The 72,089-nt window shown below is 39.3% G+C and overlaps 4 protein-coding genes and 2 long non-coding RNA genes across 8 annotated transcripts; 3 read left to right on the top strand and 3 right to left on the bottom strand.

The window, feature by feature from the left end:
- Window positions 1–6,652: 6,652 nt before the first annotated feature.
- LOC147518996 (uncharacterized) lies at window positions 6,653–7,478 on the bottom strand. The gene is made up of 3 exons (XR_015214173.1): window positions 7,017–7,478; window positions 6,839–6,926; window positions 6,653–6,734 (listed from the first exon to the last, which is right to left on the bottom strand). It is a non-coding gene; the product is annotated as an uncharacterized LOC147518996 (long non-coding RNA).
- A 14,443-nt stretch (window positions 7,479–21,921) lies between these two features.
- Window positions 21,922–23,638, top strand: LOC147518995 (7-deoxyloganetin glucosyltransferase-like). Its single transcript, XM_086590668.1, has 2 exons — window positions 21,922–22,533; window positions 22,636–23,638. The coding sequence occupies exons 1-2, from the start codon at window positions 22,020–22,022 to the stop codon at window positions 23,568–23,570; spliced, it is 1,449 nt and encodes a 482-aa protein (XP_086446794.1). The 5' UTR covers window positions 21,922–22,019; the 3' UTR covers window positions 23,571–23,638.
- Window positions 23,639–25,484: 1,846 nt separating this feature from the next.
- Window positions 25,485–34,141, bottom strand: LOC147518994 (uncharacterized). The gene is made up of 2 exons (XR_015214172.1): window positions 34,024–34,141; window positions 25,485–25,918 (listed from the first exon to the last, which is right to left on the bottom strand). It is a non-coding gene; the product is annotated as an uncharacterized LOC147518994 (long non-coding RNA).
- A 7,939-nt stretch (window positions 34,142–42,080) lies between these two features.
- On the top strand, window positions 42,081–44,123 carry LOC147518993 (uncharacterized). Of its 2 annotated transcripts, none has more exons than XR_015211944.1 (5): window positions 42,081–42,331; window positions 42,430–42,629; window positions 42,709–43,175; window positions 43,353–43,456; window positions 43,636–44,123. XR_015211944.1 is itself a non-coding variant. In XM_086590666.1 (5 exons), the coding sequence occupies exons 1-4, from the start codon at window positions 42,181–42,183 to the stop codon at window positions 43,390–43,392; spliced, it is 858 nt and encodes a 285-aa protein (XP_086446792.1). In that variant the 5' UTR covers window positions 42,085–42,180; the 3' UTR covers window positions 43,393–43,424; window positions 43,636–44,123. The 2 variants fall into 2 exon arrangements, 1 of the variants encoding a protein (XP_086446792.1); XM_086590666.1 differs by having other exon boundaries at window positions 42,085–42,331; window positions 43,353–43,424.
- Window positions 44,124–44,585: 462 nt separating this feature from the next.
- Window positions 44,586–47,302, top strand: LOC147518992 (major pollen allergen Ole e 10-like). 2 transcript variants are annotated; one of them, XR_015211945.1, is made up of 5 exons: window positions 44,586–45,101; window positions 45,275–45,613; window positions 45,687–45,805; window positions 46,080–46,110; window positions 47,004–47,104. XR_015211945.1 is itself a non-coding variant. In XM_086590667.1 (4 exons), exons 1-4 carry the CDS (start codon window positions 45,026–45,028, stop codon window positions 47,095–47,097), a joined length of 540 nt encoding a protein of 179 aa, XP_086446793.1. In that variant the 5' UTR covers window positions 44,586–45,025; the 3' UTR covers window positions 47,098–47,302. The 2 variants fall into 2 exon arrangements, 1 of the variants encoding a protein (XP_086446793.1); XM_086590667.1 differs by lacking the exon at window positions 45,687–45,805 and having other exon boundaries at window positions 47,004–47,302.
- A 313-nt stretch (window positions 47,303–47,615) lies between these two features.
- Window positions 47,616–53,184, bottom strand: LOC147518991 (chlorophyll a-b binding protein of LHCII type 1-like). The gene is made up of 2 exons (XM_086594049.1): window positions 52,902–53,184; window positions 47,616–48,016 (listed from the first exon to the last, which is right to left on the bottom strand). The coding sequence occupies exons 1-2, from the start codon at window positions 53,167–53,169 to the stop codon at window positions 47,616–47,618; spliced, it is 669 nt and encodes a 222-aa protein (XP_086450175.1). The 5' UTR covers window positions 53,170–53,184.
- Between the last annotated feature and the right edge of the window lie 18,905 nt (window positions 53,185–72,089).

The raw sequence follows: 72,089 nt of genomic DNA, 5'->3' as shown, positions 1-72,089 counted from the left end.
AACTATTAATTGAAGCGAATTCAACTTACCTTTCGCGGAACTGGCTGAAATTCAACTCAATTTCGGCCGCACACTTGGTTTTATAGTTTCTAAGGATTGGGTGTTCTAATTCTTGGTTTGAATCGATTGGAGTGGAACTAACCCAACCGCCCAGCGATTTGGTTTCCCGGTATGCTTTCGAATTCGGAGATTTGAATTCTCTCACCGGTTTAGTGTTTCTAGGTTGTAGGGTGAAGAATTGAGGGTTGGGTCGATGGGAATTGAGAGAATTTAGGTTTCTCTCTCCTAGGGTTTGAGTAGTAACGAATTGGGAAAGAAGAGAATGGGTTTCGCGATTTCGGTTTTGTTTTCGCAATTTCTATTTTTTCTATTTGGGCCGCGATATATTTAGGCCCAAGCCCAATATATTCTAATTAGACTTAACGTCCTACTTAGACTCCTAACCACTAACGAATTTGACGTCGCGTCGTAATTATTTTTCCGGCTCATCCCGCTAAATTTAATCTTCTATATTCTATCTCACCGCATACTATAATGATGACCTAATCATGCGTATAAGCTGTTAACTCGTGCCAGCTTCGCACGCAGACAAGCCGCTAACCGACATTTTTGCCAAATTTTCGCCTATAGTCGCTTACCTAACGTGACTTATGAGTCGGAGTTAAATTTCATCCAGTTACGTACGTTTGAAAAATAAACCCGACGACCAATTTACATAACGACCCTAGAGTTGATATGAAATTTACACAAATATCCTTAATAATAATTCAGGACTTTACATCCTACCCTCTTTAAAAGAAAATTTCATCCTCGAAATTAAATCATACCTTAGTTCTCGAACAATTCTGGATATTGTTGCCTCATATCGGCTTCTTTCTCCCATGTTGCTTCCTCCACGTTGTGATTTCTCCATAAGACCTTTACCAATGGAATGACCTTGGACCTCAATCTCTTCTCTCTCGCATCTAGGATCTGAACTGGCCCTTCCGGATAGGTAATGTCTTCTTCCAACTCCAACGATTCCAAATCGACAACATGTAGTGGATCCGGCTCATACTTGCGTAGCATCGAGATATGGAACACGTTATGGACACGTGATAACCTTTCCGGTAACTCCGGCCTATAGGCCAACTCCGAGATCTTCTGAATAATCGGAAAAGGTCCCACATATCTCGGTGCAAGTTTCCCTTTCATCCGAACCTCTGAATGCCCTTCTTCGAGATACTTTCAGAAATACTACATGCGCCTTCATAAAATTCAAAGGGTCTCGTCTTTATCGCATAGCTTTTCTAACGACTTTGGGCTGTGAGCAACCGATTCAGTATCACTCTAATCTTTCGGTGGTGTCACTAACCATCTCTGGCCCCAACATAATACTATCTCCGGTTTCATCCAACAAGAGAGGTGTTCTGCAAGGTCTGCCATACAACGCTTCAAACGGAGCCATACTAATACTAGATTGGTAACTGTTATTGTAGGCAAACTCAGCCCTAGTCTTGGAATAAATCAAGATGTCATCTATGAATACGATAACAAATTGATCTAAGTATTTCCACATCACTCGGTGCATGAGATCCATAAATGCAGCCGGTGCATTGGTCAATCCAAATGGTAACACCAAAAACTCAAAATGCCCTAGCCGTGTTCGGAAAGCTGTCTTCTGTATATCTTCTTCTCGAATTCTCATCTGATGGTAGCCTGTTCTGAGATCTATCTTCGAGAAATACTTGGCACCCCTTAACTGATCGAACAGGTCATTAATCCTAGGCAACGGATATTTGTTCTTGATAGTCACATTATTCAGATAGATAATCCACACATAGCGAAATGACCCATCCTTCTTCTTCACAAATAACACTTTGGTGCTCCCCAAGGTGACCGGCTTTCCCTTATAAACCCCAATCTTTTCAATTCATCTAATTGGGACTTGAGTTCTCTCATTTTCGAGGAGCCATTCGATAAGGAATCATCGAAATAGGCGACGTTTCGGCATTAGATCTATTACAAAATCTATCTCACGCTGTGGAGGCAATCCCGCAATGCATCGGGAACACTGCCGCCAAAACTCACTAACTTACAGGGAACAAGCTCGAAGATTCGAACTTCGCCCTTGGAGACTAAGACCAGCTAACAATCCATTATCTATCATACTTGAAGTCGGACTTGGCCTTCACCACTCGAGATACCGTATTTTCTATCCCCTCAAACACAACCTCAGCTGTCCGGTACTCTAAAGCGTCCTTTGTTTTGGCAAAACAATCTACATGGGCATGATACTTCCCTAACAAATCCATCCCTACGATGATATCGAAATCTTTTAGGTCCATCACCGTTAGATCGACTATCATCTCCCTATCGCCTATCTTTATCACACAATGGTGACAAACTTCAAAGAACATAGTTTTCTTTCCTAAAGAAGTAGATAGAATAAGCTTCCTCCCGGTATTAACTACATCCAACCCCAGAATTTCCACCATAGTTTTAGAAATGAAGGAGTGAGTAGCACCCGTATCAAACAAGACATGCACCTTATGAGTAAACAAACATATCATACCTTCCACCACTTGATCGGTAGCACTGATATCTGCCCCCATAGCATTATATACCGTGGCTTCCTCTTGGACTAATGCAGGATCCACAACTTCTTCCTTTGGCACTAGATAATACACCTTGGCCTGTGGTCTCTGTTCCACCCCTGAAGTGGACTTGGGACAAAAAACCGCTTGATATGCCCGACTTCACCACAACTATAGCAAACCACACTCTCTCCCCGACCGTGTACTCTGGTGGTATTACAGATTGCAATCTAGCTCTCGACCACGAGGCCTCAAATTCTGACCGGGTGTTCAGTGCGAGAAGGGGAGAGGTACCCTCGATGGCCTCTGTGATCCACTCATCGGTCTCGCATGGTGGTAGACTCTCGTGCTGGCCTAACCACATTCAAACCCCGGTAATGCGCTGGTGCCCTCCACTGTGGTTTTCTTGAATGACTGGTCTATACATCCATTGCGACCACGAACCACTACCTTGGTAAAACCGCCTCTTTCCAGTATCCCGCTACCCCGAGATGCCGATATCTTACCTTTCCAACCTCTTTGCGTTTGTAGCAATAAGCCCGATCATCCACTCTTTCAATACCTTGAGCCGCTTCTCCACGGCCTCAAAGATAAGAATCGATCGAAGGACCGACATCTTGTTTCTGCATATATACGGTTTCAGCCCGTCAATGAATTTCCTAGCCTTAGCTTTTTCTGTGGAAATCAACTCCTTCCCGTATCGTGAAAGAACAGTGAATTTCTCTTCATACTGCCCCACTGTCATGTTTCCTTGTTCTAACTTGAGGAATTCCATTCGCTTCTTATCTCTCGCCGCCTCTGTAACATACCTCAAAAGGAAGAGTTCCTCAAACTTAGCCCAACTCATAGGAAACGTCTCCACGTCCTTAACACTGATCCACCAGTGTTTGGCTTCACCTCTAAGCATGAAGGCAGCCAAAGTAACCCATTCCGCATCAGTACACATCATGGAGTCCAGCATACTAGACATGTCTAACAACCAGTCTTCAGCTACTTTAACCTCAGAAGACCCCACAAATTTAGGTGGACGTAACCTGATGAAATTTGCAAGCAGAAAACCTGATTGACTTTGCACTGGTGGCCTGAACTCCTCAACTCTCACTGTGGTTGGGGATGCTACCTCTGGTATTACACCAGGTGGAATAACAGTAGATGTCAGAAGAGGTTGGGGCTCGTTCCGACTAGCCCTCAAACTTTCGATCTCAGCTCCCATCTCATTTTGTGCTTGAGCCATTTGATTCATCATAAAGAGGAGCCTATCCATTCGGTCCTCCCGACCACGATCCGTAGCATCGTCACCACTAGTACTTTCTGGATCCATGGTGACTATTCTGCACATACACAAAGAGCCAACTCAGTGTATGATACATTAGAGAGAGAGTTCTCAAAATTATCCAAGAAGCGTAAGCCGCGCCCTATGGAACTCACATGCACAGAATGAGCGCGAGTAGAATTTCGGGGAGATGAGGCGGTCGCTCGAGGTAAAGGCTTAGCGCGGCAGCAGTCGCCCTACACCTCGAAATGAAAATTCACTCCGACCTAATGGTGTCCGATTCGTCAAATTTTCCGAGACGTGTCCACGCTCTCCGCTGTGACAAGACAACTACTCGTGCGACGTCTCGACATTGCTAAGCTAGTATTAACGCGTAACGTACTAACTAGGGGTAGTGTATCTAGGGTTTATCGGGTTCAATTGAAACTTTCAAAGCGCTGCGTCGCGACGAAGTCCCCATTACACTCTCGGGACGGATCTAATAGTGGACGCTCTGATACCACGTTCTGTCACGCCCCGAGACCCAACACACATCCCGAGGACGTGGAATGAATCTCGAGGTCGACACCATCCCGATTCTACCGAAATTTCGGCAGAGTTTCCTTTGTTTAATCGACCTTCGTAAACCCTAAAACCTGTCATAACCTGGAAATCTTAACTACAAACTTCCAACAACCATATATATACAACCCAACCTTCTAAACAACATTATATACATCCACCCACTGTTTAAGTGTAACTGCTACTCGAATACATCAAATAAATACATCAAAAGGAGCAGAGCTCTATAAATATACAACCAAAAGAAAAGAGCTATGCTCATTATATACAGCAAAAGAATAACCTAGCTTATCTCTATACAGCCCAAAATATAAACTTGACTCTGTCTCTCGTCAAGCAGAAGGGAATCCTCCCAAATCCCCATAACCCTCATCGCTAGGGTTAGGAAAAGCCTCCTCCGCAACTGACTCATCTGAAATGTTAAGTAGGATGAGCAACAACGATGCCCAGTAGAAACACTCATAACCAATAAATAGTCTACTTATAGAAAATATTTAAAACATGCAGGGTTTCTATAATAGTATTCAAATATTGTGACTATGTATATATACATCACTAACTAGCAGAAATTATCTCGACATGCTTCATTGATATACAAAATAGAGTTTTCACAATCATCATACAACTATTGTGGCCGCTGCATCCTATTAGAATGGTGAGGGTACGACTGGTACTCAGCCCCAGTCACAGGCAATCTCGGTTCAGTACTTTCCAGTGTGAACCATGCATCGTTGTTTTCCTGATTTTACCCGGGAGGAAATGCCGTTGTTGTGTCCGTACACACAAAATCCCCAAAGCTTTTAGGGCTTAGGTGGGCCATGTGACCACGACCCCCATACGAGCTGTCACCTAACTTACGGTGGTCAACCGTTCGACGACTGCAGACTGCTCAGGATCCTGACACACATCCAGGAGTGGACTAAACTCTCACTCCTCGCGTCTAAACCTCATCGAGGTAGCATGTAACCCCACACAAGCTAATCACCATACAGCGTGACACGTACAAGCATGGTTATCTAGAAAAGTAGAAAAGGAATTCCCGGACTACATCCAGTGATGCATCCCTTTAAAGGTGGCCCACCACCTCGAAGGTGTACACCACGTTGGAATCTAGAAATTAACCGCCGTCTCGGAATTTCGACAACAGTTCCTTCTTTATAGGAATTCACAATTCCTTTTCTAAATCCTCTCGTGATAAGCATAATAATATCTATATATATACTCGTATTACCGATTGTTTTCAAATACTCTATTTACATATTTAGTTTTTCTTTTAAAACTATTGGTTCTTTATGTGTGAGTTCTTGGATTTCCCACCATTGAGTAAAAACAACCTATGACTCCCAAACGGGCCAGTCATAGTAAATAACAACCGATGATTCCCAAATGGCGAATCATCGTAAATAACCACGAAACTCTATCCCGGGGACAATCCAGAACCTCACACATATTTACAAACAACCCGGGTAATCCTCACCCCTATACAAAATCCATCTCTCTATCTCCTTACTGAGACAAGAGACGCGAACCCTTCCCAAAACCAGTTTTTCTCTTTTAACCAAGAAACCAAATCTCTTCTACCCCGATTTTACCAAAAAAACTCATTTCACACGAAAGCTATCTATATATACAGTTTATATCGAGGAAATACAGTGCAAAACATGAATATCATATATACATGCATGGTTGATACGCAACTATCTATTTCCTATTTAAACAATTCAAATCATGCATGAAAATAAGCAGACCAAATATTGGTATGTAGGTTCCTATCTTAGCAAGCTCCGTTCTCCTCAATCCCACTTAACCGAATCAAGCTCGCTTAACGAATCAACTTCGAATTCACTCATATAACAACATATACATATCGTCGGTTGTTAGAATTGATCGAACAACGAGAAATCATTATCTAAGCGTAGTAGAAGAAATTTCGGCGTTAAGAATTGGGTTTGGATAATTTTTCATCTAACTATCGTTATCAGAGCTCTGAGGCCATTTTCGCATCATTACTCTAACGGTCTCTACGGCTATTTCGGCCATTGCAGGCCCTCATATCGACGCCAATCCTATCACATCCCAATTCCAAGTCCAAATTTCAATTACAACCCATTCTACACCTCTCAATTAACATTAATTCTATTAATAAAATCGGTGGGTGTTCCTTATCCCTCGATCATTACTCAATCAACTCTTATACAGTTATAAATCGACATAAATTCCTTGAAATTGTAATGAATAACCAAATTCTTACCAAGTCAGCAATAAAATCGTTCCTAGCTCGCTGCTCCACCAAAATCGCAGCTCTCCTTCTCCAAACCGAGCTACTACCGAAGTATACAACCACCCCATTCAAATATCTTTCATCCAATACCACTAATTAACTCGAAATCGAGTTTACACTATCGATTTGTAGGCGAAATTCACTAACCTTTCGCGAAAACCCGACGCACTCCAAGAATTTTCGGCTCCACCACTGTTTCCCTCCACTTTAGCTCCTCCAAACCGCCACTGCCGACCTTCAACACCCCCAATACAATCAGTTACAGCATCACACCCTCCAGAAATCGAATTGAAGTTAACTATTAATTGAAACGAATTCAACTTACCTTTCGCGGAACTACGCTGAAATTCAACTCAATTTTCGAAGCTGCACACTTGGTTTTATAGTTTCTAAGGATTGGGTGTTCTAATTCTTGGTTTGAATCGATTGGAGAGGAACTAACCCAACTACCGCCGCGATTTGGCTTCGGTATGCTCGAATTCCCGGGAGATTTCGAATTCTCTCACTTCAGTTTAGTGTTTCTAGGTTGTAGGGTGAAGAATTGAGGGTTGGGTCGATGGGAATTGAGAGAATTTAGGTTTCTCTCTCCTAGGGTTTGAGTAGTAACGAATTGGGGAAGAAGAGAATGGGTTTCGCGATTTCGATTTTGTTTTCGTGATTTCTGTTTTTTCTATTTGGGCCGCGATATATTTAGGCCCAAGCCCAATATATTCTAATTAGACTTAACGTCCCACTTAGACTCCTAACCACTAACGAATTTGACGTCGCGTCGTAATTATTTTTCCGGCTCATCCCACTAAATTTAATCTTCTATATTCTATCTCACCGCATACTATAATGATGACCCAATCATGCGTGTAAGCTGTTAACTCGTGCCAGCTTCGCACGCAGACAAGCCGCTAACCGACATTTTTGCCAAAATTTCGCCTATAGTCGCTTACCTAACGTGACTTATGAGTCGGAGTTAAGTTTCATCCAGTTACGTACGTTTGAAAAATAAACCCGACGACCAATTTACATAACGACCCTAGAGTTGATATAAAATTTACACAAATACCCTTAATAATAATTCAAGACTTTACAATATTTTAGGGGAATGGCGTTTTTCTTCTGTGAATGATGCCACTTGCAGCGTCTTCCTTGCTTTAGCCACGGGACGTATGTGTCATGACCTTCCCCGAACCTTGATGTCTAGTTTAGCACGAGCCCATAGCATGAGGCATAAGTACCTTCTTATGCCTGTTATGATTTCCCGTATTATGCTATGTTTCTTTTCTGTTTTTTGTACACGTTTCACGGATTGGATTACGGTCGACACTGTACGACCCACCAATAGTATTATTCGATCCTTCCATGCAATGACTTGGCAACGGTGGAGGATTGATAAAACAAGATTTACACACACGTTTATTGTTTTTCAGTTACTTATTTTCTTAAGTCCGAAGTCCAAATTCCAACGTTCGTATAGTCGTACGTTTTAGTCAAGTTACCTTACTCACGTGGGTTTGGTAGGATAGGTCGAGTAAGGGATCGTCCAAACCTTAGGGCTCGGATAGGTTCACAACTGGAATTACAACTTTTAGTGAGTAGGATTTTTAGGTTTCTTTTTAGTTGGTTTTAATTAAATTAACGGTAATGTAAATTACTACGGCGATTAAATGTAGGTAAACAAAATTAGAGAAACAGGGAGAGAGTTAATCATGCTCATGCAAGAATCATTTTTTCAACAATTTTTATTACCAAATCACTACATCTCTAGTTCGTCTCGTTTCGGAGACGACGTCGAGTATTGATCCCTAGTGCATGCCCACATCTCTAGGTCGCATTTCACTAGCATAAGGAGTTTCAATAATACCTTATCTCTGGTATATTATTTCAGCTCCTGGCTCGATTTCACATCATTTGGGCCGAATTGGAGAGTCAGTTCGACACCGAGAAAGTCGCGCGGCGAGACATTTTGGCTAGCGATCAGTCCGAGCATCGGCGATCCAACTTTGTACGGTCTCGATCATTTTGGGACCGGATGTTAATTCTATGCCTAATTCCTAAGTAGTGATTCTAGAATATTAACGAGTCAATCCGATTTTCACACGAAAAGATAACCCTCCCGAGGGGGATTAGCTCATCATCATAGAAGGAATAATAAAACTTCTTTGTATACATTAAGTAAATAAATGGGGACGAAATTAAACTAGAAAAGAAATGATGTTATTAAGGGTAAAATAACTTATTATTTAAAATTTCTTTGAAATGGAAATGGCGGAATGTAAGTACTGAAGAAGAAAAAAAACTAAGCGTAGCTAAAGCATTAATATGCTGAAGACCTTATAATGAAGGTGACCCCTTCATATATATAGGCTGATACAAGAGTGACCCGTGAATATTTAAGGTTTTGTTTTTATGCTAATTGAATGGTTCGAAACAAAACTTTGTTTTCAACTGTTTTAATTTTTTGTCCTTTTGCTAAATTAAGGTTTTGTTTTTAGCTTATGTCAATTCAAACCACCTGGTTTGAATTGGTACGTGTCTTCTCTCTTGCCAGGTGGTATCAAATTGAAACCATCCTTTGCCACCTGCCTATGCTGACTCATCATGCCTTCTGGGCCCGCATAGTGTGTCCAGTGGCGGTGCCGATTTTGGCATTTTTACGACTTTTTGTCCTTGCGCAGAGTTCGTCGCCCGGGTTGCTATGGCAGCTTCACTAGCCAACGTCGACACCTAGATTTATCCGATTTGAGCTTCGGAAGTTTCCTGCTTCTTTGTATGTGGGCCCATTCTGCACTGGTTTTGTTCTTTTGGAAACTTCGGCTCTAGTCAGGCTTTGTTGGGCTTCACGGGGATTGAGTGGGAATTCCAAATATTCCGTATTCCTGTACTTGGCAGCTTCACTAGCCAACGTCGACATCTAGATTTATCCGATTTGAGCTTCGGAAGTTTGCTGCTTCTTTATATGTGGACCCGCTCTGCACTTGTTTTGTTCTTTTGGAAACTTCGGCTCTAGTCAGGCTTTGTTGGTCTTCACGGGAGTTGAGTGGGAAACTCCAAATATTTCTCGTATTCCTGTACTTCGATGCATGTTTTATCACTATATTCATTTTAATTGCGGAAACTTGCAAAAGTACGAAAATATAATTATTACATGATTATTAAACACATAATCGACCAAAATGCTATGTCTCTCGGGGTTTAATATTACAGTTTTGGGTGCTTATCAAGGATACAACCTTATCAGGTTGCACCCTACACCCCGTCAAACCAAGTGGCTCTTAATAGGTTAGCAATAATAGATGATAAATGGCGGGAAGCCTGGCAAATTATCATGGCATGGCAGGACGCAAAGGAACCTCACTTCTTTATGGAGGAAGATAATGAGTAATGCGGGAGATAAGGTAAGTTTTCATTCTAGTAAGTGTCTGCTTATGTCCCAAGCAATTTCATTCTTGTTAACCCCATAATGGGTAGAACTCGTATAGAGTTGCGTCAGTTTTTATTTCCTATATTAGTACGTTCTAACTTTGTTTTGCAGATGTTCCTGAATTTCACACGTTTCAATGGTATTTTTCCTACTCTCTTTATTTACAATGCCTTGAGGACAAAGCATGCTTCTTGTTTAGGGGGGGGCATAGAAACACGTGTAATTAAGGCATCTGTTAGGATATAGATATGTATAATATGCATTTGTTTTCTAGTTAAAATTTCAAAATTTCAAAAATATAAATAAATAAGTTATGTTATACACTTAGGAATAGTGGTATTGTTTTCTTTCTCTATACTCTTAACAATCTAGAAGTCTCACGTAGCTTTTGCATTAGAATAATTGTTAGAAACTTAGGTTAATATGTAGGTAATAATCTTTGCATCTATCTATAAATATATTACATGAGTATCTATGATTGTTAGCGATTAAGTTTTCGAAATCTAGGCTAGAGTACTTATTCTACAAATCCTGTGAGAATATAGCCTAAAAGCCTTATATGAGCGAAACATTTGAGAAATGACACAAGGGAGAAGTAAAATCCGGATAGAGAAATCACACGTCCACTTGCTTGATCACTATGCCATATCCTGCGAGAATTTAGGGCCTCTTTGGATCGATATTTTTAAATTCAAACCTATGAATTATTTTCCGCTATTAAGCCCCTCGAGCCTTTCTTTAGCCTTCCATAAACCACAAATCCTTTACCTGTTACAAAACAAAACAAAAAAAAAAAAAAAAAAAAAAAAAAAATCAACCTACCCAATTTAGATAAGTCCGAGAATATAATGAGGAAGAAAGAAGAAAAGAAAAACTTGTGTACACAAAAGTTAGTTAATTTCTTTAGAAAATAAAGAAAAGAAGTTTCCATCCAAGAAAAGAAAAAAAAATAGAAATAAATAAAAACTCCAAAAAATAGAATAAAAGGGAGTCAAAAGCCAAAGAAAGAAAAAAAAAAAATATGGCTAAGGATGGAAACAAAGTATAGAAGCAAAAAGAAAATAACAAGGTTTTCTCTAAGTTACATAATATGAAAACTCTATTATCTCTCGACTTTGTCTTTTTGAATATCCATTTCCTTCCTTCTTAAACCATCTCCTAATCCCCGAACACCTAATAAAGACCTCTAGCTCAATTAGGAATAGGTTAGTGTGATAGTAAGTGGCAGATGTGTTTGATTGACTCGGCTTCCTTGTTGTCATTGAGATTGTAAGGTAAAGTGTGCCCATTGCACTTAATGGAGTAAATGAACTTGAGTGGAAAAATTAGAGTGTTGTATCTTGACTATTATTGTGAGAACCTACTTAAGGACGCTTATTCGAAGTTTTAAACTAACCCGCTAGACATTTCATAGTATTACTCATTGTATATATGTTTATTGTAGATGATTGATTATTATGCATATATTAGCTTAGGTTTAGACTTGATTACTCTATATGCATTGCTAGTGAGAGGTATAGTTAATTTAGAGCATGAATAAGGAAACAATAGTTTTATTTCTTAGTCGTTGTAGTATAGATGAAGTTTGTGAGTACCTTCACTAGAAAAACTCTCACGAGGCTATAACTTCGTCCACTAGGGAATTCCTAGTGGTTTAAGGCCTTGTTTCATATGGTCAATGCAATCGCGACTCAAATAAACGAGAGTAGTTAGAACTCCATTTTGGTCACTTATTCTAATTTCTCATCTTTGCTTGAGGACAAGCAAAATGCTGTTTGGGGTGGTTTGATAAGAGCCCAAAACTGTAGTTTTAACCCAGAATGCAGACATACTTTTAGACCAATTATGTGAGTAATAATTAAGAGTTAACACCGACACGTGTTTTATGCGATTCAGGTTTCAAAGTCCATTATGTGTAGAAATGTGCCACTTTAGCGAGATAAAGGAGCAAAGGTCGGTTACTAAGGAGTTCCGTGATTAAAGGCCAAGATTCAAGAAGACAAAGCCTTTCTAAAGCCCGGTCAAATGCTGAAAAGTCGGGGCGTAAACATCACACAAAGTCGTGAACTTCCGAAGGCCATATCTTTAGACTCGGACTCTGAATGGGGCCTACCTTATGTCAAAACGACCGCTCGGAAAGAGATTTCCAATGGTCTAAGCCTGTGATCCAATCAGAGGAGAAAAATGGACGAAAAGTCTGTTGAAGCCAACCAACAACTGAATAGGCCTTTTGATTTGAAAGAATTGGTTTTGGGCCCGATTCTCCGCCCAAAACATGGCTCCAAGCCCATGCAAGATTTTGGATCTGAAAGTATAAAAACAAAAGCTTAGCTCTTTGTTAATGATAGATTTTTTAGTAGAGAATAGTAGATTTTTAGGTTAGAAAATAAAGGAGCTTAGAATAGAAAGTAGCCATTAGAATAGCTTCTAGATCTAGATTTAATTGTTTTAATTAAGTTTAATTTCAATACAACTCTTGTTTTAGATTAAATTCTTAGAATCATTGTTCTTAATTAGTTTGATAAATAAAATAGCTAGTTTGTCAATTTCGATTCTTGCCATTTACATTTGTGTTAGATCTGATTTCATTTATTACTTGTTATTCAATTCTTAGTTATTAATTAGATTTTAATTATTGTTTAATTTATATTAGTAAATTTCAATTCTTTATATTATGTTTAGTTTTAATTTAATCGGAAATGATTGCATAATGATTCTCGGCTAAACCTCCATTAGAGGGGGTTGAGAAGCCTTGATGAAAGCTTGATTCCGATTATCGTAGAGTCGTCGTAACTTCCCTTCCACTCTAGAAACGATTAGTTCACCATGAGAATGGGTTTGATCGTTCACATGCTAGTTATGAATTGGTAGGAATGCCATGTGTAATTAGGGATTAGGAAGAACCAATTGTTCTGCGAAGCAATTCAATTCGGATTACGGCGATTCGTCGTTAATAGGATTAAGTCGAGTTAAGGTGGAATCAATCCCCCTCTAACTCCTTATCATCGAATCAACGTAGCATTCCCATAGTTGTCTGATAGTCGACTAGTGCATCTTGTGGGTAGTTGCATTGTAGTCTAGTTACCACTTCGTAAATCTCTCATTAGACCTTAAGTAGAGTAATTAGACTAGAAAACACAGCATGCAGAAGGACTAGGAGTGGAACGAATCATCTACTCCACTATATCTCATAGGATTGAGAGTAGAAATATTTGATAAAACTAGGCATCATAAGATAGTTTTAGTTTACTTACGTTTTGAGATTTATCGTTCATTTCGTAGGTAGACTAACCATTTTATGTTTTATCAAATATCATATGCAGGTTCGGATTACCGCGTACTTCGAAAGGTGACCCCAGCCACCAAGGAGGAGACAGATGGAAAGTTGGGTCCCAACTGGGAGGAACGGTATACCGTGGTAGAGGCTGGAACTTCCGGGACCTACTGGTTGCAGAAGCCCCTAGAAGAGAACATCAAGCGACCATGGAACATCAAGATGTTGAAGAAGTTCCATGAGTGACTTTGTATATAGTTTTTCAATTAAAAGAAAGTTTAATTGCTTCATGAGATGTGACCATCAAGCTTTGTAGTGATATTTTGAGCCAGTTGATATGTCAATGAAAAAATAGCAAACTTCCTCCATCTGATATGTGTTTATACGTTTGTATTTGGATTAGGCCAACGATAGTGGACGACGAGGTCCGAATTCAACTTGGGGGCAAATTGAGCTGCCCCCAACATCTCCATGGCAGCGGGGGGATGAGCCCTTCGCAGATGATAAGGTCTGAATTCAACTTGGGGGCAAACAGAGCTGCCCCCAACATCTCCATGGCAGCGGGGGGATGAGCCCTTCGCGGACAATGAGGTCCGAAGTCAACTTTGGGGCAAACTGACCTGCCCCCAACATCTCCATGGCAGCGGGGGGGATGAGCCCTCACGGACGATGAGGTCCAAATTCAACTTGGGGGCAAACTGAGCTGCCCCCAACATCTTTATGGCAACGGGGGGGATGAGCCCTTTGCAAACGATGAGGTCCGATTTCAACTTGGGGGCAAACTGAGCTGCACCCAAAATCTTCATGGCAACGGGGGAGATGAGCCCTGCGCGGACAATGAGGTCTGAATTCAATTTGGAGGCAAACTGAGCTGCCCCCAACATCTCTATGGAAGTGGGGGGGATGAGCCCTTCACGGACAATGAGGTCTGAATTCAACTTGTTGGCAAACTGAGCTGCCCCCAACATCTCCATGGCAGCGGGGGGGATGAGCCCTTTGTGGACGATGAGGTCCGAATTTAACTTGGGGGCAAACTGAGCTGCCCCCAATATCTCTATGGTAGCAGGGGGATGAGCCCTCCACGGACGATGAGTTCCGAATTCGACTGAGGGGCAAACTGAGTTGCCCCCAACCTCTCCATGGCAGCGGGGGAGCTGAGCCCTTCGCAGACGATGAAGCCCAAGGTCAATGTTGGGGCAAATTGAGATGCCCCCAAGCAGCTTTCCAGCTGTTAAGGACACTCTATGGTGAGACGAATTTGTAGTATAGGCAAGTACATGCATGGATGGTATGATGAATTTGTGAGATTTAAATAAGTTGCAATGCAATACGCAAAGTGGTATATAGCTTATGAAGCATATCCAGAACGATGGGTTGATAGGAAATAAATTTAAGCACAACCTGCTAGGATTACACAGAAATCCAAGCCCTTAAGTTATAGCAAAAAACATAAGACTGTGTAACATAACAGGGTGACTGACAAAACAACCCTCGAACAAGCTTCACTTTGGATTGTCAGATGCGTCCCCTTGTTGTTGACCCTTGTCCGCCACCTCAGTGGTTTCATTGTCGTCAATAGGGGAGGTTGCCACGCTGGGCTGAGGAGTGGCTTCCGTTTCAGGCACTTGGGAGGGGGTTGTGGAGTCGGGAAGGACGGACACTGGAGGCTGAGCGGGGAGGAGACGTCCGGCTGCAATAAGGGCTTCCAGTTGTTGCTTCAATTCCCTGGCTATTTTTTTGGAGGCCAAGGTCTTGTAGTGTTCAGCAGCATCCTTCAACGACTGGTCCAGGGCAGCCTTAGCAGTGACCTTATCTGCCTCCCTCTGACTCTCCATCTTGGAAGTGACTCCAGCCACATAATCCTTATGAGCTTGTTCAGTGCACTATAAATCCTTGTGATATTGAAGTGTCGCGACGCGGGCGTCATCTCGTTCTTTTTCCAGCTGTGTATATTTCGCCTTCCACCCCTCTGGACCATGGATCTTGTTCTTGGCAGACTCCAGCGTGTCCAGCGTTTTAGTAAAACCATGGATGACATAGCCGATGTCAAGGCTCAGCTGCAGGTGGGTACAAAGTCAGAGAAAGCTAATATCAAGAAAGGAAAAAGAGGGAGAGGGGAAGGATGTACTCTCTCCCGGCCTGTGTAGATTGCAGCCCGGTGAGAGGCGAAGGAGCCAGAATCTCCGTAGGCCTAATCCCTAGGAAGATGGGAGCTAAAGAATAGTGACGCGGTCATAGTTGGATTATCCAGAGCGGAGTCGCGGGTGGTGACGTCCCTATCCCTAGCTTTGAACTGCGGATGCTAGACTTCTACCGGCCCAGTAGGTATAGGACCAACGGGGACTGACTCTTTCCCAGGGCAGTGGGGTGGAGCCACAGGCCACGGTGAAGTCGGTCGAGATGTAGTGGCTGGGGTGGTGGAGGCGGTGACCTTGGCCTTTTTAGCAGGAGGACCCTTGGCCGCAACGTCAGTGGGCTCATCACCATCAGAGTCGCTATCCCAAAGCTTAAGCTTGGTAATGTCTATTTCAGCAGAAGTGGCTGCAGGGTTGGCAAAGTCGTCTTCCTAATCGACGATGGAAGAATACGACCTTGGGATAGGATCGGGGGTGGTCGAAGAAGTGCCGGTGGGGGACTTGCAAGTCGTGGTGGCGGCAGCCCTCCGGGCAAGCACTTGGAAATGAGATATCTTAGTGGTAAACCCAAATGACCGATGAATTGGGCATTTCGCTTTTCGGCCTTTGGGGGGAGATGGTTTGGGTTTCCTTTCTTTGGGCGGCGGCAGCAGTTATAGAGGGTCGTGATACTTGCCGATGTCTTTGAGTGAGGGGTCTAGGAGGAGAGGACTACCTTGTCATCATCAATGCTGAGAATGTCTCACTGACTGCTCCCTAGGTCGCGGAGCCGGTTGAAGATCTCGGAAGAAACACCGACGTATATTCTGGACTGCGAATCTGGAACCCAACCTGAAACACAGAATAGTCGATATGTTAATGCAGGGATCCTCAAAGAGGCAAACAGAGCAACTAGCCACACTCACCGCTTTCAAGAAAATGGAAGTGCCTCAAGGATACTTCAGGGGGGTAGGTCCGCGGAAAGGAAGTTCCCCGACACATATAGTGGATAGTGGTGTCATACTTTATCAAAGGTAGTGACGCGGAGAACGAAGGACTTCTTCTATGGACGCACACAGAAGGACTGATATCCTATGCTCCCAAGTTTGGTGCTTTTCTTTATGAAGTAGTGGGCAGTAATGTCATATAGGCAAATCCACAGAGTATTTGTTTTGTTGTAATAGTTAGCGGCATACATGATTCGCCATAAGTTACCAATGCCTTGACATGGAGGGATGTTGAAGTGGTTGCAAACCTCAACATCTAATAATGACAGGGGGAAGAGTAGTCCAGCAGCTATTTGCCCCACGGTGGCTACTAAAAACCTTGGTCGCGGTGGGACTAGGTGAGGAAAGTGAGTGACGCCAGGCACATGTTATAAGATTACATCCCTGGGAATACCGTATGCAGCTTAGACCGCAGCTAGGTTAGGTCTGCGGTGGTAAGACGGCGGAGGTGGAAGCACGAGTGGTCTCTCCGATATGGAGGGGGCAGCGGATGGATGGGATGGTTTAGGCATAGGGGAATCCGATCGGTCAGTGGATGGGACAGTAGATCTGGATTTGGTGGACGAGCCGGAAGATCTGGGGGGCGAGGATGCAGATCTAGCGGATCTGGTAGCGGACGAGCTACCCGAATCAGGATCAAACATAGACATGGTAGGAACAAGAATATGGAGGAAAAGTGGAACTAACTAAGCGGAAGGCACCCAAAACAGAAGAAGATGAACGAAACAGTAAAGAAAAAGAAAAACAAGCGTGATTGACAAAGATTCACTTTAAATGTAAGGAAAGGGAAAATAACGAACCTGGATGATATCAAGCAAATGACAAGAGTGATGCAACTGGTGGGCGAGAGCAAGGTGCGTGAGGAGTTTCACCAGAGGGAAAGAGAAAGAGTTAGACTTGCAAAGGGTGAAAAGGGAGGAAGGAAATGAGTGTGAATAAAGAGGCAGAGTTTTGGAATGTGGAAGATGAAGGAGTGCGTGAGAAGTCTTTTGGGCGGTATATGATGAGACAATGGAAAAGATGGAAAAGGAGAACACATTGACAGGGAGAGGGACCATCCAAAAAGGGGAACGTGTCTGTGCAAAAATTGAAGAGGCAAGGGCGGTTACACATGTGTCGAGAGGCACGTGCTCAAGGACACGTGTTCATGGACTCAGAGTCCAAGGCAGGAGCGTGACCATGGATGTCAGAGGAAATAATGATTTGGGGATGAATAAAGGACCCCAGACGGGACAACTCTTCGAATAGCCAGCTGGTGAGTCTCAGCCTGCGAACCCATAGAGATCCGAGGGCCGAGAGGGGGCATTTATATAAGCCTATTTTATAACCAATGAGGTGGCATGTCCTCAGGCCCGAGGTAGAATAAAGAGATGGGAACGCGAAACACCGAAGCAAGTCCGCAAAACCCTAGAAGGATGTGGGCCGCATAAGGGCAGGTGACCCAAGGGGTGTCAGGGTCAAACCGAAGGCAAGATAAGGAATAAGGAACAGGAGGTACAGGAGCAAGGTCGTGGAACCCTAAAGGGATAGGTGTGGGGAATTGACCGTAGGATGGAGGGAAGATCAATGGATGGAAGGAGGGGGAGGAGGAGATAAAAAGGAACAGTGGAAAGAAAGGAGGAAAGGAAAAAGGAAGGAGGGAGACTAGAAAAAAAAAAGAGACTAAGGAGACGAGAGAGACTAGGGAGGATATGGTGTTAGGTATATTTGTGGTTAACACAATCATCCTCTATGAGTATGTGAAGCTCTCTACTTAGAGGATGATCATGATACACATAACTAGTACAATTAGATATGTTTAAACCTGCTAGCAAGTCAGCCAGTTTGTTGCACTTTCTGTATAAATGAGAAAAAGAACAAAAAACAAAAGTGGTAGCCAGATCTTGGATATGAGTAACAATGTCCAGGCAGTACCAAGAAATATCAACTACTCTCTTAATGATTTGAGTCGCCCATAGAGAGTCTGATTCGACTTCAACTTCATGAAACCCTAAGGCACCACATCTGATCATACCTATTTCGATAGCCTTGAGTTCTTGAAAAATCACCGATTGCATCACCCCAAATCCTGAGAATGTAAAGAGGAATTTATTTGTTGTTAAGATGCGCTTGGTGTTTAAGGGGTGTTTCGGAAGGATTAGAAAATAATTTAGACATTAATCAAAGTGTACATATATTTTTGGTGTAACGTGACATTTTTGAAATGCTATAAAGTTGTTGTGCAATATTTTATGGAGTAATTTTGACATTCTCTTGTACATTGGAATTTGTGTTAAATGATACAATTTGTTATACGATACTTTCTTACCACTTATGTTATTTTTGAGAATGATGTAACTATATGATATGATATGATATGATATGATATGTGACGTAGTATTATTTGGTAAGTTACGCATTCATTAAATGCACCATTTTTTAGAAATAATTAAGGACATAAGTAAATGTTCAATTGTTATATTTGTGATGCTACTAATAGATATTTAATAGATATTGTAACATTTATGGAGATTTGTGATATTTCGAAAGGAATTGTGGTTTAGTGCAATAATTTTAATTGGCACGCGAAAGAATAAAAATGGTTATGAGACATATATGCATAGTATTCAAATAAATTACATAATGAAAATCTTAGTTCCTAACCATCACAACTCATTTGATTATATAATGTTGATTAACCCTTGTGAATGGTATGTGATTTTGTTTTAAGGGAACTTGTAGCCCTTGTAGCCGAATAATGGTTTTGTTTATCTCGTCGCCTATTCAGTATGAGACACGTGATATTTTATGCCTAAAAGAGACTTACTCACATAATTTTGGCTTCTATGTGGGGGTTACCTTGTATACGATATCCCGTTTGGGGTAACTATGCCAGAGTGGTTCCAATATATGAGGGAGGCATGCAGATGGTGCATGTTTGGTTCAATAGAGGGGAACGATTGTGGTTGATGGTAAACTAGATAAAACATAGAGTAGACATGATTCTAGGAACACTTGAATAACTATAACTAATGATATATCTAGGTGTACGTTAAACGAGGATAATTGATTATTTGTCTTTGTGAAATTTGTCGTGGAGATTGTTCTCTTTAGTTTGCTAAAGTGGTTTATTATGTATCTGATTATACTTGGTTTTATTATAGTTTATTTTTACTCACCATTGTTTTGCAGAAGAGTGAGTTGCATTAATTTTTATGCAGAAAATGACCTACTATGTGATACTCGGCAGGTTGATTGTTGCATGTGGTTTGACATTAGCATTTCATTTAAAAATATGTTTGTTTTCCCTTAAGGTGTAATAGATTTTCAGTTGAAGCAAAGATGTTTATTTTTGTTGTAATTGGAATTGAGGAGTTGTTTAATCTTATTTGTAAAATTTTAAAATGAAGAGTTTGGTTTCATGTAGAAATATTATTGGTAAAAAAAAATATTTTGAATAATTAAAGGAAGATGGGTTTTTAGAAGTTGAGTGTTTGAGCCGGGAACAAATATTATTTTCCAATTTTGTCGAAATTTGGATGTGACAAACATGTTGATTGAGTTTCAAAAAAATAAAATAAAAATCATAACAGTGTTTTGAAATGTCACATATGCCTCAACTATCTCATAGAATGTGTAAATAGAAGTTGCAAACTCTGAAGTTATTTTCTGGTTAGAAGTAACGTTTCTTTTGCAATAGTCATAAATTTGTTGAAACTAAATTGAGTATAATCATCTTTAACCCTATAGTGGCATTATACATGAAGCTACCCTATTAAGTTGTTCTTAACATAGTACAAAATATCAAGATATGGCATAATATTGATTCATAATTTACGGATATGTATCGTGGATATATCCCTCTCTTTGGGGATATTTGACATTGTTTCATATGCAAATATCGTAGATATATCTAAAATATCGATAAATATCGTAGATATTTTTTGATATATCATGATATGTAATTTATATTTATTTGAAATATAATGATAAATATTAGATAAAATTGTTATCTATACAAAATATCGCCAAATATTCTCAAGTATTGCAATGTATTCTAAAATATCAAAAAAATCATAAATATCATTGAAATATCATCGATATTCGTAGTTGTATATATCTCTAAGCATATTGCGATATTTATATATTCTTTACTAAAATCTCGATATTTATAGCGATATATTGCGATATTTTGTACTATGGTTCTGAACACCATATATAAGTTTTGCCATTAGGGCAGGGAATCAGGTCGGGTTTGACCGAATTCGACCCGATCCGAACTCGAATAGTTTGGGTTCGGGTCGATTTTTATATCCATTTACTTATTCGGGTCGGGTTCGGGTCTGTCGGTTCGGATTCAGATATATTTTTTGGGTATTTTTTTTAATTTTTAGTGTTATCCGATCGGGTTAGTCGGGTTCGGGCTTGGTTCAGATATTAAATTTCGGATATAATCGGGTTCAGATTCGGGTTCGGATATTTTGAAACTATTCGGATTCGGATTCGGATATAGCCATATCCGATCCGACCCAATCCCCTATTTGCCATAGTAATTACTTAGCCGTTAATTTTATGGTGAAAACAAAATTGAGATTTGGTGCGGCATATGGAAACTTAAGCATATCAATGCTGTGGTGAGGTCGCATTTGGCAAGTCTTGAATTTGGTAAGACAGCCTTTAATTATACATGTCTCTAGCAACTTGCAATTCGCATTTAAGACTTAAAGTTTTTTTTCTGCACCACATATAGGTCGACATATCAATTTCGAAGAATTTGTCTCCATAATTTTTTTTATATAATCAACGTGCGGCAAGAAAATCAGCACGGCAATACCTAGTATTATAATATATGGTGTATGTAAAGTATGTTTTGGACCATAGTACAAAATATCAAGATATGGTAAAATATCAATCTCTGATTTATGGATATGTATCGTTGATATATTCTCCTCTTGGAGATATTTGACATTGTTTCACATGCAAATATCATGAATATATCTAAAATATCAACAAATATCATAGATATTGTGGATATTTCTTGATATATCATGATATATAATTTATATTTATTTAAAATATAATGATAAATATTAAATAAAATTGTTAACTATACAAAATATCGCAAAATATCTCCAAATATCCCCATATATCATATATATCGTAAATATCATTGAAATATCATCGATATTCACAGTTGAATATATCCTAAAACATATCGTGATATTTATGTATCCTTTTCTGATATATAGATATATATCAAAATATATCGGAATATATCGGGATATTTTGTACTATGCTCTGTACTATGAAAAATTAGGATATTATTTGAGTTTTATGTAATTCTCTATATATTACCCTACAAATACCCTACAACGGCTACAAGGGTCTAATTGTTTGGAACTTGGAATCAATAAAATTCATCATATTCTCATTTAAGTGTAGAGGATGGAATGGAATCAATAAAATTCATCATATTCTCATTTAAGTGTAGAGGATAGAAAGAGCTCCTCTGACACCTCCCTCTGCACTAAGAAGGGAAATGATGTCTTCTTTAGCAGCTACGAAGCCTCATGCGGTTTGCATACCAATACCATTCCAAGGTCATATTATTGCCATGCTTAAATTTGCAAAACTTCTACACTGCAAAGGCTTTCACATCACCTTTGTAAACACGGAATACAACCATCAAAGGATATTGAAATCTAGAGGACCTGATTCACTCAAAGGCTTGCCAGACTTCCAATTCGAAACCATCCCAGATGGTCTAGCTGTATCTGATATCAATGTCGGTAAAGACATATTAGCCCTTCGCGTCTCCACGACGAAGAACTTTCTAGGCCCATTTCTCAACCTCATTGCCAAGCTTAACAAAGCATCAGCAGATATCCCTCCAGTTACATGCATCATATCCGATATATTCATGAGCTTCCCACTGGAAGCAGCTAAAGAACATGGTATCCCAAGTGTTCTGTTATGCCCAGTGAGTGCTTGTGTTTTGATGATTTATCTTCATTGTCAACACCTAGCTGAAAAAGGACTTGTCCCCGTAAAAGGTATATATATCAAAACCTTGGTTAATTTTTTCGTTTTTGTCTAGTATTATTTGAACTCAAAGCGAATCTTTACTGATATTTCCTTTTTCCTGGACTTGATAGATAAGAGTGATTTAACAGATGGGTATCTCAACAAGCCTATCGACTCGATCCCTGGTGTAAGGGATATCCGACTAAAAGATCTTCCGAGCTCCTTTTGGGATGATGATCAAACCCTGCACAATTATATCGATGAACAAGTGCAAAGCGCCTCTAAGGCTTCCGCAATCATTTTCAACACATTTGATGCCTTAGAGAACAGTGTTTTAGAAGCAATGAGATGTCTACTACCTCCTATTTATACAATGGGCCCTCTTCCGTTGCTTCTTGAGCAACTTCCACAGAACACCCAATTGAGATCGGTGGGATCCAATCTGTGGAAAGAAAATGAAGATTGCATTCCATGGCTTAATACTCAAGAACTGAACTCTGTTGTTTATGTTAATTTTGGTAGTACCACGGTTATGACTTCGCAACAACTCAATGAATTTGCTTGGGGACTAGCTAATAGCAAACACCCTTTCTTGTGGGTCATTAGACCTGATCTTGTCATCGGCGAAGCAGCAATTTTGCCACCACAGTTTACGGAGGAGACTGCAGAGAGGGGTTTGATATCAGGTTGGTGTCCGCAAGAACAAGTCCTCGTGCACTCTTCCATTGGCGGGTTCTTAACGCATAGTGGCTGGAATTCGACTATGGATGCAATATGTGGTAGTGTTCCAGTTCTTAGTTGGCCTTTCTTTGGTGATCAACAAACAAACAGCAGGAATGCTTGTGTTAATTTTGGTATTGGTATGGAGATAGATTATAATGTTAAAAGGGATGATGTCGAGGGACTTGTGAGAGAGTTGATGGAAGGTGAAAAGGGTAAGGGAATGAAGAAACAAGCTATGGTGTGGAAGAAGAGTGCTGAAGATTCAGCAAAACCTGGTGGATCTTCTTATGTGAATTTGGATAAAATTATCAAGGAAGTTCTAACCCGTACGCAACTAGAATAAACTACTATTCTTATTGTATACGTACTAGTTTGGTTTGAATAAATTTCAATCTTGAATTCTTGGTACAACGGTACTTATGTTTACTTAAACTCAAATCTTGGTTCCTTATTAGAGCATCTTTTAGATCATCTTTAACGGTGAGACCTGAAAACCAGCTGCATTGGATAAACTGCCCCAAAAACCCACACTGTTGTCAGAACACCACGCAACATATGCCCAAAGTACAAAACATAATGGTTTTAAAAAAATAATAATTAAATTAAATTAAAAAATAAAAAATAAAAAACATTGCCACATAGCCGATATGGCTATTACTCTTTTGTTCACTAGTCATGTCCTTTAACTCATGGGGTTGATGCAGTTTCTGCTGCAGTTTATCTCATCAGCCAACTCCCGTCTCCTATTGTTCAGTGGTCATTACCTCATTCCCGTCTCTATGGGAAGTCCCCATCCTACTCTAAGTTACGTATTTTTGGTTGTGCACGTTATCAATATTTAGAAGCTTATATGACTAACAAACTTTTGCCAATAACTACTTAGTGTGTCTTTTTAGGTTACATCATCCAACATAAGGGGTACAAGTGCTTTGACCGCTCTACAGACAGATGATCAGCTTCCAAATGTGCGTTTTATTATCCGTATATTACTGCATTACAGTCTCTCTTACGCTTAATAAAAAGACAATTCATAGTTTTTACTACCTTTTTAGGTTAAGGAGTATTGTAGACCGCTTATCATAAAAATTGTGTCTTAACACCAAAAAGAACCTTAATCACGTTTATTATAAAGACCAGTAACTGCTATGAAAAAGTACTGAAAAAATCAAAGTCAACGGTCAAAGTCCTCAAATCAGAAGACCAAAGATGGAGACCTTTATTTCAAATTATGAAGACTTCTCCCTAAATCTACCTTGGTCAAGAAGGTACCAAAAAATGAACGGGGTGAGGTGTCTAGTTTGTAATGGAGGAGGGCAAATCTGTAATTAGTAAAAGTAGGGGTATATAAACAAAAAGCAAGGGAGAGATAACTCATCCATTGTCTTAGGATCCAAACCATTTAGTTTATTTATTTTCTTGTCTTGTTTTTCAATTCATGTTTTTAATATTTTGTTGTTTTAATTTATTTCAATCAACTTGTTATTTCTTTTTCTCTATTTCAATCAAACTTGTTATTTGTTCTTTGTTTTCATCTTCAATCTCCATTTGCCACTAGTAAATTTGTTATGTGACAATTGCAAATAATTTGTGGCAAATTTAAATTTGTCACTGTTTGATGATACCATGGTAAATATTATTTGCCCTGATTTGCAAACTATTTGCTGCTGTTTGATTGTCCAAATTTGCCGCGGCAAATATTTCATTTATTTTTTTTATTTTTTGTGTTTTTAAAATATTTAAGATTTGAAAAATTATAGCCACTCTCCTTACTTCACCAAATTCAAATCTCATGTGTTGTAAATGAGTTGAACTTTCAAACTGAGGATGCTATGGTTACAAGGATACAAGGATGCGGAAGAAGTTTTCCTCTTCGAGAAATTATTAATTGAGAGTCTAGTAGTACTCTTCATTTTTGCTGCTGTTTGGTATATAGGGAGGGTGTGTATTGCTGCTTTAGTTTGTATCGTTGTATTCTATTGTAAGGTGAAATTCCATCACCAATATATCTGCTGTAACTTGTTTCTTGTAATTTCTTCCTTATTTTGCTTATCAAAAAAACCAGTTCTTCAAGAATGATCATGCGCTTCGACGTCAATCTAAATATGAAATTGTGTATCACTCTCAGTTCTTATATTCTGTGTGCAGATGTGAGTCCAAGAGGCAAGCTACTAGCACTCTCTCTGTAGACTGTCTATAAATTAGGAGAGTTTTAGTTAATACATAAAGTCCTGATTTCCTTACACAGACAGAAAAAGAAGACACAGAAAACGGACAAATCAATATTATAAAGAGACTCCCATACTATATTCTTAAATTGCTCAACAACTTGCCGTGGACCTTTATACAAGGTTAATATTTTGTATGTGCCATCTGTGACCGCAGAGTCCCTCTGAGGGCACAAAGCTTCAAGTTGGGCCGCTACCATACCAAACAATAACTATCCACTGTCATCTACTGATTTAGTCATGTAATTAGACGGGAGACACTACGGTGAGTGTCTGCAAAGTTTCGGATTATACGCTTTAATATTCTTCCCCCTTTGCCTTGCATATGTCCATTGTGATCCCTAACTCCATCGCGGCTCTTGCTGTCTAGGTAATCAGTGGCAGCACTGGCAAGGGTTTTCATCCACATTGGAACCAAAGTATCAGCTTCCCCCTGCTTTAAGTATTCAGCCGGCAAAGCCTACACCTGAAAATAAGAAATGTAGCCAACCATAATTACAACTAGTATGATTCTAACCACCACTTTTCAAAAACTCCATTGTATGGGATGATTTACCACTCCACTGCTTGATATATAATATAAAATGTGAGTGGTAGTTGTGTAGTGTCCTGCGCGCAGATGGTTGTGTTGGGAACCCTAACTCAGCCAGTGCGACACGCACCATGACCACTAGGTCTATGCATGCAAACCGTGTTCTATAGGTATATATTTATTTTAGTAGTTTCCTTATTATTAGATTCCTAATATAATAGGATTCCTTATTTAGCATATCTCAACCATTATATAAGGTTGCTTTAGGTTGTAATACAGAGGATAATAAATAATATCTCTTTTAAAACCTCAAGGTTTGGTAGTTAGATCTTCTAATCAAAAGATCAAAGGTGGTGGATCGACCAATCAAGCGATCAATTGTTCTATATAGGATCTAGATCCTATCATCTGGTATCAGAGCAAGGTTCGATTTTTTTTCGGGTTTCATCATCATGACAGTGAAAGAACTTCGAAGAAGAACTTCGGCCGCCATAACACCACTCTCATAAAATCATACCACTGCTATTGACAACAACACCACCACGCTCACCAACCACACCACCCTCCTCAACGACCTAACCACCAACATGCAGCGCCTCTTAGCAAAGTTAGATGACCCCAACGAGAACTCCTTCAACCCAAATCCATCTAACACTAATCCCCAATTCAGCAAAACAGCACCAACAACCCATCATCCAAGGTCGGCCGTTACGCCTTGATTTTCCCCGATTTGAGGGAGAAGGCCCAGAGAGTTGGCTATTCCAGGCGGAGCAATTCTTCACTTTATACCCTATTTCTGAGGAGCAGAAAGTGATAATGGCGTCTATCCATCTTAAGGGAGACGCAATAGCATGGTATCGGTGGCTAAATCAGTCCCTCGGCGAACTTACTTGGAGACAGTTTTTTCGTCTCGTGTAAAAAGATTTGGCTCCGGGGAAGCATATTGATCCCATCAGCTCTTTGTCCAAACTAACTCAGCTCACAGAAGGTACCGTTCGCGAATATATTACCAGTTTTGAGACTCTCATAAACCTTGTACCTGGTATTCAAGATCAACATCAGGTTAGCCTTTTTGTGTCCGGGTTAAAAGCTGAGATTCAAGCTGGAGTTCGTATTCACAATCCTTTAAGCCTTAGTCATGGTATTGACCTTGCACTCAAACACGAGGATGCAATCAAAACCACAAACACATCATTATCTCACAGCACCAACAGACCTCCTAACCGTCTGTACCATCGACCCCCTATTCCACAGCCATCCACTAAACCTAATGCCACTACAAGTTCACTTCCTACAGGGGTTAAAAGACTCTCTTGGGCAGAACAACAAGAAAGGCGTGCTAAAGGCCTCTGTTTTAACTGTGACGAAATATACAAGCCGGGTCACATCTGTCAAAAGCCTCAACTCTTACTTATGGACGCGTGCATACCAGTCTATGATGAAGAATATCATGATGCAACCACAAACGAGCCACAAGATGATGGAGCAGTAGAAATCTCACTATATGCTCTCACAGGCACCATGAGCTCAACTACGATGCGTGCTATAGTTTACTGCAAAAGTAAGCCCTTATCAGTCCTTATGGACTCAGGGTCTACCCACAATTTCATACACCCAAGCGTAGTTCGCAGCTGCGGACTTTCTATCACACAAAACGCAGGCGTTCTTTGTAATGATTGCTAATGGAGGATTTTTACAATGCCATGGCTCGTGTTTGAACGTCACGCTCAACCTTCAAGGTTACATATTCACTACAAATTTATGTGTTTTAGACATTAAAGGATGTGACGTTGTATTGGGCACACAATGGTTATGCTCACTAGGTCGAATCACTTGGGACTTCAAACAACTCGTTATGCAGTTTACCAGCAAGGACCAGTTCTACACAGTTATTGGGACGGGATCTCCAATAGCCCATTTGATCGATGGCCCAAATATGCGCAAGGCTTTACAACAGGAACAACATGGATTTCTACTATCACTACATACAGCTGAGTCGAAGCACACAGAGGTGACATTACCACATTCAGAAAACGAGGCTATCAGGGCAGTTTTATTATGTTTTCAAGATATATTTGGTATTCCTCCAGCACTGCCACCTTCACGTTCACACGACCATAGAATTCCATTGATAGATAATTCCAATCCTGTTAGTGTTAGACCTTATAGATATCCACATTTTCAAAAGACAGAAATCGAGAAGATAGTGCAAGAACTGAGAGATACAGGATTCATTCACCCAAGCGTTAGCCCGTTTTCATCTCCAGTGTTATTAGTTAAGAAGAAAGATGGATCTTGGAGACTTTGTGTTGATTACCGAGCTTTAAACAACATAACCATTAAAGATAAATTTCCTATTCCTATCGTGGATGAACTGTTAGATGAGCTCAACGGTGCAACAATATTCTCCAAATTAGATCTTCGGGCTGGATATCACCTAATAAGGGTCCATGAGGGAGATATACATAAGACAGCCTTTTCGTACACACGATGGACACTATGAATTCCTTGTGATGCCCTTCGGACTTTCAAATGCACCATCGACCTTCCAAAGCTTAATGAACGAGTTGTTTCGACCTTATTTACGGAAGTTTGTTCTGGTCTTTTTCGATGATATATTGGTCTACAGCAAATCTCTTGAGACTCACTTGCAGCACCTCACTGCAGTCATGGAAATTCTACGAAAACATCGTTGTTTGTCAAGGCTTCTAAATGCTCGTTTGCTCAAACCTCAATTTAATTACCTAGGACATATCATTGGGGCCTTAGGTGTATCGAGTTGACAATGACAAAAATCAATTTGCTGGACAAACCGGCCAAGACCTACATCTCCCAAAGGATTACGGGATTTCTTGGCTTGACAGGTTATTATAGGAAATTTGTTAAAGATTATGGAAAAATAAGCGCACCGTTAACACAATTACTCAAGAAAGACTCGTACAAGTGGACGGTTGAAGCTACAGAAGCGTTCAACAATCTCAAAGTCGCAATGACCACAACACCAGTCTTAGCACTCCCTGATTTCTCACTCGAATTCTCTATTGAATGTGATGCTTGTGGCTCTGGCTTAGGCGCAGTCCTTATGCAACAAGGACGACCCTTAGCATATTTTAGTAAAGCTCTGGCAGGGAAAAATCTTACTCTACCTATCTATGATAAAGAGATGATGGCAGTAATCGCTTCAGTCCACAAGTGGAGACCTTACTTACTTGGCAGACATTTCAAAGTTTTCACAGATCATCGTACCTTAAAATATTTTCAAGAGCAGCGGCTTTCTACATTAGAGCAGCAAAAATGGGTTTCAAAGTTACTTGGCTACGATTACAAAATCTGCTATCGTGCAGGCAACCTCAATAAAGCAGCTGATCCTCTCTCAAGACTCTCTCTCGAAAATACTCTATTTGCGTTATCTACTCCAAACTTTGAAGGCATTGCTGACATCAGTGAAGAATGCACCAACGATCCAGCAATGAAAAAAATCATTACAGCTATCCAAGCCAACTCCTCAGCACGTAAGTTTTTTACGTTTGATCAAAGCATCTTGCGTTATAAAGGACGCATAGTGGTTGCCCCTACTTCTGCATGGTGCGACAACATTCTCTTTGAGTTTCATGCTACCCCAGCAGCGGGACACTCAGGATTTTACGTGCCTTACAAACGACTGCAAACATGTTTCTACTGGCAAGGAATGAAAGCGGCAGTGAAGAATTTTGTAGCACAATGTGTGACATGTCAAAAGAATAAAGCTGAAGCAATCTCTCCTCCTGGCACCCTCAACCCATTACCTATTCCTGATGACGTTTGGCTCGATATATCCATGGATTTTATTGAAGGCCTTCCACGGTCCCTCAACAAAAGCAGTTATTCTTGTGGTAGTAGACGGATTTCGGTAAATATCGCATTTCAAAGCCCTAGCACATCCTTACACCGCAAGCTCTATTGCTAATGTTTTCATCCGAGACATAGTTAAACCGCGACGGGCCACCTCGCTCAATAGTCGATTGATAGAGATCCGATTTTCATCAAGACCTTCGGGAAGCTTTTTCTGTTCACAAGGAACACAACCGTGTCGCAGTTCGCCTATCACCCTCAATCGGATGGACAAACCGGAAGCCACAAATCGCACATTAGAATGTTATTTGAGATGCTTTGCGGTGAACGCCCAAGCACTTGGGTGACTTACCTTCCTTGGGCGAATGGTGGTATAATACCACGTATCACTCAGCAATTAAAATGACTCCATTTGAAGCAGTCTACAGTCGTGTACCACCCTCCATTTTAGCCCATTTACCAGGCTCAACAGCAGTTCATGCAGTCGATATTACTTTAAGAGACAGAGACCGCACACTTCAACTACTCAAGTCCAACATGGCTGAAGCTCAAAACAGAATGAAGATTTATACAGATGCTAAAAGAACAGAAAGGGAGTTTGCAGTGAATGATTGGGTATATTTACGCCTCCAGCCATATCGACAAAGCACCGCAGCAATGCAATCATATTCAAAACTTTCTCCAAAGTTCTATGGGCCATTTCCAATAGTAAGCAGAATTGGTACAGTTGCCTACAAATTGGATCTACCTACTACATGCAAAATACACCCCGTGTTCCATGTTTCGGCATTAAAGCAATCATTGGGAGCAAGAACAATTGTTTCTACAGAGTTACCAGTACATGCAGATGAAATTAGCTGGGTACCAATGGCAGTATTGGACTCAAGATACCAAGGCTCCGAGTTACAGTGGTTAATTCAGTGGGATAGTTTTTCAATTGAAGAAGCTACTTGGGAAGATGCTGCTACTATTCAGAACCGTTATCCATCGTTTAAGGCTTGCGGACAAGCCTCTTCTCAAGGGCGAGGGGATGTTGGGAACCCTAACTCAGCCAGTGCGACACGCACCATGACCACTAGGTCTATGCATGCAAACCGTGTTCAATAGGCATATATTTATTTTAGTAGTTTCCTTATTATTAGATTCCTAATATAATAGGATTCCTTATTTAGCATATCTCAACCATTATATAAGGTTGCTTTAGGTTGTAATACAGGGGATAATAAATAATATCTCTTTTAAAACCTCAAGGTTTGGTAGTTAGATCTTCTAATCAAAAGATCAAAGGTGGTGGATCGACCAATCAAGCGATCAATTGTTCTATATAGGATCTAGATCCTATCAGGTTGCTTCCACTAAATAAAGACAAGGGCTACAAATGTTTTGTTGGTCAACAAACAATATTATTCAAATTCGAGGCAGCGTTACAAAGCTTGCAATCTGCACAACAAGATTCGACCCAAGATTCCGATCTGCGAAGATATGGTAGGGTTTAATAAGGCCAACTCGTAGCGTGTAGTAAGTGCAGGTGGAGTGAAGCACGGTCGGGAGAGTAGATATTTAGATTCTTTATGTCTATTCCTTAAGGAAATTAAGGTATCTAAGCATCTAACGACAGTAACATCTTTAAGGAAATTAAGATTTTGATACCCTGTAGACCATCAAGAAGAGTCCTCCAGTCGTCTCTAAATTTCTTACAGTTCTAGGTCAAAATTCCGCAAGACTACTTGCTACAGATATATTCATGGTCTATGGATTTCTAGAAAATCTCACCTTTAATTAAAGATTACAAAAGAGTTTATAACTATTTAGTGCCACGAACTTTTTTTTTTTTTTTTTCTAAATGGTATCCGAACTTTGAAACTCACCTATTCGTACTACGAATTTTCAATTTGTTTCAATTTAGTACATCAGTTAATTTTCCGTCTAATTCCGTCCAATTTCACTAACGTCATTAGTACTATTCACGGTTAGCACTATTCACACAGCACTATTCACGTGAACAATATTTTCACCATTCATGTGAAAATATTGAACAGTGTTTTTTCAAAAAATTCAAATTTTTAAAAAAACCAAAAACACTATTCATGTGAACAGTGTTTTTCAAAAAATTCAAATTCTGAAAAAAAATACTATTCACGTGGATAGTGATTTTTTTTTTCAATCTTAAAACTTAAAAATAAATTAATTTTTAAGATTGATTAAAGATTTTTTTTTAAAAACACTGTTCACGTTTCACTATTCACTATTCACGTGAATAGTGATTTTTTAAAAAAAAATAATCCAATCTTAAAAATTAACCTTAATTTTTAAGTTTTGTTAAAGATTTTTTTTTTAAATCACTATTCACAACACTATTCACGTGAAGTGTGTGTGTATGTTTTTCTTTTAATCAATCTTAAAAATTAATTTATTTTTAAGTTTGATTAAAATCACTATTCACGTGAATAGTGATTTAAAAAAAACTTTAACCAATCTTAAAAATAATTTTTAAGTTTTAAGATTGGAAAAAAAAAAAAAATCACTATTCACGTGAATAGTGATAAACACGGTTCATGTGAATAGTGTTTTTTTTAAATTTGAATTTTGAAAAAAATACTGTTCACATGAATAGTGAAAACGTGAATAGTGTTAACTGTGAATGGTACTAACGCCGTTAGTAAAATTAGACGGAAAATTAACTGATGTACTAAATTGAAACAAATTGAAAATTTGTGGTACGAATAGGCGAGTTTCAAAGTTCGGATACCATTTAGAAAAAAAAGTGAAACTTCCGTGGTACTAAATGGTTATAATTTCATTACAAAAAGAAAGGTGTCCTAGTGCAGAGCTCTAATATACAGGGAATGTGTCAAATTTTTCTTTATATGTCGAAATAGTAATTTGTAGTTACTATAAAGTACTAGCTAATCTGCATGTCCTATGGCCAAGCTTACTATTATCCATTGTTTTTAAGAATTTTTTTTTTTTCATCCCATGCGTACATTTGAAATAATGAAATAATGGGTAGCTTTGTTTTTTGTTTTAACATATCCATATCCAATAACTAATACATATCATGATCCATTAACTAATCCATATCCATATCTATTAACTAATATATATCCATATCCAATAACTAATACATATCAATTAACTAATCCATTGTTTTTTAAAATTTGTTTTTTTTTCATCATGCGTACATTTGAAATAATGAAATAATGCGTAGTTTTGTTTTTTGTTTTAACATAACACATGAAAAGACAATTTTAATTTATATTAAATTAGACAGCATGCCAAATTCAGGATTAGTTTGGTAAGAAGGCAAGTAATTATTTTTTAAATAGGGACTATTTTAAAAACTATGCTGATGTGGCTCATTATGAGCCTCTTGGGAGAAACGGATATTAATATAGGTAGGATAAGTGCATTTGTATTTTGTGTTCAGTCCCAAGAAGAATAGTCTAGAATGTGTCAAAGTAAATCTAGATGTATCTCGTGTAGATTCATGTATGGGCATTTATGGATGAGTCCAGATGTATCTACGAGTGTAAAAAAATACGGATCCATGTATGATCATTAGTACTTTACCAAGAGAAAAACAAAAATGAATGGTAAGTATTAAGAAAAGCATTCAAGACTCTCACGTACTTGTTCTCTATTGACAAGGCAAAAGATTTCTTAACAAGGCAAAAGATTTCCAAACTGAATTAACTTTTGTGAGGAAGATCCTCATAATCACGAGAAAATCAGCCTCTAACCTCCAAGTCTTCTCATATCTTAAATCCATACACTTGTCCAACTGTTGACCAAAAACAATTGTTAGCTGACTCACAAAAGTTACAAAGTGTCTGTCCGGGAGGGGGGAGAGTTGTTCTCTCAATCTACATTCCTAGGTGAGAGAATTTGAAATTGGGGGCATCTTAAAGATCCCTTAGATAGGTCCATGTTGTGTTCTTGAGTGTTACTCTGGTCATAAAAGTTATACAGCACATCTCCATTTGGGCTTAGTAGTGGCAACGCAAGCTAATATAAATTGCTAAGACACAAAACCTAAATGCTTCAGGAAATATTACTTCTAAACAGCCTATATGTCACTGCGTGCATACACAAAAGAAATAGCAAAAGAAGAAATCATAATTAATGATGAAAATAAATCAGCACGAAGATATTTTGCAGCACCAATCAAAAAATACGAAGATAATATCCACAAAAAGATAAATAATTACCCTTGACATTGCAGGAACACCAAGTAACGCATACACCACATTTGATACAAGTCCTTCACCGTTCCGAGTTATAACCTGAATAGCAACTGCAATGAACGCCTTCAGTAATGAAACCCCCTGTATGATGTACTCGGGCACTCATTTCAGTAATGGATAAAAAATAATACAAGAACAAAAACACACCATAAAGCAAAGACAATGTGAGTTTCTGAAGTGATTTCCATTGAAATAACCATTCTGTAATTCCACTCAATCTTCTACTTCAGACTCTTCTTATTTTGTGTTCTAACTTGCCCCTTTTCCCCCACCCCAGGTATCAAAGTTACCAGACACAGAGCTACATGCAGAGCATACTTTTGAGACTGCCAAGTACGTGTGAGGAAGTAATTATGCCTAAGGAGCTTATGCGTGAGATTGTCAAGTTGAACGTATTAATTATTAAGGCGTATAGTCAATCTACCAGATGAGACAAACCCGAAAGAGTTGTACCCACTCTTATGGTTGAGGCATATCCGAGACAAGCTGGTGAAGTCCAAAATTGCATGTCATGGAGTGCCATAACCATAAAGCACAGAAAGTCATCCTCCTCGCATACAAGAAATTTCTTTGTACATTCCCTCCTTAGAATCGTGAAGATAATCCTCTGACCATGCATACTCTTTGAATCAAGATTGACTTTCTTGCATTTGTCCAACAAATCTGTATCAGAACTAGTTATTTTATTTTCCTCATTGGAAGCAAGTGTCGCGGCTTCATTGTCTCTAAATAGCTGCAATACAGAAATATGTGTTTACTAACAACTTTCAGAACATGTTAAAGAAAAGAACCACAATAAATTAACACAATCAGCACCAAACACTAATATCAAGCTAGGTCTAATTAACTAGAAGGCTACTTACCATCCAAACTATTCCTCAAGTCCCTCTCAACTTTGGGATGTACAACTGGTTTCATACTCATTCCTGGTCCTGCTCTCCACATATTTAGTCTTAAAGCACAACAATAGGACTAAATATTGTTCCATTCTCTCCATTGACGGTAAGATAAAGCGAGCTGTCAAAGCTCGTTCATAGCAATCGATAAAGCGAGCTGTCAAAAAAAAAACAAACAAACAAACAACATGGAAAATGATACAAAGGAACATACAAACATACAAGTCGTTAAACATACACGAGATCTAGATTCAAACTTTCAACTAGTAGGCCAGTAACTTTAAATTGGTGTTGTTAGACATTTATAACAAAAGCAAAATATAGAATTTATACAGGCATGTCAAACTTTTATAAATCAACCGTAAGTACAAGAACTGGTGCTTTACAAAAAAATTCAAAAGAGATGCCTTAAACTAGTTCTGAGAGCATTCAACAAGAAACATGCAGCCCCCTTCCTGAGTTTTAGAAACTTCTCCAATCCGCTACTCCTATCATTGCTACTCCTTCATCGATCTGTTTTGTGGGAAGCGTAGTTTTCTATTGAAAATGAACATACAAATCTGTCGTAAGGAAGCTAATTAGTGACAAAGTCACATAGAAATAATATTTTGTAGTCCCCTCACACAACATTTAAGAATATAAACCAAAAAAGACAAATTGAAAAAAAAAAATGGTAAAGTAACACGTTAAAATGGATTGATAAGCTTGGGTACCTAATTAGCTAGCCATAGTAGCAAAAATCCAAAAGAAATGTCTTAAACCAGACAAGTGCATCACATGTACCATAATAGCAAAAATCCAAAAGAAATGTCGTAAGCCACTGGAAGGTTGTCCAAAAGTCACTCCCTCCTAAGATCTTCATCATCAAAACTCAAAAAGATTTCACCCATGTTTGGGCTATTTCCAAAGGAAGGTCATTCCAAGCTTAAAATTTTATTTAGACAACTCGAGACCTTTCAAGGCATCATGAACTTTCTGCATCATGCTAAGAGGTCACTTCAAATTGTCTGCCATTGCCTTAGCAGCCTCTGCAAGATGTTCGAATGTCTTAGCTATCTTCTCGTCGTTCACATCTACGGTTTTTTTTTTTTTTTTGCCCATTCGAATTTTGACACGGTGATTCTTCTTCCACATTCACTCCTGAGCCTTGGGTAGCATCTCCAGTATTGTCAACATATTCATTTACATTAACGGGGTCATTATCATCAGTTTCATCTATTAAATTAAACACACAACATAGTTATTAGCTTAGTAGTATCTTATCGCATAAAGGAAGACCACAAATAAAAAAAACATTTCGCTTAACTTACCATCCAATATAGGTATAGCATCAGTATCATGCACATTAAAGCCTCCACCTCCATTTGCAGAATCTTTTCCATATATGAAGTCAAACATCTCATAGTATTGAAGCCACTTGGTTTTATAACTTGATGCGGCTAGGTGGGCCTACAATGATAATGTGACTCACTGTAAGTCCTCTAGGAAGCTAGCTTCCCTTTAATGACAAATATATTAAATATATTAAAGCAAAATATATACAAAATGGCTAAATCAAGATCATTTACCTGAATATACCTCTCCCATACATCGACATCAGCCTGAATGCACTTAGTTTGATGGTTAAAGGAGAAGCCACTCTAGGCTAGCAACTATGTAGGCACCCTTTAATGTCCTTAGCCTAGAGCGCACATTCATCCATTCCATGTTTTGAGAACCAGAATTGGTTACCACTACACACTTACAACTTGAACTAGAGTATCTTTCTTGGAAACATTAGAATTCTGAGAACCCTTCCCTAGAACAGTAATGATGTCAAACAAAGTTCCGACAAGGACCTTGTCCATCATTCCAACGTATTTGATGCTTCCCCTGAGGAGCTTCTGGAATTGGCAGAGGTGGGGGTGGAGGACGTGGTGCTTGGCTTATAGCATTGTTATGTGACATTGTTCTGAATATAATAAACCAAAGGAGATTAATATGATAATCAATGCTCTATATTGACACGAAACCAAAAATGTAACAGTGAACTTCGTAGTGTAGGACCTGAAACCAAAACAAAGTTAAGATATTCATACACAAATCTAATCAAAGAGTTACTAATATAAGAAAGGCTATAAGGAAGATACTGTTATATAGAATAACAAAAGCCATAAGCCAGAATAATACAAGCATCCCATAAGCAAAACACATCATTCAGCATTGCCAAAACAACGACAACAAAAAACATAAAGTTAAACCACTATTGCTAACAACACACTAGTTATTCTTCTCCATTTCGTTCATCTCGACGCTCCCACATGTTCGCCATCAACCCATCTCTCCACGTTGTCCAACCATCACTCGGAGTCATGGTTATCCCCACATCATCGCCTACTTTTTCACTTCCTTCCTATTCAATAGTCGCTCTTTCTTCTTCCCATATATCATCATTATTATCAAGCAAAAAGTTATGCAATCCACAGCATGCACAAATTATCTTTGCTTGTGTCTCAACGTCATGGTGTGGAGCATGCCTAAGATACGCAAATCTTTTCTTCAACACACCAATTGTCCTTTCAACAACATTCCATAAAGATGAATGACAGAAGTTATACATTTCTTTTGCATTTCGGGCACCGTTGTATCTAGAGTTACATTGTTGGTCACTAAGATGATATCTTACAGCACGATATGGTGTAAGGAAGTGTGGAAATAGCGGGAACCCAGCATCGGCGAGATAATACTTATCTATGTGAAAAAATTAATTAGAATGATTGTTGAATTTTAATAATACTCTAAAACAGTTGGGATTTGAAATGTTTTAAGGATACATACCATGTGGTACAGTTAGTTTATGCTCTGGCCAACTCATTGCACATCTCAGCAAACGACCATCATGGGTGGAACCCTCCCAACTAGTAAGTATGTAGGTGAATCTCATACCAAATGTACATGCCACTAAGACATTATGAGTAACCAGACCCTTTCGATTACAATACCTAACTTGATCTTGAGGTGGTATATAAGCTTCAAAGTAAGTGCCATCAATTGCACCCACAACATCCTAATTAATATAGCATCATCAGTAAAAGAATTAGTAATTAACATTATGTGCATTAGATATATAGCTAACAAACCTGGAAAAAATGGTGCCAAGGTTTAGGTGTTCCACCACAGTCGGCTAGAGAGTTTTCCATGGTGGCAGGTCGTACCTCATCTCTATGTAGCCTAAGCAATACATTTAAGACTCGGTGGAAGTACCGGTTAATTGTTTCAATTGATCGATCTAAAAAACTGAACCTCAAAAGTCCGATTCCTTAAATCGTGCTCAAGTGTGTGTAAGAAAATGGCTACTTGTTCTTCAACCTTAATAGACTGACTATCAACTAACCCATAACCCCACAATCGAGTGCATAGACGTTCAAATGTAAATATCCTCATTCTCAATTGACTACACCTGAACATTCGCGTGAAAACAATGTTTCTCTGAGCATCCCAATTTTTAATGATGGCCCTAGGTGAATTGCACAAATTCTTGTCGTTTAGAATCTGCAAATCAATAAATATAATTTTCAAACCTGCAACAATTAAAAAGAATAGTGGCAAGTTAGAGTTGAACCACACCTTGAAATGGAGAAATTAGAGCGAAGAGAATTAATGAACCAATAACTAACTAAGTACGTAAGATTTAAAACAATTTTTTTTTTTTTTTTTATTTTATCAAACTAATTTAATCTAAGAATGAAAATTTGCTTCTATTTTATCAACTAATTAAACTAAATTTTTGCCGGCTTTCAAAATTTTAATTAATGAGAAATCCTAATGGTGAATGACTTCACCTATTTTTATTCCCCTTTATTTTATAAATTTCATCAAATAAACTCCAACACGTACTAGTTGTAAATTTAATAGATGATTTTTCAGTGTAAGCATTTTGTGGACGCTAGTCACATTTAAAAGAATATCTCAATAAATAAATCCTCCATTTCTTCAAGCATTTACGTTTATTTATCTATGTATGGAAAATCACCACATATAATAGAGGAGCATAAACCATCCACGATAAATAATTAAACATCAAAACCAAACTTTAAAATAGACTTAGATAAGAACAAACAATGGAAAATACCCCGAATGGTGATAGAACCCATGACTATTTTTCTCTAAGTTATTTTGGAAGAATATTATTGGACATAATTAAAACAACAAGATATGGGGAATTAAAACTTGGAAATATAAAACTAAATCTATACCTTCATGATAGGGGATTCATCTTCCACCATTAGGGTGAAGATTTTACCCTATCATGCTAACAGAGTAATCAAAAGAGTAAGAGAATACCACCATTTTATTCAACCTTAAAATCACTTTATTGCTCGTCGGAAAAATAGTACGTACACATTCTAATATCTCTCCCTCACTAATTAAATGAACTAAAACTACAAAGCAAAATTTCTACTATAATGGAGATATAATGGGTGTAGAATGGGTCTCCCCTCAATGCCAATTCTCTTCTCTATTTATAGCTTCCACCAACAAGATCTTTGTGTATATAATATCTTCACACAAAATAGAAATAATCTTTGGGATATAGGAAGAAAATATAAGATAAAAGAATTTAGGAAATGGAATACATAAGATATTATCAAGGCATGAGGAAGGAAGGAAATATAAATTGGAAATCAAATAAAGGATAAAATGGAATAATATGGTTTTGAATTAGGAATGGAGTGATTGGCAAGAATATGGTGAGGATATGGAAGAATATATGGTGGCTAGGATATAAGGTATTATGGAATGATTTGATATAATGAAATCTAGGAAATAAGTAATTAATGGAAATTGAGATATTTAATGTGGTGAAAATAGTAAGAATATATGGTGGTAGTTGCAATTATCCTTTCTTGATTTCCTTCCATAATTATCAATTCTCTAACATTTTCTTCCATTCTTGATAGCATAATTTATTCCATGAGCTCTCACTTATTGATTTTCTAAATGATCCTCTTTGGTTTATGGGCTCGGGCTTTGATTGGGCTTTGACCAACATCTTTATTTCCTACAAAAAATATTAAACCAAATTAATAAAACATATTTTGCATTGGACTTTTCCAAAGACATGCACATATATGCAAATAATCCTTTATGACCAAAAATTGTATATAATGTCATGGAATAAAGCAAATGTATGGTTTTACGTTAAAAATACGCAATTAAGCATAAATAATATTATAAAGTGTCTATAAAATTATATATAAAATATACAATTTTAGGTACTTATCACTAGGAACTATAACCCTCCGCTTATTTCTCCTATACCATTGGTACCACATAATAGCCTGCATGATTGTTAGCATCATGGTAACCACATCTAATTTACGCTCTTCGTCAGTCGACATTTTACCTAATTAAATAGACAATCATGCATGAGACGAAATAAGACAAAGCAAAAGCATGGAATGAGCAAAGCTAGAATGACAACAAGTTAATTTACCAGTAAAGAAACCAAATTCGTAACCCAATCAAAAGCATGCCAACTAGATTACTAACACAAGCGAGAGAAAAAATAGCTTTATACCAAAAACAACTACAATAAATCCAAATCTGATGACTTACCCAATTACTTATTAAATTAAACAAAAATGTAGAAAGCATTATTTAGACATTCAATATTTGACTTTAGATATTTCTAATTTGGTGAGAGGTCTGTATTGAGATCCCACATTGAGAGCATAAAAACTTGCTAAATTTTCAAACTTACTTGAATGAGCATGAAATCAGTTTTGAGAATAACAATGAGAATTTAGTCAAACAACTTCCAATTTATTAATCAATTATAAAATAATTAAAAGAAAACCTAAAAGATGTTAAACTAATGATCTAAAAAAATGAAAATTAAAGAAAAAGAATAAACAAAGAATAAGAGATAGAATGAGAGAGTAAGGGAGATTAACGTACTTGAGTTGTCGTGCAAATTGATGAAAAGTAATTTGGCCTCTCCAAATCAATCAAATAGAGATGTAGAGATTATGGAGAGAAGAAGAGAAGGGAAGAGATACCTCCGAACCTGTTAGAGAGATGATATCGGGGTTTTTTTTTGTCGGTAGGAAATCGAATTTTTTTTGTGGCAAATTTCAATACAAATTTGTCGCGGCAAAATTTACATAGCTCCCCCCATAGTAAATTTTGCCATCAAAATAGTGGTAAATCACAACTTATGACAAATCCAAATAATATTTGTCATGGGCCGAAAAGCTTTTCAAACAGTTGCAAACAAATGAATAGTGCATAATATTTGCATTTGTCATCGCAAATAGGGCTATCAAACACAACTTTAGTTCCACGATTGGTTTCAAATGATACTTTATACGATTATACTCTTTTATACCCTAAGGGAGGTGGAAGACGGATAAGACTGACACATATCAAATATCAAATATCATTTGTTCGTTGTTGTTTTTTTTTGTTTTTTTTCTTTTTTTATTTTAGGTAAAAGTATTTTTATTTTTTATAAATATCAATATTATTTTAATAATCAAGTGAGCGAAGTAACGCTTATTGGGCCTACGCGGTGGTCCACAATGTTACTTGACCCGTTTGCTGGTCTGTCTCGTTTTTAATTTAACAATCTCATCTTCTCCAAACTCTTTTCCTCCTAAAAAATTCCTCTCTCTTCTCTCTCTCTCCAGAACCCCATTAAATATCTACAATACAAAACTTCCCACTGTGTTTCTATTTAGCCAAAAGCTTAGGAACATAAAAATAAATAAAAAAAAAATATCAAAAACACTTTTGGTCCCAAAACTTGTTTTATGATAAAAATTTTCTAGCCTTCATGTCCTTTAGTGATTTGTCTTTCTAGGGCTTTTGAAAAACTGTTTTTAGAATAAATACTTTTTCATAAAAGTGTTTTTTAAGAAAAAATAATTTTTTGAAAAAATGAGAACCAAACACCCACTTCATGTCCTTGTCTTTCTAGGGCTTTCTGGAATCTGGACTATAGAAGATTTGACTGTGCCACATTAAATGGCAAAAAAATAAAATAAAATGCTGTTGCTTGTATCAATTCACTTATGGGCCCCATTGGCTGTAGGCCCATATAAAATCTCATATTTTCCGAATATCTCACGTTTGATATGAGATACAAAAAATATATCTCGAAATCTTATTTCACGGCGTAGGACTCGAACAGTCGAACCATATAATAAAAGGGATAAAACATTCCCGACAGAGAGAGAAAGAGATGTTTTCTGTAGTAATGAACACAGCCCCAACAATGTTTATTCCACCAAGAACGAAAACCATTTTCATATCAGCCAACATGAAAAACATGGAACAATTACGAACCCAACTCCTCCAATTACATACAGAAGCTGAGAAAACCAGAGATAAAGGTGTGTGTGTGTCTTCTTTATACTTCATGATCATTAATGTTGACTCTTGACTTTCAAATTTGTAAACATTTTATTCGGCTGTGATTGATTGTTTTCAGCAAGTAATACAAGATTGAGGTTTATGAGATTATCAGAAGCAGCAGAGAAACTTCAACGGCAAGCAATCACTGATATTCGAATTGGAAGGGAAACTGAAGCAAGGGAACTACTGTTTCAAAAGCGTAAAGTGATACAAGCTTTGGAGAAGTCGAAAAGTCGCATTGAGATGCTTGATGAGCTTTTAGCAAAGCTCAATGAGGTGAAATTACTTATTTAACACTGTTAAGGAGAATTTAATATTAGTGTGTAATGTAATTGGGGGCCTTTTTTATTTTCAGGCAATATCTGTTAAGGAATCACAGTTAATTGGAAATGTTTCTTCTGGTCTTGAAGTTAGTAGACAAAATTTACCTACTAGTGTTAGGATTATTTCCCCAAAGGAAGACGATTCGGATCTCGTTGGTGTCCATGCAGAACATGTTGAAGATCAGAGACTGCAGTTTCTGGAAAAGAATGATGCAGAGACATTAGTTAGCACTCAGAATGAGGACACTAAAGTAAGTGGTCTGAGCATTGGGATTTCGGATGAAGCAGAACTTGTGGATGGTTTGAACGAAATATTCTCTTATGACAGTTATGAGGAGTTCCTGAAGCATCTAGATGAGCAACTCGATAAAATTGAAGTAGAACTTATTACATTTTTAAAGTACTCAGCTTTAGTTCTGGAGAGCGTGGAGAAGCCAAAAAACCTAAAGGTGCAGCATGCACAAGAGATTCTTGAGAATGTCCAGCGGATTAGGAAGAGGTAATCTACCAAGGAAATTTCATTGCTGAACTATTGGAACCTTTTGTTTTGGTTTTTGAAAATGCTGATGGTGATTTCTTCCGCTAATGGTCTTCATTGAAATAGTTTAGATCTTATGTTGCTCACACTTCCCTCTTTGTTTGGGTAGCTGGTATCTAATTCTTAGAATGTTAACAGGATAGCAAGCATCACGAAGATGAAAGCCGGGATTAATTGAAGCTTTGTTTTGTTGTATCATGGCTAGATGAGGTAACACCCATCCGAATAAATGCAAGATATAGGTGATCCTCTCTGTTTTAATATTGTCTAGTTATTCCTGTTCTTTGGTTGGCATAAATCATATATAGTGGAATGTGACCCCTCGTTACTAAAACCAATTGAACTTAGAAAAATGATGGCCCCCCTCCCTCATTTTTCCGAGTATGTTTTGGGGTCTAAAGTTTATCCTCTCTGATGGTAGGGGAGAGCCGAGAGATAAGCCAACGGAGGTCCTAATCTAGCTCTATTCTGTGAGGTGGAGAATAGAACAAACTTCACAGCAAATGAATTGGTGCTCAGACATCAACTTATGGCAAAACACAGAGTTTCTACAGGTTCTTCATTACACATCTTCGACTGAAGAGGAGCAGATCTACTATAGGTGGTGGCATTGGGAAAGTGGTTGTGCTGAAGTGCATATGTTTTAACAGTAGCTGAAGGGATGCTTAAGATTCGAGAAATGGATTTTGGATGAAGGTCTTTGGAACTGACCCTTTACACCAATGAATGGGTGATATGGAATTCCAGGAAGGCAGTAAAACAGATATTCAGCAACAAAGTTATTGTTTTTTTAACATCTTTGTAATGAAGTCTGACCCAATCCTCTGGAATTGGTTGGCAGTTTCTGTATGAAGATGATAATACAACTCTCAATATATGATCTCCAACTGTGGAGTCAATTGAAGATCCTTTGAATTGTCTGCAGTAGAACATTCACACACAAGCACCTAGTTAATACTTATATCAGACAAATGACTGGAAATTAAATCGTGACTTTTGGCAGGATGACCTCTTCATAGAGACCATCATACTACAGTTTAGCAGGTCTGGAATTATCTAACCTTGCGCAATCTACCTCACAATCTTAAGTCGGTTTTTACTGTTTTTGAACGTCAGTTTTGCATAAAATCTGCTTCCTTTCGTTGGTGAGGTTAGAAATTCTTAAAAGAGGTCATATTTTTTCATATGATGTTTACCATGACCTAGATCATCCTCACCGAAAATTACAATTTAAATCTGTCATTTGTTCATTCTATAATCCCAGTGGAAGGCAAATTATTGAGAAATGCTGGGATGAAACCACCCTTGGGCTTTACCAGACAACCAATAATTTTGTGCTTGTTAATCAACAGTAAAAAAGAAATAAAAAAATGAAAACCTGACATCAGACATCAGACATGTATTGAGAATTTGAAGTCTCTAGCATGTGTAATCAGGCTTCTCCATCATTTAAAGCTCAGTTGGAGCTAAACTTGGATGGTGCTATACTTTTATGATTCTATCTTGTGCCAGGCTACCAGCTTCCAAAAGTGGCTGATAAATTGGTCCCTCATTTGAAATAGGAACTTGAAAGAGAGTCTAAACAGGGGTAAAGACGCAAACACTGTGTGTTGATATTTACCACCTTTTGGAACACCATACTATACCATTATTAATTTCATACCTAGGATCTTTAAGCTACTTCCCTTGCAAGACATTTCCTTTCTGCTTTTTCGGCATTGAAGACAGCCAAAGTTGCAAAGTTCCTGCACTTATAAGAAGAAGTTTCAATCTACTTTGTTTAGAGTGGGAGAGAGATCTAAAGGTTTATAATGAGGGGGAGAGTTCATTTTACCAAGATAAAGGATATATGGATGATTCAGAGTCTTTTGGTGATGAACTATTTTGGTATGCTCATTTCTATGCACTTCTCGTCTGTTCACTTTATATTTTCTTTCTATGTAACTCTAGCTTCATTACTGTGTATCATGTACTTAATATAGTGTTATAAGCACTACCTACTCTATTCTGGTAGATATCAATACTTTTATATGGTAAGCCTCTAATGAAGAAAATTTCAGTTTCTACAATGGTTGCAGGGGTACAAGAAAAGGCAGAGTCAACAATACCTATTGCAACCTTGTCACCTCCAGAAGGAAATACAACATTCCTCGGGGGCACAACATGGTGTGTAGCGCGCCCTGGTGCATCACAAGTCGATCTGCAGATAGCCCTGGACTGGGCATGTGGGCTTGGAATGACTAATTGCAATCCTATTAAACCAAAAGGAGATTGCTTTGAGCCTAACACCCTTCTTTCTCATGCCTCCTATGCGTTCAACAGCTACTACCAACAGAATGGAAACTCAGATATTGCTTGCAATTTTGGTGGAACAGCCACTCTCACTAAACACAATCCAAGTATGGTTTCTCTTAACTAAGCCTGCATTCTATTGGAATTTTTTCACTTAGATATTAATATTTTGTAGTACAGAGCATTCCAGAATCATGATAGGAAGTTCAATAAAACTCAATGCATGGAGCGGCTTTAATGTATGGCCTCCTTAGAAGTGCGAAGCAAAAATCAAACCATCTTAACCGATGATCAAGATGGTATGTACAATGTTTGCAGACAACCATCTTGGCTGCCAATAAGCATTTTGTATTGCTGCAGGACCATAACAGTAGCTCATCTTGGCTTCTTCACTCTTAGAGTCTTAGGCTACTAAATTCAGTTACAAACTTACAAATCTACAAACAAGTCTACAAATTCAGTTATTCTTTTCTTATTTTTTATATTATTCTTTTCTTATTTTTGATGTTTTGCTATTTGTTCTTGAGAACCTCATCATATTTTAATTCTAATGAAATTTCATCTCATTTACAGGTTACGGAAAATGTAACTATGCCGCATCAGGGTATGTGTTTACCCTCATTAACCCTTTGACATACTTAGATCAGTTGTTATATCTAGTCAAATCCTAGCTTTTACTTGTGGATTGATTATACAATGTTAGAATCTAGACTATTCCAATTTTATCACGCAAGTATAAGTCATCTCTGTTTTGTCTCATGTAATTTCTTCTGGCTTGTTAGTTGTTTGTTGTAATCTTTGGTTCAGATAATAAATACAAAAGTGGTTTATCGGGAAAAAAAAAAAAAAAAAAAAAAAAAAAAAAAAAAAAACTATGTTAGCAGGCTTCATGTGTTTCTACTTCATTTCCTAAAATTTTATTGGTTATCCTATGTTATATTATATCCTTTACTATTATCGTAAACAAATTATGATGCTGTTGAATTGCTAAAGAATTTAAAATACAGCTTCTGCTGATTATTATAGGATTCCAATTTGTATATGATTGAATTTAGTAATGGAGCTTAATCGAAAAAGAAAAAAGGAAGAATGTCATGGAAATTGTCTGATGTATTATAAGATATACTCTAGTGAGGTAGATTCTAATGGAAGAAAGGGATTATAGTTTCTGCTCATCCTAATACTGTAATACATGCTAAATAAGTTGTTTTGACCTGTTTTAAACCTTCGTATTTTTATTTCTTAAGTGAAAGAAAAAGTAACAATTAACATTTTACTTCCTAAACCTGTCAAGAATAATTCCAAACTCATGTTTGGGACTGTGAAAAAAATGAGAAAACTCTATATAGTGACTCATTAAGGGCGAATTGTTGGATCGTCACAAGAAGTAGTCATGGACACACTGAAGCCAAAATCGATTAATGTGATTTAATTTTATCTTTTAAGATTATGTATTATGATTATTTTTGTGTAATTTTCTTTTTGTATCTGTTTCAGGCGGGTAGCTTCCTCATCACCAGTGTTGCTTGGACCGATTTTTGTTAGATGGGAACTTTTGGGATTTTTCCTCCTTTTATACTATAGAAGCTAGATAAATGCTAAAAGCAATATTGGTTTCAGATACAGTTTGGGGGCGAGTAGGTTAGCCATTTACATTATGTATGAACATTTACATTAAGTATAATAAAAGTATTCCTTCCTTGATTACAAGGTTGGGAATGTCTGCTTTCTTTCGCTGCAAGGCAAATTAGAATGTACCTTTGCTTCATGTTAGTATGTTGTTAGAGTTTACTGATCAATCTTCTTTTTCTACCTTTTCTTTCTGGATATTCAAATTCAGCTATCATAAATTAGATTGAGATATATCACTACGATCACCTTCATCCCCACACGCAAATAGAGCATACTTCTTACATAGAGGCATAGAGCCAGAGTCAAAATTTAGCCTCTTGGATTAACTTGATTGGCGCGAGGGCAGAGATATACAGGACTACAACTCCATTTAGTACAAACTTGTGAAGGCTAGTTAGCAGGTCGTGGACAATGATGAGATCCAAAATAATAAATCAAACAGTAAGAAACAATCAATTGAAGAAATATCATATTGCATCAATTCACACTGGTGAACAACATATGTACTAACTTTCTTGGTAAAGAATCCCTACTAGATATGTTGAGCAGAAAAAAGAAAAACCAAAAATAAAGAACAAAAACAATGAAGATATACATGTGCCAAGTGTCCATGCCTTCAATTGTGAGGGGAGTTGTTGTGACTAATTTGCTCACTTGCCGGCCGGATACAAAGTTGGTAGCGAAGGCCCAAGCATTGTTCTTATTGTTAACAGGGTCAGCGAGGTAGTCAGCCAAGTTCTCAATTGGACCCTTGCCAGTCACAATAGCCTGAACAAAGAAGCCGAACATGGAAAACATAGCCAACCTCCCATTCTTGATCTCTTTGACCTTAAGTTCAGAAAATGCCTCAGGATTATCGGCGAGTCCAAGAGGATCGTGTAGAATTAAAAGACTTCAATTCAATTCTATTCAGTTTCTTATTTGATTCTTCCCAAAACATAGGTTTATATACAAGTTAGTTTCTTGTCTACCAAGACACATTATTCTAAATATATCCTAAATATATTGTTTCCTATTTAGAATATATATACAACTTTCTACACTCCCCCTCAAGTTGATGCATAGATGTCAATCATGCCCAACTTGTCAACTGAGCTGTCGAACATATTTTTAGATACACCTTTAGTAAGAACATCAGCTAATTGCTCCTCTGAGATTACAAAAGGAAAGCGAATAACCTTTCTGTAAAAAATTTCTTTAATAAAATGACGATCAACCTCCACATGCTTTGTTTGATCATGTGGAATTGGAATATGTGCAATTTGAATGACGGCTTGATTGTCACAATATAAATCCATAGGCTTTTGAAGCTTGAAGCCCAATTCCTTCAAGACATTACGGATCCACAACAATTCACATACTCCATGTGTCATACCTCGAAATTCAGTTTCTGCACTCGATCTGGCCACAACTTTCTGTTTCTTACTACGCCAAGTTACAAGATTTCCACCAACAAAAGTAAAATATCCTGATGTAGAACGTCTATCAACTTTATCACCAGCCCAATCTGCATCTATGTGTCTAACAATGTCCAATACATCATTCTTTCCAAACAGTAAACCTTTGCCAGGTGCCTTCTTCAAATACTTCAAGATACGAAAGACTGCATCCATATGTTCTTCACTCGGACAATGCATAAACTGACTAACCACACTCACAGCATAAGCAATATCAGGTCTAGTATGAGATAGATAAATTAACCTTCCTACAAGGCGTTGATACCTTCTTTTATCAGTAGAAACTTGGTCAAGATGAATGGCGAGTCCATGATTCATCTTAATGGGTGTCTCCATCGGTTTGCAATCCAACATCCCTGTTTTAGTAAGCAAATCAAGGACATATTTCCTCTATGAGAGTGAAATCCCCTTTTTAGACCTTGCAACTTCAATACCCAGAAAATACTTCAGTTGTCCTAGATCCTTCATTTCAAATTTCTTCGACAAATACTTCTGCAATTCATTTATTTCCTTCAGATCATCCCTTGTAACGATCATGTCATCAACATACACAATTAGAGATGTAATCTTACCATCCTTGTGTTTGATAAACAAGGTATGGTCAAAATTGCTCTGTTTGTACCCAAAAGCTCTCATGGATTTTGTAAATCTTCCAAACCAAGCTCTTGGAGACTGTTTCAGGCCATATAAAGACTTCTTCAGTTTACACACATTCCCAACATCTTTGGGATGGTTCTTCACACCTGGAGGCATATCCATGTATACTTCTTCCTCCAAATTCCCATTCTGGAATGCATTCTTCACATCAAGCTAGTGCAAGGGCCAATCTTTCTTTATTTGTCGCAGTTTAAATTAAAATTTGGATGTATTGATCTTCGCCCAAAGCCGAAAAGTCTCTTCATAATCAATTCCATAACGCTGTGTGTATCCCTTGGCAACCAATCTTGCCTTATATCTGTCAATTGTTCCATCTGTATTAAACTTCACGGTAAACACCCAACGACATCCAATAGTCTTCATTCCAACAGGCATATCAGCTACCTCCCATATTACATTCTTTTGAAGGGCTTCCAATTTTTCATTCATTGCTTTCTTCCATTTTTGATCTTTCAAAGCATCCTGCAAGTTACTAGGAATAGATACAATAGATAATTGATTTATAACAAGTGCATGTGATTCAGAAAGTCTATGCATGGTTAGACATAAAGTTAGCTATAGGATATTTAGCATTGGCTTTAATGTCTAGTTCATATTGTTTCTTAGGAACTCCCTTACTAGCTCTTTCTGATTTTCTAGGTTTAAGACATTCTAACCCAACAGACTCATTAAAGGTTATAAGAGGTACCTGAGGCGGATCATTCTGACCGAGATCTTCAGTTGTTGATGTAAAAGGGGAAATGTCGTGTGCTACAGTTTCAGATACATCCTGATCATGTGCTTCTGTCTGATCGTTGGGAACCAAATGGTTGATTGTCTGCTCATAATTATTCTCTACTGCTACAGGATCAATTTCTGCTGCAGGAAGATCAAATCGTTCCTCCAACTGTTCCAATTCTTCAAAGACATCAAAGTTGTCAATAGACCAAGGATTCCCTTCAATGCCACTCTCCCCCTGAAGGGAAGACTGGGAAACTCTCCCTGAGTAATACGGATCTGATTCATGGAATGAGACATCAAGAGATATATCCATTTTGTCAGTAATTGGATCATAACACCTATACCCTTTTTGAAACTCTGCATAACCCACAAAAATACACTTCGTCGCACGAGGATCAAGTTTACTTCGTTCTGGTTTTGGGATATAGACATAAGCTGTACATCCAAACACCCAAGGCTCCAAGTTAGGCATAGATGGGATGGACAAAAGTGTATGGAGTTTCTGATAAGGATTCTAGAACTTAATTACCTGTGAGGGAGTACGGTTGATAACATATGCTGCTAATTTCACTACTTCACCCTAATAAGATCGATGTACATTCATGCCAAACAAGGAAGCACGAACAACTTCCAACAACTGCCTATTCTTCCGTTCTGCTAAACCATTTTGTTGGGGGGTACTAGAATTGGAGGTTTGATGACGAATTCCAATTGACCAGCAAAATTCAGATATGAGGCCATTCACAAATTCTCCACCATTATCAGACTGAAAGACCCTGATAGATTGTTGATACTGCGTCGCCACTATTTTGTAAAAATCAGTAAACATCCCATATACATCACTTTTGTTTTTCAATAATGACACCCAAGTCATGCGAGTGCAATCATCAATAAAAGTTACATAATATCGAGTTCCAGAAAATGAAGAAACTTTTGCAGGACCCCAGACATCATAGTGAATTTTCATAAAAGGAACAAGACATCTATTAATACTTGGTGAATATGAAATACGGTAGCTCTTGGCCAGTTCACAAATGTCACAATGAAACTCAGAATTACTAACAACTGAAAATAAATGAGGTTGCAACTTCTTAAGATAACTAAAAGATAGATGACCTAAACGACGATGCCATAACCACACAACTTCTTTTGCATTCTCGACCCTATTGACCTGATTAGCTTACCCCAAAAAATTCTTCTGTTTCTCTCCAGTTTCTGTCAAATCCAGATAGTATAATTTCCCCCTTCTAACACTATAACCAAGGACCCGTCGAGTCAGAATGTTCTGAAAAACACAGAAAGATAGATAGAACGTCACAATACATGCAAGTCCTAGAATAATTTGACAAACAGACAATAGATTATAAGCAAGAGATGGAACAACTAAGACAGATTCAAGAGTGAGGGTATCAGATAACACAATAGAACCTTCTCCGCTAACCGGAGTTGGAGTACCATCAGCAGTAGAAACAACGTTTTGAGGTGAAGCTTTAAGACTTTCCACAAGGCTAGGGTCATTTGTCATATGGTCAAATGCACCTAAATCAATTATCCATGTACTATTCGAAATAACCTTACCATTCAAACCTGATTGTGCTACATTAGCCGAAGCATTGTCTGGATGTCCATTCACAACATTAGCAATGGCGGCCTTGCTTATATTCTTTCGTGGCCTCCTTGCAAAGTCCTACCAATCAGGATAGCCGATCACTTCATAACATCTCTCCTTGCTATGACCCAATTCTCCACAAACACTACACCTTTTATTTGCATAAGGATTTGATTTACCTTTAAGGTGGTGTGAAGGACCAGAAAAATTGGGAGGAGTAATTGTCTTGCTATGAACAGCCAAGACAGAGAATTCAGTTGATACAGAGCGCCCCATAGCTTGTTTCTTAGATTGTACCTTGCGAATGTAAGCATATATTTGCTCCAAGGAAAATTTAGGTTCCTTGCGAAGGATCTTTCCACGCACCTGATCATACTCCGAATCTAGTCCATGCAAAAACATATGAACACGTAATCTAGACATTGTGGACGTTGCATGGACTACAGCTGTAACATTATTATTCTGGGAGGTCACCCTTTGATCAATCTCCTGGAACATGGCCACCAATTCGTTGTAATTAATAGGTAGGAATAGGTCTCCCATTCTGCTTCGCTTCAAAGCACTTCGTATTCAATTCAAAGATTCGAGTTTCATTAGAGTCATCATAGAAGGTCTTCTCCACATCCTCCCAAATGTCTTTTGCAGTAGGAAGACGAATATATCGGTTCATAAGATAAGTCTCCATGGAATTAATAAGCCAACTTTTCACCTTTTCATTATCTGTTGCCCAAACTTCCTATTATGGAGAATTCATATGCAGTTCAACCTTTGCGCCAGTCAAATAACCAATCTTTCCCCTTGCTCCAATACGCATCCGCATGAGAGGAGCCTATATGGTATAGTTAGACTCATCTAATGAAATAGTTTTTGGAAACGCCGAGTTGTCTTGTGGGGTGTAGTGGTGATGAATGACTTGTGAGGATGATTGATTTGCTGGCACAATTGGATTTTCGGTAACCATTGCAGAAATTTGTTGCATAAAAAAAAAACTGGTATGAGATTTAGGTTTGGAAAAAAGTTTGATATTTGGGTTTGAGATTCAAGGATTTAAGGATGGTTTGATTTCAATGGTTGTAGTACGCAGCGGATTCATGATTCAATAAAAAACAAGTTCAAAGGATCAAAAATGCTCTGATACCATGTAGAATTAAAAGACTTCAATTCAATTCAATTTAGTTTCTTATTTGATTCATCCCAAAACATGGGTTTATATACAAGTTAGTTTCTTGTCTACCAAGACACACTATTCTAAATACATAATATTCTAAATATATCCTAAATATATTGTTTCCTATTTAGAATATACAGCTTTCTACAGATCGAAGCTCCCACTAGGATATAGTGGGTCAATCACCTCGCCCAATGGTCCACCGGCAACACGGTATCCTTCGACGGCACCCATCAGTATGACTTGAGTAGCCCAAATAGCTAAAATGTTGTGTGCATGGACCAAGCTTGGGTTACCCAAGTAGTCCAATCCACCCTCACTAAATATTTGTGCACCAGCCTTGAACCACACTGCCTCACCAAACTTCACTCCGTTACGGGAAAGAAGCTCTGGGAAGATGCACCCAAGTGCACCAAGCATTGCCCACCTACAGTGAATCACCTCAAGTTCATGGTTCTTGGCAAATGTTTCTGGATCTGTTGAAAGTCCAGCAGTGTCCCAACCGTAGTCACCTGGAAACTCACCGGTGAGATAAGATGGAGACTCTCTAGAGAATGGTCCCAATTACTTGACTCGGTCCGGACCATACCATGGGCTAGTGGATGAGACTGGTTTGGACTTGGCTACGCACAATTTTTCGCATTGTGACTCTCCCTTCTCCAAAGAGAAGATCTGAGGTGGATGGTCCCAGCTTCACTGGTTTCCCAGCTAGATAGGGAGAAGAGAGGGCCATTGTGGAAGCAGCCATGAGTACTGGACGTATAGGTCACAAAAAGAATTTGATGTATACTTGCTTTATGGGTTGAGAGAAAGAGTGTTTGGAGAAGTATATATAGAGTAAGAAAAGATGTGAATATATGATGTCGAGGAAACGACAAGGAGTAGGTAACTAATTATCCTTGAAAAATTCAAAGAAATTGTAGGGGAGTAATATCCTCGTTAAGGAATATTGCACACGCGCGAAGCATAAGCGAACTCAGGACATCGACCTCCAAGACCGATCTGTGAGCAGCTCCCTTGTGTAGAGGAGTAATATCCTCATTAAGGAATATTGCACACGCGCGAAGCATAAACGAACTCAAGGCATCGACCTCCAAGACCGATCTGTGAGCAGCTCCCTTCATGTAGGTGGTACGCTTAAGCTCGTTCAAGGATGTCTCAGTACGAACAAACGGCCGGAGATAGAACGCCTCAGACAAAAACACCACCAGGTGTATCATTACCAAAATCTTACTTGTACTTCCCACCACCGGAAAATAGGGACGACCGCACCAACTTCCAATCAGCACATAACTCCTACTAAAACCAACCTAACACGCATTTATAATCTCCACCCTACACATGTGCAAGAGGTACACGTGTCTCTAGGATCAACACTTCTTTAGGCCTATAAATACCACTTACTTGAACTACGTGAGACCTGATTCTTCTCTCCCCTTAAAAAACCAAGAGAAGATATCGTGAGGGATTTTCTTCATCGTGAACTTCGGTCTCTCCAAAAAACCTCAACCCATTCTCCTCTCTTCATTGCATCTAAAGGAAAACCAAAACACCCATTTACATTGGCGCCGTCTGTGGTTTCGATTACTTGAGAAATCACTTTCAATCAACTCAAAAACCAACAATTATCAAGCCCACGAAGCATGGCAAACCTCGAAGCTCAAGTTCAAAACCTCGCAAACCAGCTGGGTTTAACGAACGAGAGCATTTCCTTGCTCAGGCAAGAAAATGCTGCTTTACGAGCACAAGTAGATCCTTACCAACAGCAACCAGTCGGTAACGTCGCTGAGAATGGCATCAACGAAGTTAATCAACAGATTAACGAATTATCGCAAAGGATCGGCCAGAGTGCAGTAAGAAAGGATGTGACCCAGATTGTTCAAAAAATGCTCAAGACATACCGCGCGTCTCCGTTCAGTGCCGAGGTCCTCAATAAACCCTCTCCTCAAGATTTTATCCAGCCACGTTTCCCAATGTACGATGGTAGCACATGCCCCGGTCAGCATGTGGCTCGCTACATTCAAAGTCTGGCACTCTACAATTCTCGAGTTTGATCACATTCACTATCGATTATTTCCAGCCAGTCTCAAGGATGGCGCACTTGATTGGTTCTTCTCACTTGAATCTGATTCTATCAAAACTTTTGAATAGCTTACTGATCTGTTTGCCAGTCAATACGTGCACAACAAACGAAAGAAAGTGGATCTTGACTCACTGTTCCAGCTATCATTAAGGGAAAATGAAACCATTCGCCAATTCTTAGGACGGTTCAAGGCCGAACTATTATGTATGGAAAGCGGCCTGAAAGAGTCTTTTGCCACACTGGCATTTTCTAATGCCTGTCGAGTGCATAATACCGACCTCTCAAGATCATTGATGAAAGAACGCCAAGAAACGCTGTCCGAACTATACGCTCGGGTAGACAAGTATATTAAGTTGCAAGAAAGTTTGAAGTTTCATGGCTTAGCCGAAAACCAGGAGGTGGCAGCGATCTCTGATCACACCCCGCGTGCCAAAAAGCGATCTAGGTCGCTTGCACAAAAGGCAGGTACCCGACAGGACAACAGCAGAGAGTTCACTGTCTTGACACGCTCCCCCAGTTACATACTGGACAAGATCCAGCAAGCCTCCTATTTCCGTCCAGATGTAAGGCAACCAATAGATCGCCCTGACAAGCCCTACTGCGCATTCCAAAAGCAAAATGCCATGAAACCAATGCATGCTGGGGGCTTAAGCACTATCTCCAGGACCTCGTGGAAGCTGGTCATATTAAACAGTACACCAATATTCCTGACGGAGACTTGCGCCATAAACTTATGGCTCGCCGAGTACGCAGTCGATCTCCGCCTCGCCGTAACCACCAAGAGGTTCAAGCTCGCCCTCAAAGCAGAGGACATCCCAAAGACCGTTCTCGCCATGAGCGAAGATAGCACTCATCAGATCGTGACAATGCTAGAACTATTCATATGATTACTTTCCCCGATGATTCTGTCACCTCCTCCAAAGAGAAAAGACGTTGTGTCGGCGCTCTCCAAGAAGTGTATCATTTCACTTCACAGGCAGCACATACTCCGCGAAGCTCAGGTCGCAACTTAGGAGATATCATTTTCACAGAGGCCGACCTCAACAAGGTCTGCCTCCCTCACAACAACGCACTTGTCGTCCACGTCAAGATTAGCGACTGGACAGTCAAGCGCGTCCTGATCGACCCTGGGAGCTCATGCGATATTTTATTCTATCACACCGTTCAAGAGATGAGCTTACCCAAATCAGTTCTCATAGATCCAATTGCTCCCCTTTACGGGTTCAATGGCTCCAGAGCCGACCCCGTCGGTGACATCATACTCCTAGTATCAGTAGGGTCTCGAGAAGATAAAGTCAGCTGCAATACATGCTTCAGCGTTCTAGACATCCAGTCATCCCACAATACCATATTAGGACGGCGTTGGATCCATCAAATGCAAGCTGTACCGTTAACATTGCATCAAGTTCTCCGTTTTCCAGGCCCTAGAGAAATGATGGAACTGCGCAGCAATCAGCTTGAAGCGTATCATTATAATCAAATCCTATCAGCAAGTAAGACCGACAGTGTACCAATCCACAGAAGGAACGAGCCCACCAGTTATACAATGGCCAAAGACCTGGTTGCCGAGGTCAGAGCCAAAGCATCAAAACAGCACGCTGGGGGCTCCAGCAAGAAGATTCAGTCGTCTGTTTCAACTCCAGGAGGCAGTCCAACCATTGTCGATCCACCAGGACGGATCCTAGAAGTCGCATCAGTTGTTGTCAATCCAGCAGTCAAGACCCCAAAAGTCACCTCCGCTGTTGTTGTCCCACCAGTTAGCACCCCAAAAGTCGCGCCGTCATGTGTCGCGCAACAAATATCAATTCGGAGGTCACTCCAGACTCTGTTGTCATGATCACAGAGGCCATTCCAGCCCCTGTTGTCGTCGCCACAGATATCGCTCCAGTTCGTGCGACCAATTTCACTCTCCCTCAGATCGATAAAGTATCACCATCTGAGGAAGCATCAGAGCCAAAGACAACACCTCAACATGCAGACAGAGAGCGAGTGAACCTAGGAACTGAGGATGATCCCAAGTTCATATATGTAGGGGCTAACCTTGACCCCACACTCAAGGCCCAACTTGTAAACTTTTTGGCCATGAATAAAAATGTTTTCGCTTGTAAACTTGTAAACATCATCGCGGTCCCCAAAAAGAATGGAACAGTTCGCCTATACATCAATTTCACGAATGTAAATCAAGAAACACCGAAAGATAGTTTTCCCCTACCTCGCATTGACCGACTTGTCGACCAAACCTGTGGGCATGAACTTCTCTCCTTCATGGATGCGTACAACGGATACAACCAAATCCCACTCGCTGAGGAGGATCAAGAGAAGACCTCATTCATTACCGAGCAAGGAATTTATTGCTACAACGTCCTCCCGTTCGGCCTTAAGAACGCTGGAGCGACGTATCAACGTCTGGTAACTGACATGTTCCAAGACATGTTAGGAGGTACCATGGAGGTTTACATCGACAACATGGTCGTCAAAAGAAAGAAAGCAGGCGACCACCTCACTCACCTTGAGCAAGCGTTCTCCATATTACGCCGAACTCGAATGAAGCTGAACCCAGAGAAATGCCTCTTTGGAGCGTCCTCCGAAAAGTTTCTAGGATATCAAGTGTCACAGCGAGGGATCGAAGCAAATCCATACCAAATCCGAGCGTTCTTAGACATGCCCGATCCACAGACAAAGAAACAGATACAGAAGTTGTCAGGCATGGTCGCTGCACTCAACCGATTCATATCCAGGGCGTCAGACAAGTGCCGACCGTTCCTACAACTCCTCAAAAAAGGCGAGCAGTTCTCATGGAACGATCAATGCCACCAAGCATTCGCCACTCTCAAAGAGTACCTCACCACGCCTCCCATCTTAGCCAAACCAGCAGATGGAGAAATACTGGGGCTCTATCTAGCAGTATCAGACTTCGACATCAGCTCAGTTCTCTTCAAAGAGGAGAACAACTCAGAAAAACCAATCTACTTTACAAGTAAGATGCTCACGCCAGTTGAAAAGAATTATTCTTTCCTTGAAAGAGCCGTACTTGCTTTGTTGTATTCGGCAAGAAAATTCAGGCCGTACTTTCAAGCACATCCGATCAAAGTACTTACCGACCTCCCCTTGAAGAAAATCTTCCACAAAAAAAACAAGATTACTCGTATGGCAGTATGGGCCGAAGAGCTCGGCGAACACCACATGGAGTTTGTACCTCGAACTTCTCAGAAAGGTCAAGTCGTAGCAGATTTCCTAGCAGATTTCCTTGTCGATGACCCAAATTGGGAACCAGAAATGGAGCTCGCAGACACAAAGGAACGTATCAAATCAATCTGGTCTCTCTTTGTAGATGGCTCTAGCAACCCTGGAGGGAGTTGCATCGGGGTCATCTTATTGTCACCCGATGGAGCTATGGTAGAAAAGTCAGTTCGAATCGACTTCGCAACTTCCAACAATGAGGCGGAGTACGAAGCATTGATCATGGGACTTCGTATGGCGCTACAGCTCGGTGTACAGGAACTTCAAGTCTTTAGTGATTTCATGAATCGGTCGTTTGCCAGATTGCAAAAGAGTACACTACCCATGAAGGTAACCTTTCGAAATATCTTCAAGTCGTTCATCATTTATTGCCTTCTTTTAAGAAAGCTACCATACATTATTTTTGCATGATGAGAACCGTCACGTGAAAGTTTAGCTTACTTAGCCACTCAAACACCGAATTGCGTCCCAAGACAACTACTCATTGAAGTAGTCAACCGACCTGCGTACCAGGTCGAGCACGCCCTAGTTATAACCGATCTGTTCCCTCTCTCCGCCAATCAGTTGAGTCAGACATGGATGCAGCCCATCATAGACTACATCCAGCATGGCACGCTCCCTGTAGAACGTGCCAAGGCCAGGCAAATCCCATATCAAGCATGTCATTATTGCTTATTGCATAACAAGTTATTCAAGAAATCTGCTGGTGGACCACACTTGCGATGCATTACTCCAGAGCAGGGCCAATTGATTTTTGCGGAAATCCATGAAGGAGAATGCGGAAACCATGCCGGAGGTCGCTCTTTAGCCCACAAAGCAATTTCCCAAGGATACTTTTGGCCCCGTATACAGATCGATGCCAAAGCATACGTCCTCAAGTGTATAAAATGCCAAACATTGGGCCACAACATCATCTAGCCCGCTCGCGAGCTGATCAGTATAGTGAGCCCATGGCCATTTCACATGTGGGGCATGGACATCATGGGACCATTCATCCCACAGAAAAGCACTGGTTTTCGCTTCGTCTTAGCTGCAACCGACTATTTCACTAAGTGAGTCGAAGCCATTCCTTTAGCGCATGTCAAAGAATCACATCTCAGAAACTTCATCTGGACTCACATCATCACCAGATTTGGTTTGCCACATACACTAGTGATGGACAATGGCCCCAATTCAAAGGCAGAACAGTTAAAGAATTTCTAGCTAAATGGAAGATAGTTCATGCATTTTCTACTCCACAATACACTCAGAGTAATGGTCAAGCAGAAGCCAGCAGCAAGGCCATCTTAGAAAATTTGAAGAAAAAAATTGAAAGGAACAAGAGCCAATGGCCAAATCAGTTGGAGAACATTTTGTGGGATCATCGCACCACAGCTCGGTCCAGTACAGGTGAATCTCCATTCTCCTTGTGTTATGGCACAGAAGCCGTAATTCCGACCGAACTGACAGTCACTACGACTCGGTCCGAGCTCGTCGAGACGGGACACAATGACTCTGTTTTAGCACTAGAGGTCGACTTGCTAGAAGAACGGCGTGACTTAGCCGCCATCAGAATCGCATCTTATCAGCAAACTCTGAAGAACTCCTACAATAAACGAGTGCATCCTAGATCTTTCCAGCCTGGCGATCTAGTGCTAAAAAAGATGCAAGACGACTCCAAATTAGCACCTACATGGGAAGGCCCATACATCGTTGAACGCATTGTAGGCAATGGAGCATACTGGATAAAAACCCAAGAGGGGAAATTGTTGCCTCGCCCTTGGAATACTTATCTGCTGAAAAAAATTTATCAATAAAACCACTGATGTTGTATATTCCATTTTTCATTTAGTGTAAACTCAAGGTTAAATTTCTTATGTTACCTATTATAATCTACTCCATTTACTTGCATCAAAAAGTCATACAATTCGCATCAGAAGCATGACCAGTACACTTACCTGGTCCAACACTCTCAGCGAGCCATACGCTGTCATAAACGAGAACGCTCTTCGTGAGCAGACAACTCTCTGGAGCTTACAGGCTCCATAGCCTCTCCAAGTCTTGTCAAGTCGAGGACCTATATTTCTAGGATCGACCAAACAAGAACGCTCTCCATGAGCAAACAGCTCTCTGGAGCTTACAGGCTCCACAGCCTCTCCAACTCTTGTCAAGTCAAGGACCTATATTTTTAGGATCGACCAAACGAGAACGCTCTCCGTGAGCAGACAGCTCTCTGGAGCTTATAATCTCCACAGCCTCTCCAAGTCTTGTCAAGTCGAGGACCTATATTTCTAGGATTGACCAAACGAGAATGCTCTCCGTGAGCAGACAGCTTTCTGGAGCTTACAGGCTCCACAGCCTCTCCAACTTTTGTCAAGTCGAGGACCTATATTTCTTGGATCGACCAAACGAGAACACTCTCTGTGAGCAGACAGCTCTCTGGAGCTTACAGGCTCCACAACCTCTCCAACTCTTGTCAAGTCGAGGACCTATATTTCTAGGATCGACCAAACGAGAACGCTCTCCGTGAGCAGACAGCTCTCTGGAGCTTATAGGCTTCACAGCCTCTCCAAGTCTTGTCAAGTCGAGGACCTATACTTCTAGGATCGACCAAACAAGAACGCTCTCCGTGAGCAAACAGCTCTCTGGAGCTTACAGGCTCTACAGCCTCTCCGAACCTCGCTCGTCGAAGAACCTATACTCCTAGAGTCGACCATACGAGAACGTTCTCCATGAGCATTACGCTTCTATAAGCCAACACGCTCTGCCTGAACAAAACATTCTCTTGAGTATTACTTCTAAGCTCAGATCAAGGCACCTAGTGGAGAACTCTTAATTCTAGACTCAGATTATCTAGAATGCTCCCAACGTTTCTTCTCTTATAACATGATGAACAAGGAAGAAAGCGCTAATCACAGGCAAATCGTGTCTCTAATCTAAGTCTCAAGCTCCTCAATTATTTCAAGCCCCATGCATAATAAGCAAGATGCTAACTACAAGCAATTAACAACAAACATGCATTCTAAACACAATCAGTAGCAATATGTGACCAATGCCACAACAACTACATCCACCGATCTGCTGGGACTACCCAGGAAATCCAGATCGGTGTCTATTACAAATTTAACAACGCATCGAACTGCCACTTCCGTGAAAACCAGTTCTCTGTACCAAAGTAGCGAACTGCTCAGGCAAGCCTAAAGACACAGCTCTATTGTTAACTCTCATATAAGAGAGGAGAACGTAAACAACACTCATAATTTTTCACTGAAATAAACAAGGATAGGTTGCGTCATCAAATATCAGTCAAGACATGCTTATCTTTTGGGGCCGCACTAGTAGAAGCAGTGTGTCGCATAGATCTTAGCATCACGCGCATACCTTGCCCTTGCTCCTCCCCTTCAGTCGCTTTCTTCAGGACGTGATACTTCTCGTCCAGAGCGGCATATTCGGCGCAGGCCAGGGTATACGCCTTCTGTGCTTTGCGCGCTACCCTTTGACATTTTTTGGCATACGCAATCACCTCAGCTAACTCCCCCTTTAGATCAGTCATATCTGTAACCAACGTAACGTTCTCGGCAGCAGCATTCTGATACTTGTTGGTCATCACCTCTAGCTTCCTCTTGTCAGCCCCCCACGCAGCTCACATACATCCCAGCTCGATGTGAGGGTTATCATCAGTCTCAATGTGTTGCACAACATCTTTCAGTTTATCATACCCTGCAAGAAACTGCGTGTACAGGGTTAAAGATCAAAATTGCCCTAGAAACAGACACAACAACTTAGCGCATAAGAAGCTCACCAAACAAGCGGCCATATCCATCGTCCCTAACAACGTTTCCATATCTTCATCTTGCACCTCCGCCTTGTCCCTATCCAACACGATCCCCTTCAAGAGGCTAGTCGCTATGGGTGCCGAGTGGAAGCTACAGTCCAACCGTTTCACTGTACGCTTCTTCCCCGTCTTCCCCAGGTAGTAGAATTCGCTCCCCACATCCCCGAATCACGGGGACGAATTCTCACCAGTGACTTGGCGACCTTGTCTCAGGTCGCTACGCTCCGCAGCATGACGATCAGTGTCGCCTACTCGCTGAGGCGACCTAAACACAATGCCACTAGCCGGACGACCAGCTCTCCTAGGTCGCTTGTTGCCCTTGGCTCCTACAGCAACAGCCTTCCTCTTACCACGATCACCATGCACATGAGGATCGAACTCCATCTCTTCCATTATCGGACAAACTCTCTCTCATACTCCCTTCTCCTCTCACATATGGGTGACACCTTGCCATGGTTAAACCTACGAACAGAGATACTACTGCATGAGTTAAAGCTATACACCAACTCCTTCTCAAAGAGATAACATTCACAAATGAAAATAAACGTACCTGTAGAAGCAGCGACGAAGGTAGTGCAGCGATAGGGCAAAGAGGAGCTAAGACAAGAAGCCAAGCAAATACTTTTTGGTATTTGATAAACATATAATTGATTGATAGTTTTTCTAATGAATAAAGCGATGAAACTCTAAACGAAAGTAAACTAAAACTAATTATGATCTTAATTTATCAAAGTTTCCTACTCTCAATTCTATCGTAATAGAGTGGAGTAACAAATTCGTTCCACTCCTAGTGCTCTAGCATGGAGTTGTTTTCTAATCTAATTAATCAGTCTTAAGTCAATGAGAGCTTTACGAAGGTGATATACTACGATACTTACTGAATTTGGTTACTTGAATTTTAAACTATGAATGCTATGGAAATATGATTATTTTGAATCTAGATAAAGGATTAGAGGGGAATTGAATCCACCTCGAATCCAACCTAATAACCTAGCGTAGATTCTTGTATCTCGATTCCTACGTTCTTACGGCAAGGAATTCAAGTTCTAATCCCTAGTGTTCATGGCATTTCTACCAACTACTAACTAGCATGTGAGGTCGTCCACCCATTCTCATGGCGAATCACGACCTTCTAGAGTGGAATAGATTCTACAACAAGTCTATACTAAACCACTAAGTTATCATCAAAGCTTCATCAACCCCTCTAATGGAGGTTTTAGCCTTGTGTCATCAACCCATCATTTCCCATATTATTATAGCTAAACATAATATAAAGATTCGAAATTTACTAATCTAAATTGAATAATAATTAAATTCTAATTAACAACTAAGAAATGGTAACCAATAAGAATTAAAACTAGATCTAATAGATTGAAATAACACAATTCGAAATTGATAAAATAACTATTTTATTTATCTAATCAATCAAGAACAATGATTCAAAGACTTAATCTAAAACAAAAATTGAAAATGGAACTAAAACTTAATTTAATTAATGAAAGCAGATCTAGAATTATCTATATTATTTTAGGTCTAACTAGCTACCATTAACAAAGAGCTAAGATTTTGTTTTTATACTTCCAGATCCAAAAATCGTGCATTGGCTTGGATCCATGTTTCGGGCCAGAGAATCAGGCCCAAAACCCAATTCTTTCAGTCCAAAAGGGCCTCTTCAGCTGCAGTTGGCTTCCACAGACTTTTCGTCCACTTTGCTCCTCTGATTGGGTCAAGGCTTAGACCATTGGAAATGCTCTTTCCGATCCGGTCGTTTTGACATAAGGTAGGCCCAATTCGAGGTCCGAGTCCGAGTCCAAAGATACGGCTTTTGGAAGTTAAATGGACTTGTGTGCTATTCGACCAAGGCGTCGACTTTTTTGACTTTTGACCGGGCTTTGTCTTCTTGAATCTTGGCCTTTAATCACGGAACTCCTTAGTAACCGATCTTAGCTCCTTTATCTCGCTAAAATGGCACATTTCTGCACATAATGGACTTTGAAACCTGAAATGCATAAAACACATAATCGGTGTTAACTCTTACTTATTACTCACATAATTGGTCTTAGGGTATGATCATTCTGGGGTTAAAACTACAGTTTTGGGCTCTTATCAAACCACCCCAAACAGCATTTTTGTTTGTCCTCAAGCAAAGATGAGAAATTAGAATAAGTGACCAAAAATGGAGTTCTAACTACTCGTTTATTTGAGAGCGATTGCATTGACCATATGCGACAAGGCCTTTAAACCACTAGGAATTCCCTAGTGGACGAGTTATAGCCTCGTGAGAGTTTTCCAGTGAAGGTACTCACAAACTTCAACTATACTACAACGACTAAGAAATAAAACTATTGTTTTCCTCATTCATGTCTCAACTATCTATACATCTCACTAGCAAATGAATAAGAATAACTAAGTCAAAACCCTAAGCTAATACATGCATAATAATCAATCATCTATAATACAAATATATATACTATGAGTAATACTATGAAATGCCTAGCAGGTTCGTTTATGAAAACTCGGAATAGCGTCCTTAAGTAGGTCCTCACATAAATGTCAAGACAAAAACCACTCGATTTTTCCGCTCAAGTTTATTTACTCCGGTGTTAATGCGGTGGGCACACTTTACCTTACAATCTCAATGACAACAAGGAAGCCGGAGTCGATCAAACACATCTGCCACTTACTATCACACTAACCTATTCCTAATTGAGCTAGAGGTATTTATTAGGTGTTGCGGGGATTAGGAGATGGTTTAAGAAGGAAGGAAATGGATATTCAAAAGGACAAGTCTGAGATAGTAGAGTCTTCATATTATGTAACTTAGAGAAAACCTTATTATTTACTTTTGCTTCTATACTTTGTTTCCATCCTTAGCCATATTTTTTTTTCTTTGGCTTTTGACTCCTTTTATTCTATTTTTTTAGAGTTTTTATTTTATTTCTATTTTTATTTTCCTTTTCTTTGGATGGGAACTTCTTTTCTTTATTTTCTGAAGCAATTAACTAACTTTTGTTTACACCGGTTTTTCTCTTCTTCTTTCTTCCTCATTCTATTCTCAGACTTATTCTAGATTGGGTAGGTTGATTTTTTTTTATTTTGTTTTGTTTGTAACAGGGTAAAGGATTTGTGGGTTATGAAAGGTTAAAGAAAGGCTCAGAGGGGCGACTAGTGGAAAATAATTCATAGGTTTGAATTTCTGGCTATATCGATCCAAAGAGGGCCTAAATTCTCGCTTAGGATATGGCATAGTGATCAAGCAAGTAGACGTGTGATTTCTCTATCCGGATTTTACTTCTCCCTTGTGTCATTTCTCAAATGTTTCGCTCATATAAGTGATTTCTCTATCCGGATTTTACTTCTCCCTTGTGTCATTTCTCAAATGTTTCGCTCATATAAGGCTTTAGGCTATATTCTCACAGGATTTGTAGACTAAGTACTCTAGCCTAGATTTCAGAAACTTACTGCTAACAATCATAGATACTCATGTAATATATTTATAGATAGATGCAAAGATTATTACCTACATATTAACCTAAGTTTCTAACAATTATTCTGATGCAAAAGGTACGTGAGACTTCTAGATTGTTAAGAGCATAGAGAAAGAAAACAATACCAATATTCCTAAGTGTATAACATAAACTTATTTATTTATATTTTTGAAATTTTTTGAAATTTTAACTAGAAAACAAATGCATATTATACATATCTATATCCTAATAGATGCCTTAATTACACGTGTTTCTATCCCCAAATAAGAATCATGCTTTGTCCTCAAAGTATTGTAAATAAAGAGGGTAGGAAAAATACCATTGAAACGTGTGAAATTCAGGAACATCTGCAGGACAAAGTTAGAACGTACTAATATATGAAATAAAAACTGACGCAACTCTATAAGAGTTCCACCCATTATGGGGTTAACATAATTAAATTGCTTGGGACATAAGCAGACACTAACAAAACTACAAACTTACCTTATCTCCCGCTTAAGCATCCTCCTCCTCGTTAACGAGACGAGGTTCCTTTGCATCCTGCCAGTCCATTATAATTTGCCAAGCTTGCCGCCATTTATCATCGAGTAATGCTAACCTGTTAAGTGTTATCATGTCTGATGGGATGTACGGGGCAACCAAATGAGGCTGCACCTGCCATCCCGGCCAAGTCATTATTCGCAACGAGCGAACCACCCAATTGGTGGGTCTCATGACTTCAACCCTTTTCCAATCTGTGAATCGTGCACATAATTCAGGTAAACAACTACGCATGATGCGGCTTAAGAAGATACTTATGCCTCATGTTTTGGGCTCTCTTAAGACTAGCGACTAAAACTCGGGGGATGTCATATCGGCGACGTCCCTCAGCTAAAGCGAGGAAAATGTCACCAAAGCATTTCTTGTTTGCGAAATGAAGCGCCATTCCCCAAAATATTCATCAGGATGAATAACATGGTGGTGCCTATGTTTAGGGAAAAGGCTACCAAGGGCAATGCTATATCGCCCCTGGTCCATTACTCGAAATACCCCTCCTCCATAATACTCATGGAAATATGTATAATCATACAGGTATGCATTGTCGGTCATATATGCCCATGTGTGAACATGATCAGGTATTGGTAACCCATTAACTAAAGCGACCACATCTTTATTGAATTTATGTGTCGTGTCATCGACTACGACGGAGAATAATTGTTCTCCATCCTGATTACAATAGAATTTAACGTGGTCGTAGAAATAAGCAGTAAGTTGTGGTGAATATGAATCGTCATCACTTTACCAGTAGATGACGCCATCCTAACCGGGCGAGGATCCTCGTTATGCGAACCAATGTCCATAGGTCTGGGTGCCCAACACATCTTCGAAAGACTGTTCAGGTATGACTATAGGAGATGTCATCTGAACTACTCTTTGAACAGTTCCGCAAAAATCCTGGAATGACCCTCTGAAAATTTGAAATATCCGCGTTCCCAGAAGGCAGGGCGCGGGCGCGCTCGTGTGTTAATGTTATTACAGTGTTTTGGGCGCGGGTCGCGCTCAAGGAGGGCGCGGGTCGCGCTCTAACTAAATTTTTCAAAATTGTAAAGGGCGCAGGCGCGCTCGTAAGCGCTAAAACCGGAGTTTATAGCAAAAAGAAAGAAAAACTTGGAGTGGAAGGTGCGGAATGATGGTGGGATGTAGTGTGGTTTGTTAGGGTAGAAAGAAGGGAGTTTAAATAGGTTATGAACTTTCAAAATGAATCGGCAAGTTTCCAATTTGTTTGAAGGCAATTTCCGGAAATAGGAAAATTCCAAAACCGAAAACGGAAACAAGCCGTTTCCATGATTTTCTAAAAATCCTGGTATCTTTCATACTGGATTTAGAATAGTAACTTCTAAGCTCTCCTATATTTCATGCTAGCACCATACAAATCATAGATATGCCGATATCGGCCAAATTATCAACCTTCCCTCCAAGACAACTTAACAGCAGATGATCATATAACGACTTATACTCGGTATAAATCTTACCACCCCCAAACAAGTCGGAAAGGTGGGATTAATGATAAAAACAAGCAGTACTCGAAAATAACCAGTTATATTAAAAAAATAAAATTTAAATTCAAACAACATAAATAAACACATTACTATTTAAATTTAACTACTGAATTAAAATCCTTCAAATAAAACGAAATTATGAAATAACAGCGAACTCCAACTGGGGTGAACACCTAGTTTTGTGATGATGATGGACCACAGGATGGAGATTGGTTTGAACCATCTGTCCTTTTGGCGGCGGCGCTCATGCCCGTCGGACTCGGCTGAAACAGAGTCCTCCACGGGTGGCATCGTCGTAGCATCTCTATTCGAACAAATTTGGGCTTCCATCTCAGCATCGAAAAAATCGCGATCTTTGGGTTTGTTGATCTTTGGTGGATAGTCTCCATGTTAGACAAGATATTGTCCAGAACCCCTTCAAGCATTTCAAATCTCGTCTAAAGGTTCCCTTGCTTCTTTTGAACTACCATCTGTCTATCTCGGATATCTCCACAAATACCATAAACGCACCGCAAGGCAGTTTGCAACACTTGCATGCGTTCTAAATTAGAATTACACTTATCTAATGCATCTTCATCCAGACATGTCATATCTTCCCTTTCATCCTCTGACTCAACCATTTTTTCTTCAGACAACGGCCAAGTCTCTTGGATGCAATCCGTATAGATACTTGCATTAGAATGCAATTTGATCTTAATAGGAGCAGATCTTGCGACAGCTCTAAAGGAGAGCATGATCTTAGTGATCAATACGGGAAGAGGCGCTAAGCTCTTCTCCACTCCTCGAATCACATTAAACATTAAATCGAGGATGCAGAAATTATACTTCTTTGTTTGCAAAATCCAGAGCGAACGCGACATTGCGGGCCGATATCATCGACTTTGTCTTTTCGAGGGCGTTCCTACCAATCCACCGAGCTCTGACCCGGTTGATTGGTTCTCGGGTGGTCTGGCGGGCCGAATGGGATGTCGGATTGTATTCACCCTCCACGACGGTATCCTTCATCAAAGCGGGAACTCCAATTATCTTGGGATTCCCCGAATTGTGGATTACTAGGTTGCTTTCAAGCGTAATTCCTAACAGTTCAGCTAACAACTATCTTGTTACTTCCTTCCTCGTTCCTCCTAACTTTATGAAAATCCTATCCCCTTCCAATTCTCGCTTTTTGTAAAACTGTTCTACCAAATCATAGTGATAGAACTTCTCAGTCGAGTACCACAGTCCGTTCCAATGCCTCTTAATCATCTCCGCGTCGTAAAATGGCTAAACCTGTCGTAAGCAAGCGTGTTAGGCAAAATTCTACGTCGTAGCGCCATTGAAGTTTTGTTAGACAACTAATGGTTTTGTAGACTGTGGGGGAGGCGAGTTTGAAGAAAACAACTAAAAACAACGTTTGGCGGTGGTAGAGACTTATATTGGTGGCTGTTTTTCGAAGTTGGGGTGGTGGTGGTGGTAATGGTTTGTAGAAGATTTTGAGTTGGATTGAATTTCTTGGTGTGGGTGTAGTTAGGTTTTCTTTTCTATCTCTATTTTTATTTTGGTTTTCAAGGTTTGATTTAAAATAGGTAACCGGCGGTATTGAACTGGAAAGAAAGAAGCTGTGCGTTTTTTTTTTTTTTTTCTCTGGGAAGGAAGGAGACGCACAGACGTGCGTGCGGGTTGGGCCCAAGCCCAGTTTGAATTCCGAAATTTTCCGATTTTTCGCGCAATTTCAAACTCAATTTGCCGCTTCGTTACTGGCCCGATTTTGGCGAATGAGTTATGGAAATAATCAGTAGAGAATTTCCAATCCAATGATCCATAAAACACTCAATTCCAACCATGGGTGACGTATAAGAGGGTGGAAAAATGCCTCGAAGTGCGTGTGTGACGTAAGTTATGTGAACGAAGGAAATCTAAGTTTAGATTACGTCAACCCAATTGAACTACAAGTAATGGGCCTAAGCAACACCAATGGAAAGTTTGAGCAATCCCGATGGAAAGATCGACTGCCCACCCCCAAACAAATTTTTAAACACAAAATTTGTTTAAAACGTGGGTCGTTTAAAGTCAGATTCCCAAGACTTGTTGGATTGCTATTTCTATGATTTTAGAATTTTTTTTTTTTTTTTTATTTTTTTTTTTATTTTTTTATTTTTTTTATTTTTTTTTAGTTTATTATAAGAAACACGAAAAACAATAAATACATAATTCACCCCATAGAGGAACATGACTCAAAAACCGAGAAAACATGCAAAAGTGGAAAACGTGAATTATCTTAACCGTGAACTTAGGATCCGGTACTTACATCCACACACTCCATAGGGAGGGCCCGGTTACCTGAATGGTGCACTTATCAGTATATGGAAATGAAAGTAAGTACACCAAATGACAAGGGTCGATCTCTATATGTGGTCCCGTAAAAAGGACTTCCTCTACATCGAGGGGGCGAAGTTCGTGAAAATATTTTAACCGTTGACCATTAACTTGAAAGGTACTGTTGTCATTTGGATTTACCAAGGTGATTGCCCCGTAAGGGGTGACTTCAGTAACCAGAAATGGGCCAGACCAACGGGTCTTTAGTTTTCCTGGGAAAATATGTAGACGGGAGTTGTAAAGCAAGACCTTTTGACCGACCACAAATTCTTTGCGCAAGATATGCTTATCATGAACACGCTTCATGTTAGCTTTATAATCCTTCGCGAGATCGTACGAATCGCTACGGATTTCTTCAAGCTCATTCAATTGCAACTTGCGTTTGACACCTGCCTCATCAATATTGAAGTTAAGGCTTTTTATAGCCCACAGAGCACGGTGCTCTAATTCAACGGGCAAATGACATGGTTTCCCAAATACAAGTCTAAAGGGAGACATACCTATAGGAGTTTTGAAAGCAGTTCTATACGCCCATAAGGCATCCGATAGGTGCTTTGACCAGTCTTTCCTATTAGGGTTTACAGTTGTTTCTAAAATCTTTTTGATTTCCTATTAGAAACTTCTACTTGTCCGCTAGTTTGTGGATGATAAGGAATTGCTACTTTGTGTGTAACTCCATACTTTTTCACTAGGGATGCAACAACTCTATTACAAAAATGTGTTCCACCATCACTAATGATGGCTTTCGGGATTCCAAACCGACAGAAAATATATTCTTTAATAAAAAATACAACGGTCTTATGGTCATTGCTACAGCAAGCTAGGGCCTCTATCCATTTAGACACGTAGTCCACGGCAACTAGAATGTAAATGAAACCGTGGGAAACTGGGAAAGGACCCATGAAATCAATGCCCCAAACGTTGAAAATTTCTACTATCAAGATTGGATTTAATGGCATCATATTACGCTTCGTGATTCGCCCAAGTTGTTGGCAACGAATACACGTCTTGCAATGCACTTGGGCATCCTTAAAAAGGGTAGGCCAATAAAATCCACATTGAAGAACTTTAGCGACTGTTTTCATCCCACTAAAATGTCCACCACACTCTTTGTCATGGCAGAACGATAGAACTTCATTATATTCCCACTGGGGAATACAACGACGAATAATCTGATCCGCACAATACTTAAAAAGGTAGGGCTCATCCCAGTGGTATAACTTAACTCTGGCCAAAAACTTTTTACGTTCATTTCTTGACCAATTATAAGGCATAACATCAGCCGCTAGATAATTTACAATGTCAAAGATACCATGGTCTTTGAAAAAATGGCATACGATGCTCATCGGGAAAAGAGTCCGGTATGGACTCGAGAATCGATCTAATCGCCGTTTGTGAGTCTAGATAAGTGGTCGGCAACTACGTTTTCGACCCTCTTTTGTCCTTTATTTCTAATGTGAACTCTTGGAGAAGGATCCATCGGATTAATCTCGCTTAGTATCCTTCTTTGCAAGAAGGTACTTAAAAGGTCTGCATGGTCCGTGTAAACTAAAGTTTTTAGAACCAACCAAATAAGGCCTTAAACTTATCTAAAGCATAAATGACGGCTAAGAATTCTTTTTCTGTAGTTGAATAATTTCATTGAGCATCGTTTAATGTTTTACTAGCATAATAAATGACAAGTGGACTTATTATCTAGTTTTTGTCCCAAGATCGCACTAACCTGCATAGTCACTAGCATCACACATGAGTTCGAAAGGTTTAGACCAATCGGAGGTGTATAATTGGTGCGAGAGGTTAGGCGGCTTTTAAAGTTTCAAAAGCACGCTTACAGTTAAAATTAAAATCAAAGATTGCATCTTTCAAAAGCAGATTAGTTAAAGGCCTAGCTATTTTCGGAGAAGTCTTTAATAAATTGCCTATAAAACCTGCATGGCCTAGAAAGGCTCTAATATCACGGATAATCCGTGGTTTAGGTAGAGTCGATATCTTATCTAGTTTGGCCTTATCTACTTCGATGCCATCACTAGATACAATGTGACCTAATCTTGTGCCCTTTTCACCATGAAATGACATTTTTCCCGGTTTAAAAGCGAGGCTCTTTTCTTTCACCATGTCAAAACCTTAGACAGGTTAGACAAATAGTCGTGAAGGAGTCTCCATAGATAGAAAAATCATCCATGAAAACTTCCATAAAAAGCTCTACCATGTCACTAAATATATGAAGCACAATCACTGGAAGGTATCGGGGAGCATTACAAAGGCCAAAAGGCATTCGTTTATAGGCATACGCTCCAAAAGGACATGTGAAGGTAGTCTTT

This window comes from Coptis chinensis, chromosome 2 (assembly GCF_015680905.1).
Source record: "Coptis chinensis isolate HL-2020 chromosome 2, ASM1568090v1, whole genome shotgun sequence".
In the NCBI taxonomy this organism is placed as follows: domain Eukaryota; kingdom Viridiplantae; phylum Streptophyta; class Magnoliopsida; order Ranunculales; family Ranunculaceae; genus Coptis; species Coptis chinensis.
This window is presented reverse-complemented; position numbering and strand designations above follow the sequence as displayed.

Coding starts and splice junctions, on each gene's coding strand:
- LOC147518995 (XM_086590668.1), top strand. CDS start 22,020: ATGATGTCTTCTTTAGCAGCTACGAAGCCTCATGCGGTTTGCATACCA. Junction 22,534..22,635: donor AGGACTTGTCCCCGTAAAAG/GTATATATATCA, acceptor TGGACTTGATAG/ATAAGAGTGATTTAACAGAT.
- LOC147518993 (XM_086590666.1), top strand. CDS start 42,181: ATGTTTTCTGTAGTAATGAACACAGCCCCAACAATGTTTATTCCACCA. Junction 42,630..42,708: donor TTTTAGCAAAGCTCAATGAG/GTGAAATTACTT, acceptor TTTTATTTTCAG/GCAATATCTGTTAAGGAATC. Junction 43,176..43,352: donor GTCCAGCGGATTAGGAAGAG/GTAATCTACCAA, acceptor GAATGTTAACAG/GATAGCAAGCATCACGAAGA.
- LOC147518992 (XM_086590667.1), top strand. CDS start 45,026: ATGAGGGGGAGAGTTCATTTTACCAAGATAAAGGATATATGGATGATT. Junction 45,102..45,274: donor TTTGGTGATGAACTATTTTG/GTATGCTCATTT, acceptor AGAAAATTTCAG/TTTCTACAATGGTTGCAGGG. Junction 46,111..47,003: donor TGTAACTATGCCGCATCAGG/GTATGTGTTTAC, acceptor TATCTGTTTCAG/GCGGGTAGCTTCCTCATCAC.
- LOC147518991 (XM_086594049.1), bottom strand. CDS start 53,169: ATGCTTGGTGCACTTGGGTGCATCTTCCCAGAGCTTCTTTCCCGTAAC. Junction 48,017..52,901: donor ATATCCTAGTGGGAGCTTCG/ATCTGTAGAAAG, acceptor TTTTAATTCTAC/ACGATCCTCTTGGACTCGCC.